We start from the raw sequence: 72089 nt of genomic DNA on the forward strand, positions 1-72089 counted from the left end.
GTCTATGAAACATAAAATGTTGGGACCAAAAGCTTCGACTTGGGAAGTCGAGAACGGGAGTGGAACTCCGAACACAGTGCTTGAGGAATTAGCACAAAACAATTGGTGAATGAGTCTTTAAAAAGGGCACAAGAAAGACTGACACATGGCAAGTGTTGTGAAAGTGTCAGGAACAAGTCCAAGAAGGAGTCTGGGAAAGAGTTTGAGAAAGAGTCTAAGATGGAGTTCATGAAGGAGTCCAAGAAGGAGATGGAGTCCGAGAAAGAGTCTATGATGGAGTTTGAGAAGGAGTCTAAGAAGGAAATGAAGTCTGAGATGGAATCCAATATGGACCTAAGATGGAGTTTAAAATGAATTTCAAGGTAGACCCAAGATGGACCCAAGATGGACCTGAGAGGAAGTCCAAGATGGACTTGAGATGGACTCAAAATGGAGTTCAAGATAGAGCCGATATGAACCCAAGATGAAGACTAACACCGAGATCAAGACCGAGTCTAAATCCAAATCCAAGTCTGGGTCCAAGTCCGAGTCCGGGGGTGAAAGCCCAAAGCGATCATCTCCTAGACCTTGGGGGATTTGGTGAACTCCAAAAGTATAGTAGAGGGAGGACTCCAATGGAGCCTATTTATTCAGGAAAGGCCAGTGTGACCAAGGAAGGCTATACCCACGTGTTGGGTAATAATATAACAACTAAGGAGTGCAAGGCTAGAGTGAATATAGACAGATAAGTGGGGCAGCTTGGTGAAGTGTTCAACAAAAGATAAGGCTTGAAATCAAGTTGGTTGATTCATAAGAACTCTTTGCCAAAGGAATTTCAATAGAAATGGGATTGGCATATCCTAAGCTGAAAGGCATGTGATTTGAGTGTGTGAACTCAAATAATGATGGATGTGTGGAAGCATTAGTAATGAGTTGTAGGATTTGACAATTATGAGGCAACTAAGAAAAATATATAGTATAATTGATTGAATTGGTGGAAGTTAACTTCCCAAAATGTCTTATTGGGATAAGAAGGATTATAGATATATCCCTTGAGGGATAAACTACTTATGTTGCAATATAGTGAATCAATGCTCATTGTTAAAGAAGTCCATCATTGGGATATCTAAGCACTCTTAAACACCCAGGAAGTAGTGTTGGGTATCATGAGGGCATTAGATAAAACTCCAAGGACTAAGTCCCTAAAGAATAATGGATACAAAATGCTATCCAATGTCCAAAGTTGCAGAAAGTTAAAGACATGAGAAGTCCATCTATCCAAAATTGGACAAAGCCAAAAAAGGATTTTGGTTAGGCTAGTGATGGGCACACAAAGGCCCATAAGTAGCAGAGGTAATCCTAATGTGTGAGATTACAAAGTGAGCATATCTGGTTTGAAGAACCACTCTCTAGGCCATTCGGTAGCTTTATCCATAATAATACTTGATAAGGCATCGTAGAATGTGCAAAACTATTATCCTAGCTTAGAGGAAGAATAACCAAAGAGAACGTATAAAGCCGAAAGTAAGTAATAAAAGGATAAAACTGAACTATAGGAATGGAAGGGTATAGCTAAGGGTGGTCATGCAAGTTGAGAGTGGAGAATCAAGCAGATGCTCAAAGGTGTTACTATTAGTAATCATGGAGCCATAAAGAATCTAAAGTGTAGAATTGCCTATGTTAGACCTTATGGTAGTTGAAAAGCTTGTGAAAGGAGAAGCTTTAGAAAGATAAGGGACAAAATCCCTTCAAGGATCCTAAAGACAATTCTAGGTAGGTTAATACTTAGAAAAATAAATATAAATAGTTTATTGGAACACACAAAAATGTGGTCTTCAAGCTTGTAATTATGCAAGGCTATCAAGGTTAGGGAACTAGTTCCCAAGTGTTCAAAGACATGGCTTTGAATGAAAGTCAAGGGTTAAAGATTTTCACACTAGTAAGGTGTAAGTGACTAATTTTTCCATTCTACTTTAGTCATTTAACCATACCTTCGACAACTTGGAGGAGTCTCACTCACAACCTCCATATGTCCTATTTTGGACTTGGGCTTGCTAGCCCCAAGAATGGCATCCCTGCCACTCAACCTTTGCACTTGGTCCAAATGCTCCACGTGTCCGATCCCATGACCGACACCCCAAGGCACCACCGACATATCGGCCCGTTATGCTAAGGCCATGCCCATTCACCTTGGTCACATCAGTGGTTTGACACCACCTACATCACAGTCCCGTCTCTTAAAGACTGGGCCATCCGTCCATGAGTGATCATCCCAGATCCACTCCTTAGCATCCCTAGGATGCCCATAGACATGGGGAATAGCCTCCCCAATATCCCCTTTTCGGTCCCCACCAAGTCCCTTTTTGCCCATGGTCGTGTTCGCTAACACTGCCACTGGACCAAGGCCCACAGGCCCGACTACTAAGTCCCACAGTCCTCTGAGACTTCCTCTTCATATGACCATATCCTTGGTCTCTACACTATAGGATGGCTCCTTTAACTTTTCACAGTCTGGGACCTTGGGGTAATATTTTGGAACACCGTGGCTTTAAGCGAGCCTCATGGGTACTCTCCCCACCTTCTGCCTTTAGGTGCTCTAGCCATGGGCTTAGAGCGAGGTTTTGTTGAGCCACGCCAGGTATCCAAGTAGGTAGTGCCACCCACACTTGGACTGAGAGAATCGGCCAGTCGATCTCCTGAGGGAACTAGAGCCGGCTCTTGAACACTTCACCAAACTACCCCATTTGTCGGTCTGTGTTCACTCTAGTCTTGGACTTCCTAGTGGGCAGCTCATCACCCAACACTGGGTACAGCCTTTCTGGGCCAAACTGGCCTTTTCTGGCCAAACTGGCTCCACTGCAGTCCTCCCCCTACTATACTTTTGGAGCTCACCAAAGCCCATAGGGTCTGGGAGACGAACGCTTTTGGCTTTCACCCTCTCAGACTCAAATTCGGACTCGTACTCAGACTCGGACTCGGACTCGGACTCGGGCTCGGGCTTGGTCTCGGCCTCGGTCTCGGTCCCGATCTCGGTCTCGATCCCGGTCTCGGTCCCGGTCTCGGTCTCGGTCTCGGTCTCGGTCTCAGTCCCGGTACTCCATCTCGATTCCTTCTCGGACTCCATCTCGGATTCTATCTCGGACTCCATCTCGAGTCCATCTTGGACTCCTACTCGGGTCCATCTCGGACTCCACCTCGGACTCCAACTCGGACTCCATCTCAGACTCCATCTCAGACTCCAACTCGGTCTCCATCTCGAACACTTCCACGTGTCATGTGTTGGTCCTTTTGGGTCCCTTTTTGGAGCCTCGCTTATTGTTCGCTTTGTGCTCGTTCCTCAAGCACTTTGGTTGGAGTTCCACTCCCACTCTCGACCTTTCAAGTCGGAACTTTTAGTCCAAACATGTTACGCTTGTTTGGTTTTCACTTTGGCCACTACCATATGGCACCCTTCCATCTCCACTTTGGGGCCTAAAGATTTTGTGTCTCACATCAGGGTGACTTGCTAAGCGAGATTGGCAAGTCGAGGGAACAAAGCCCATATTTGAAGGTGTTGACTTCCAAAAGGGATGGCCTATGGGGCCAAGTATGGAGGAGTTTATGCAAGATCACAAACTTTTTCAAGTGAGAGGACTTGGTAGTTTAGAAGAACTAAGTTTGTAAACTGTGATCTATAGCATGCTTTGGGTCTAAATTAGTGCACCGGCGTGGGGAGTCATGCCAGGCATCCTAGGTGATGTTGTCTATAGAGCTATTAGTAATGGTGTGACTTGGTTAAGGTGACTAAGTGGTTAGGACACATAAGGGAAATGAGTTGTGTTAATGCGATGGTATATTGAGTCCAAAAAAGTAGTTTCTACAAAAGACCTATGAGAGGGTCACAAAGTTTGCTATGGAACCAAAAAGATACCTTGAGGATGGAGGTAGTGATTCTATGTTGTTTGGTGCAACAAGAAAAGGATAGGAACAAAAGACTAGTGGCAGGATCGAGTCTAGAATAAGTCTGAGATGGGACCTCAGAAGGAGTCCAAGGTGGAGTCTAAAAAGGAGTCTAAGAAGGAATCCGAGATGGACTCGAGATGGACCTGAGATGGATTCTGAGATGGACCTGAGATGGAGTCTGAGGTCGAGTCTGAGATCGAGACCAAAATAAGAACCAAGACCAAGACTGAGATCAAGACCAAGACCAAGACCGAGACCGAGACCGAGATCAAGACCAAGATCGAGACCGAGACTGAGACCGAGTTCGAGTTCGAGTCCAATTGGGAGTCATAGTCTGAGTTTGAGTTGGAGTTGGAGTCTAAGTCTGAGAGTGAAAGCCTAAAGCAATCATCTCCTAGACTTTAGGGGGTTTGGTGAGCTCCAAAAGTATAGTAAAGGGGAGGACTTCAATGGAGCTTGTTTGGCCAGGAAAGGCAATGTGACCAAGGAAGGTTATACCCACGTATGTAAGCAGTTGGATTTTCTATTCTACTTTAGTCACTTAACCACACTTCCAACCACTTGGAAAAGTTTTACTCACAACCTTTATAAGTCTTATTCTAGACTTGGGGACTTGCTTGCCCCAAGAATAACATCCATGCCACTCAACTTTTGCACTTAGTCGAAGTGCTCCACATGTTCAACCCCATGATCAAACCCAAAAGTACCACCAACATACCAGGCCATTATGCTAAGGCCATGCCCATCAGCTTTATCGTATTGGTGATCCAACACCACCTACATTATAGTCTCGTCTTTCAAAGACTAAGCCATCCGCCCATGAGTGATCATCCCAATCCAGTTGTTAGCATCCTTAGGATGCCTATAGACATGGACAACAACCTTCCACAATATCCCTTTTTTTGGTCCTCACCAAGTCTTTTTCCATCCATGGCCGTGTTCGCCAACATTGCCATTGGGTCAAGGCCAATAGGCCTATATAATTGACTAATTTTTCCATTCTACTTTAGTCATTTAATCACACTTCTGACCACTTGGAGGAGTCTCACTCACAACCTCCATAAGTCCTATTCCAGACTTAGGGCTTGCTATCCCTGAGAATTGCATCCATGCCACTCAACCTTTGCACTTGGTCGAAGTGCTCCACGTGTCCAATCCCATGACCGACACCCCAAGGTACCACTAACATATCAACCTATTATGCTAAGTCAATGCCCATTCACCTTGGTCACACTAATGGTTTAACACCATTTGCATCACAGTCCCGTCTCTCAAAGACTGAGCCATCCATCCATGAGTGATCATCCCAGATCCACTCTTTAGCATCCTTAAGATGCCTGTAGACATGGGGAATAGCCTTCCCCAATATCCTTTTTTCAGTCCCCAATAAGTCCCTTTCTGTCCATGACACTGCCATTGGGTCAAGGCCACAGGCCTAACCACTAAGTCCCACTGTCCTTTGGGACTTCCTCACCATGTGACTGCATACTTGGTAACTACACCAAAAGATTGCTCCTATTCCTTTTCACAATCTAGGGGGCACCATTTTGGAACACTATGGCTTTACGTGAGCCTCATGGGTACGCTCCCCACCTTCTGCCTTTCGGTGCTCTAGCCATGGGGCTAGAGCGAGGTTCCATTGAGCAACACAAGGTATCCAAGTAGGTGGTGCCACCCACACTTGGATTGGGAACATCAACTAATATGTGGGCAAAGCTATGAGATATAAAATCCCTAGGCCCAAAGAGGAGCCAAAAGGGTGCCACATGGTAGTGGCTGAGGTGGAAGCCAAATGAGCGTATCACATTTGGACTAAAAGCTCTAACTTGAAAAGCTGAGAGTGGGAATGGAACTCCCACGAAGTGCTCGAGGAACGAATATGAAACAAGCAATAAGTGAGTCTCTAAAAAAGAGATGGACCTGAGATGTAGTCTAAGAAGGAGTCTGAGAAGGAGTTTGAGATAGAGTCTGAGAAGGAGTCCAAGATGGAGTCCAAGAAAGAGTCCAAGATGGAGTCCGAGATGGACCCAAGATGCAGTCCGAGATAGACCTGAGATGCAGTCCAAGATAGACCCGAAATGGGGTCCAAGACAGAGTCTGAGATGGAATCCAAGATGGAGTTTAAAATGGACCCTAGATGGAGTCCGAGATGGAGTCCGAGATGGACCCGAGATGGAGTCTGAGATGGAGTCTGAAATGGACCTGAGATGGACTTGACATAAAATCCCTAGACCACAAAGAGGAGACAAAATTGTGCCACATGGTAGTGGCTGAGGTGGAAGCCAAATGAGGTAACACATATGGACTAAAAGCTCCAACTCGAAAAGTCAAGAGCGGGATGTAAGCCACAAATTTTTCCAATTTTTCCAATTTGCCAGCTTACCTCGTTTATCTAACCAACACTACCTTGGCCTTAGTTAAGTGTCAGCGACGGATTTTTCCATTCTACTTTAGTCACTTAACCACATCTCTGACCATTTGAAGGAGTCTCATTCACAACCTCTATAAGTCGAATTCAATACTTGGGGCTTGCTAGCCCCAAAAGTGGCATCCATGCCACTCAATCCTTGCACTTGGTCTAAGTGCTCTATATGTTCGATCCCATGACTAACTGCCTAAGGTACCATTAACATATCAGCCCGTTACGCTAAGGCCATGCCTATTTGCCTTGGTCACATTGGTGGGTCCAACACCACTTGTATCACAGTCCCGTTTCTCAAAGATTGAGCCATCCATCCATGAGTGATCATCCTAGATCCACTCCTTAGCATCCTTAGGATGCCCGCAGATATGGGGAATAACATTCCCCAATATTCCTTTTACAATCCCCACTAAGTCCCTTTTCTATCCATGGCCGTATTCACCAACATTGCCACTAGATAAGGCTCATAGGCCCAATTACTAAGTTCCACTGTCCTCTGGGACTTCCTCACCACATGACCGTATCCTTTGTCACCACACCATAGGACTGCTCCTCTTTCTTTCCACAATCTAGGACTTTGATATGACATTTTGGAACACCATGGCCCTATGCAAGTCTAATGGGTACTCTCCCCACCTTCCACATTTGGTTGCTCTAGCAATGGGCTTAAAGGGAGATTCCGTTGAGCCACACTAGGTATCCAAGTAGGTAATGCCACCCACACTTGGATTGGGAGCATCGACCATTTGATCTCCCAGGGGAATTTGAGCTGGCTTTTGAACACTTCACCAAGCTACCCCACTTGTCAGTCCATATTCACTCTAACCTTAGACTTCCTAGTGGTCATCCCATCACCCAACACTTGGGTATGGCCTTCTTGGGCCAATTTGGCCTTTCCTAGCTAAACTGGCTCCATTGGGGTCCAACCCCCACACTCTCTCTACTATACTTTTGGAACCCCCTGTAGCCACCCCCCACCCAGGGGATGATCTCTTTGGGCTTTCATCCAATAGCCTATATTAGTATTCAGACTCTAACTTGGACTCGGACTCAGACTCAGTCTCAGTCTTGTTCTCGGTCTCGGTCCCGGTCTCAGTCTCGATTCCATCTCGGACTCCATCTCGGACTTCATCTCGGGTCCATCTCAAACTCCATCTCGGACTCCATCTCGGGTCCATCTCAAACTCCATCTCGAACTCCATCTCGGGTCCATCTCAGACTCTATCTTGAGTCCATCTCGGGTCCATCTTGGACTCCATCTCAGAATCCATCTCGGGTGCATCTCTGGTCCATCTCAGACTCCATCTTGGGTCCACCTCAGACTCCATCTCGGATTCCATCTTGGGTCCACCTCAGACTCCATCTCGGACTCCATCTTGGGTCCATCTCGGACTCCATCTTGGATCCACCTTGGACTCCATCTCAGACTCCATCTCGGACTCCATCTTGGGTCCAAATTAGACTCCATCTTGGGCCCACATTGAACTCCATCTTGAACTCCTTCTCAGACTCCATCTCGGGTTCATCTCGGACTCCATCTCACGTCCATGTTGGGTGTTCCACTCCCACTCTCGACTTTTCAAGTCAGAGTTTTTAGTCCAAACATGTTATGCTCATTTGGCTTTTGCTTTGGCCACTACCACATGGCACTCTTTTGGCTCCACTTTGGGGCTTTGGGATTTGTGTCTCACATTAAGTTCCTTCACCAATGTCCCACCTATTGTACCAGCTCCTACTTGGTCCTACTTGGATTCGGCTACTGACTGCACGAGCAATTGAGCATTAGCAATCCATCCATGGATTCCCAAAACTCTCCCAATCCCCCTCCCCGAGTTAAACTGAACTTAAGGTTTGGCTACACCCCCTGCAGGCCCAAGCAACCAAACACACCAAGCCATGGGGCTGGGTAGTTTTTGAGCTGAGCTCAAGTCAATGAAAGCTAATGAAAGTCAATATAGTCCACCAAATACAAAAGTTGATGTTTAAATGATTGGTTTGGGACAAACAAATAATTTTACTCAAAACTTAAGACATATTTTTTGTCAAAGAAAAAGCTAAATAATATAAGTCTAATAAGAAAATAAATATCATATGTCAAAGAAGAAACTCTATATTACCACTAAAAAATTTGTCTAAAAAAAAAACTAAACTTAGTCTTCCTCAACATCCATATCCACAAAAGGAGGAGTGCATATAGTATTATACTCTCTAATTGTGGGCTCTTGTTATATATGAGCTTGTGCCATTGCTTCTACATAACATGGCAAATTATAGCCCATGCTATCGATCCACCTAATATACACAACCTATCACCTGTTATGAAATGTCCCAAGAACACCTTTAAATGCACTCTCCTTCTCGAGTGCAAAAATTGCATGGCTAGTCTCTTTAGCTACTAGCACTATCGAACTAAAACCTACTATAGCATCAAGCACAATCTCCTTAGAAGGACAAAACAACTCTAGGAGGATTTGCATGGCCTTTAGTGAATGGTATCGATAACCAGGAAACTCTATATGATGGTCTTCATTGATGACATTCAGGATGATATCTGTTGAGCTATCATATCCTAGCAATGCCAAACCTGCACGCTCATCAGCTTGTGTGAGAAAAAAGAAGTAGTTCCCTTGGCACTGGGAAGATCAGTTCGTTGCCGAACCAATTTTACAGCACCAAGGCAATGACAAGAAAAAATAAACCCAAAATTTGATGTGTTGGGAAGATCAGTTCACTACTGAACCGATCATTCCAGCGTAAAGTAGTCGTGAGGTGCAAGTTACTTGCGAGTTACAAGCAAAAGATGGGGATGTAGCGCACCTTATCTCTCTCCCCTTAAGCCAACTAGAAAAAGGGCAATTGTTTGATGAGAGAGCCCTTAGTGGCTATTTTATCCCCATTTATCCCACAAGGTTCTAAGGATCCACGGTGATAGTATATCTAAATCTCATCCCATAATCACATACGGTACACTCACCCCCCTTTCAGAGATGTCAATGTCCTCATTGACTATTGACTAACAACCCCTACTAAGCTAAGGGGAACTAAGACCTCCATTTGCACACTTAATCTACCAATCCTTCCATTGTGTAGATTAGCTATTCCATGTGAGGTAACTAGTCATCCACCCGTACTGCAATCCCACAGTGGATACCTTCGTCTGTGGATACTCCATGCAAGAGAAAGGACGTATGCATGGATGCCCAATATGTACGATTTCAAATTTAGGTGTAGGAATATACCTTGCTGAAGGGTATATTATATTTTTAAGTAGCCACTAATCAATGGGAATCGAACCCGTGCCATTTGCTTCGATACCACATGTAGCACACCTTATCTCTCTCCCCTTAAGCTAATTGGAAAAGGGGCAATTGCTTGATGAGAGAGCTCTTAGTGGTTATTTTATCCCCATTTATCCCACAAGGTTCCAAGGATCCATGGTGACAGTATATCTAAATTTCATCCCATGATCACATGTGCTATAGGGGAAATGGAAAAACAACAGAGAGAGGCATACCTTGATTGAGAAGTGTCTTTCTAGTGTCTTGAAAAGCATCTAGCATCCTAATTGAGAAGCATCTTAAAGCACATTGCAAGATTCAAGTGTTTTTCTCTCGCCCTTCCTTGCTCACACAATAGTAATAAAACCCTAAAAATTAACAGTCATGATCAATGGTCATGATCAATAGTCACGATCAATAGTCATGAGTCTAGTGACATGTTAATTTTTTAACAGTACTTGGATATATTTATTGGACAAATCCACTATGAACATAGTTTTCCCGTGTTCTTTCCAAGGAGACAATCATTCAATGCTTTCCACGCACAAACCAATTTCTGAGCTTGACTCTCTCTCACTTATCACAAAAGAATGAAACTCTTTTGAAGGGAGAAGAGCATAGAGATGAGAGTGAGAACAAGCAATTAATGTTACAACTCTCGTGATTAATCGGAGCTTCTCACTCATAGCCCCATTCATTTTGACAGTATTATTCCTCTCACTATCAGTTATACAATAAATATGGGTGGCTCTCTAAGATTCTCATATAACTCTAGATTCTAAACGGTTGTATATTTTGTTAAAATATTTAACTTGTCCTTTGCAAAGACACAATTAATTAAAGCTCACAATACAAGAGAATATCTTTGTTCTTTCTTGTCAATTTCTCCCCAAATTTTTTCTAAGTGCTCGAGCAAGGAGAAGATATGAAAGAATTCTACTTGAAGTTTGATCAAGAGCTTCCAATTGTTTTCTCTAAAAGTGTTATAAAAGAGAGCTTCCTTTGCAAAAGATTCAAGTTGAAGCCAAGATCAATTAGTTTGGAGAATGTATGTCGGGATAAGGTTGATCAGATAGAAAAATCCACTCTTCTCAACAGTGGTGTGGGAGAGAATGGGTTTCAGTGGGATCTTAATAAATGTACAGGTCAGGAGCTTCTAGTTATAGGATCTCCGAAGTGAGCAAAGGAGAGTGTGTAAGTTTCACAGCCAACTGTGCAAAGAGTGAAGGATGAAGTTGTTATTATCTCTAGTGACGAAAGTGAAGAAGATGAGCTTCCTGATATAGCTTCTTAGACAAGTAGGTGCATTCCTTCTGGACCAGTTTTTCAAATGGTGGATAAGGCATTTTAGCAATCTCGATCATTACAGTTAGAATTGAAGGAGTTCCAGTACATGAGAGGTGAGGAGATTCCATCTTCCTATAATGGGAATATATTCTTCAAATTTCCACTGGCCATTTTGTTAAGCAGAAAGAGGGGCATGAAGACATGTCTTGATCCACATAATTGGTGTAGAATAAAGACGACCCACTTCTCCCATTTCGATAGATCTGTGTCCATAGTCCATTATGGTGGACAGCTTTAGTGTGTTGCTGGGAAATGTATTTCTAATCATGGCAAGAATATGTGTTTCTTTGAAGGCTCAATGATCAATCCCCCTACGCATGATGAGGTTGCTACAGGGTTTAAATGTCGCAAATGCGAGGCAACACTTGTGTGTAAAGCATGTTGCGATACAAAAATGTATTATTTTCTTCCACTAGATGGATGTTTAGGTAGAGCAGTAGTGCATGTTGGATACCACCAACATGCAATAGAGGAAGGAATCCATTGTGATTTTTTTTGCAATTTGAAGGTTGCTGTTACTATAGAGGCTGAGAAAAAAAGTGCTGCAACTCTAAAGTGTGTTCAACAGTCTGTACTAAAGGACTATGTAGTGGACATGTTGCTACAAGTTGATAGAAAAAAAGAGTTCATAGAGAACAGCTTGAAGAATTTGTTTCGAAAAATAGAACCTGTAACAAATTTAAACAGGTATAAGTTAATACCTAACTATACTTTGTCACTAGAAACACTCTTTTTTTTTGGCAGAATAAAGAACTGGATGCGAGAAGGGTGAGATGGAAAGTTTCAATCTGGATTGGATGCAATTTTGGAGTTAAAAAGAAAATGTCTCTATGAGTTTATTCATGAGAGCTTGTTTGTTAGCCAAGTGATTTCGAACAGTCAACGTCCTTTCATCTTTAAGATGTCCACCCTTAGTCTTGTTTTCGGTGTGGACCTTGTACAACGAATGGATATGGACGGAGATGGGGACTTGGCTAATTCTTGGATCCATTTTGACCACATGGAACGAGTTTCAGGCTGGTCAACAATGGGGCTCATGTTTATGATCACAAGTGGTTTTTCATTTTTTAAGGATTCCATACCGATTTACATTATAACCATTCATTCTATAAGTTGTTGTGCAATTTAACTATAGCTATAGCAAAATTCAAGGTTCAAGATTTCTAAACTCAAATCATTTTTTGGACATATATGTCCAAGGTTGTTTAACAGCAAATTGGAAAAAAGCCCAACTTCTGCAGTTTCATGGCGATGCTAACTGGTTGGCTATACAACAAGTATTTGGAGGTGATAAAAGTCAACCATTACAAGGGAGTTATGAGTTTCATTGGGTAAAGAGTGTCAATGAACATTGCCGATGCATCAAGTCTAATTTCCATCACGAGTTCAAGTAGCTTTGTTGGGAATGGATGGATGCACCAACTAAAGAAGAGCACGAGGAAAAAGCAAATGAGGTGTGCATATGGTGGTATGAAGGAAACAAAATGCCAATTGAACACTTTCCACAAATGGAGTGTTGGCTTGCATGGTGGGAAGTTCAAATATTTCAGTAAGGCCATTATATTCTCTATGTAAGTTTTTTTTCATTTTCTTTTCTTGTCACATTCAAATGTTGCATTTTTCCTAGGATTAACCACTTGATGACATTACACTTACACCAACAATTAATCTCTCTAAAAGCAAACATTGGAGTTGGAGAGTTTTCGAAGCAGGGAAAGGAAAAGTGTCCCTCTATGAAATTACACTCTCCGACCTCACTAGATCTCTTTAGCAGTCATCAAAAACTTTGGCAGTGTTAGAGCATGGCCACTAGGAGAGTGAGAGAGAGAGAGAGGGAATATTCTAGTCCTCAGAATATTCCCCATCTTCCTTGTATAAAACCCTTGTCCCACAAGGGCAAGGAGGGGCATTTTGCGAAGAGTATTGAAGCATTTCTCGTGTTTGAGCGAGCATTAGGGGAGGCACTCTTCTTTCTCCCAACAAATGGTGAACCCGGCATGACGCGCAACACTTTCTAGGCGTCATTTCTCTCTTTTACTTCTGGCCGCAAAGTTTAGGAAGGAATTCTTTGTTCGTCTTGCAATGGTTTTGTTTACTCCTATGCATGTTGGATAGGTCTAGAGCTCCTCTTTCCAGCAAGGTATGGCACTCATCAAGCCGTGTAGTATTTGAAGAGATACAACGTTTCTTGGCTTGGTTGAATGACCATTTTGGGGTTTTCATTTTCTCGCTTGGATCCTCGGCCCAATTTCCCAAGGTAGTGCATTTGGGCTTGTAAATCTGGTCTAGATCTTCAAGTAGTGGTGATTCTTGGCACTACATTTGGGCGAATTGACGGCGTGCAAAAGTATTTTCTTCTCCGGCTAAATTGGGTCATTTTTGTAGTTGGAATTCTTGCTCCTCCAAGCTTTGTTTTGGATGTTGTTTAGTTCTCGAGGTGCTCTTGGTCCTAGGCTTTCCAGAAATGTCAACAGCGCCTTAGTATCAATCTACATTAGTGATATGCATATGTTTTTCCACAATATTGGGGTTCTGGGCTACCTCTTCTTAGATTTTGGGGAATATTGAAGTGGCTTTTTCCCAAATTCTTGCGATAGAGGGTAGACGAGGCTGAGGCCTTTCCAACGAGCCCACCAACAATCAAAGTGGGGAAGGATCAAGACTAAAGGACTCATTTTTCTCTTTTGGGGTAAACTTTGTTGGAGGTTAACGAAGCAATCTTCAAGGAACGGGTAGCCATAGGAACAGGAACAGGCACAGGGATAGGAGTTGGTGTTGGAGCAGGTGTAGGAGTAGGAGTGAGAGCAGGGGGGTTACCAGTTACAGGTTACAGGTCCCCAGTTACCGGTTACCACTTACTCCAATGGCTACTCTAGCAGCTATTTCAGCAGTTACCCCATGGGTCAATGGTTATGTGCACTTGAGGCCTACATCTCCATTTTCACCCTTATTTCATTTTGGGCATTTTGGGAAACTTTGAGCAACTTGAACACTAGCCTACAGTGTTCTTGCTCCTGTCAACCCAGTTGCCTTGATTGGGCATTTGCAATGTTCATGGTATTTGATGCCGATACAAACTAGACATGCGACAAATTTGCACCCTTTTACCATACCTCAAGGCCCTAAGATACGGAGTAAAATTTCTAACATCCAAAGGCAACTTAGGTACAACATTGCACCTTCTCATGCTGAGTCCTCTTCATCCTTGATAGATTCCAGTGACTTAGATCTACGAGTTATGGCACAGCCACCTTTAACTCGATCTCAGCTCCATGTTCTGCAGAAGGGGAGTGATCTGCTGACCTTCTCAGGTGTTGGAACAGTCTCTCCACCATCACATATTAGTTTCTTTGATTACTACTGCACCACAAACATGACCGTCGATGATGATCATATGTGCTGCGACTTCTTGCAGTCTCTCGAAGGCAAAGCAACAATTTGGGCAGATTCTCTCCTCCCAGAGGACCGGACAAACTTCCAGACACTGCTTGTTTCTTTCAGAGAACGATTCGTTGAAGAAAAACGCACAAATTGGCTACTTATCGACCTCTTTTCGTTCCGGCAAGGTGCTCACGAGTCTATTCCTGACTACATCACACAATTTCAAGCTTACTAGAAGCAGTGTTGGGATCACAGAGTAGTCCAAGATGAGCAACAGGGGATCACGGCATTCATAGCGGTTTACGTGGGAACTTGCAAAGGAAACTTCTCAAGAAGACATTCCGGTCTTGCCGTGAGGCATTTTCATTTGCCACGAAGCTAGAAAGAGAGCTTCTGGTTGACCTAGGGATTGCTAGAGTTGATTTCGACAAAGCTATCACCCCGTTAGAGTCATCTTGTGCAGCTGTTCGCCTGTCCACAACAAAGCCCGTCGCTATTGAGCATACACCTCTGGCTATTGAGAACATTGCCAATGAGATGCGGCAGCTGAAGGAGATCATTCTTCAGCAACAATCACACCATGACAAACTGATCCAGGAGCTAGTGGAGTCCAGGAAAGAGGCCGCTATAGCTTGGAAACGCAGATTTAAATCTCGTTGGTGCATTCACTGCGAGATGAACACACACAACACACAACACTGCTTCAAGCTTCACTTAGAGCTTTAGCCTCCATCTTCTCAACATGTCCAACAATATCCCTTCGCTGATAACTCCACATCGTCTCGGGGTCTAAAGACATATCAGGAGCAGTTGGAGCGACAAGCAATTGAGGCAGCCCCTTCGTCAAGCAAAGGCAAGGCACCAGCCTCATCAGTCAACACGATTTTGGTAGCCAAGGAACTCTATAGGGCACAGCAGCAAACTGCAGCCACTCGAGCCCAAGCGAAGAAGAAGGTAGCCGCTTAGCCTGCCACAGATCCCCAGGTGCCAATTGAGAGCAAATCTCCGTTAGCATCAGGCCCAGTGACACAGAGGGTGGCTTGTAAGCTGCCCTTCAAGTCACTACTCTCTTCTCCTCCTGAGATCTCACCAACAGCTATTCTTGTTCTGGAGCCGATTCTTCAACAGCTGGTTGACACTCCCGTCACCTTTTCGCTCCGAGACATGTTGTGTCTTGTCCCGGGATTCGGCCAGCGTTTGGAGGAGTTTGCATGGTCAGGAACACCAGAGAACACTCTCAAGAGGACTCCTCAAGAGGTGCACATTGTCGACATGACAAGATACAGTGGAGATCTTGGTCCATTCTTCATCCCTGTGCAGATCGGTACTTCCTCTTGTAGGATGGATGCTTTGGTGGGAGCATCGACCATTCGTTTGCTAAAGCTGGCTTTTGAACATTTCATCAAGCTACCCCACTTGTCTATTCATATTCACTCTAACCTTGGACTTCCCAGTGGTTATATCATCACCCCACATATGCCTTCTTGGGTCATACTAACCTTTCTTGGCCAAATTTATTCCACTGGAGTCCAACCCCCACACTTTTCCTACATACTTTTGGAACCCCCTGCAACCCCGCTATCCCCCTACCCAGGGGGATGATTGCTTTGGGCTTTCACCAACAGCCTGTATTAGTATTCAGGCTCGAACTCAGACTCAGACTCAGACTTGGTGTCAGATTTGGACTCGGTGTCGGTGTTGGTGTTGGTGTTGGTCTCGGTCTCCCTTTTGAACTCCATCTCAGACTTCATCTTGGACTCCATCTCAGACTTCATCTTGGACTCCATCTCAGACTTCATCTCGGACTCCATCTCAGACTCCATCTCGAACTCCATCTCAGGTCCATCTCGGACTCCATCTCAGACTTCATCTCGGATCCATCTCAGACTCCATCTCAGACTCTATCTTGGGTCCATCTCGGACTTCATCTTGAACTCCATCTTAGACTCAATGTGTCATGTGTTGGTCCTCTTGTGTCCCTTTTCTAGAGACTCACTCATTGCTCACTTTGTGCTCATTCCTCAAGCCCTTCATTGGGAGTTCCACTCTCACTCTTGACTTTTCAAGTTAAAGCTTTTAGTTTAAATGTGTTACATTCATTTGGCTTCTGCCTTGGCCCATACCATGTGGCACTCTTTTAGCTCCACTTTGGGCCTTAAGGATTTTGTGTTTCACATCTATGTCTTTGAGCATTCTAAAGATGCTATGGTGGGGTTGTGGGATGACCACTCATGGATGGATGGCTCAATCTTTAAGAGATGGGACCATGGTATAGGTGGTCTTGGACTACCAATGAAACAAAGGTGAATGGACAATAGGCTGATAGGTTAGTGGTACCATTAGGTGTTTGTCGTGAGAATGAACATATAAAGCACTTGGACCAAATGCAAAGGATGAGTGGCATAGAGGCCATTCAATGGACTAGCAAGTTCCTAATTCAGGAATAAGATTTATAAAGTTGGTGAGTGAAAATCCCTTAAGGGGTCAAAGGTGAAGTTAAGTGATTAAAATAGAATGGAAAATTAATTGGTTACACTAACCTCCAACAATACAAAGTGTGTATTCTTTTTATATTTTCCTTAACTTTGTGCTTTGTAAAATAATAGGGTTGATTGAATGAAGCTTAAGGACTGGGGGACACTAATGATCTTCCTTTTAAATATTCTGATTTGTATGTCTCATATGTCTCTGTTAGTAGATAAACTTTAGATGTTCATTTTCATCTTTTTTTCTTTCATATGGCACTATCTTTCACTTTTTTTTTTACAGTACCATTCTAGAAGGTGATGGAGAATGAGGTGATTCAAGCAACATGCTGGGCATGGGAAATAGTGAGTCGCTTGGTATATTGGCTAAGTATGGCATTTTGTTTTTCCACTTTTTTCATTTTTTTCCAGAAAACTTAACACATAAAACTCATAACTTGTTTGGTAAGTGAATTAAGCTATTTACCATTTTATAGGCATAAAATTTTTCTTAAATCCAAATCTAATGAGTTGATAAGTTGTCACACACATGTGATAACACCAAAATGTGATGAAAGACCAGTAAAGGAAGTCTCATTAGTGTTGGAAGGAAAGATATGTAAGACGTATCATTCTTATGATCAAAGTATTCATTTTTATTTGTGGCTATTGAGTGCCCTGTCCTATTCAAGATTGGCTTAAAAAAAAAAAAAAAAACAGACTGGTAAAAAAACATTAAAGAAAAATAGACTACAAGTTCCATTCATATATGATTTCTTTTTCATTTGATTGTTTTCACACCAAAACATTTTTCTTTAAATGCACTCTCCCCTGATTCTACCATTCTTTTGGTACATTTAAATTATCTCATTTAAACTTAGATAGGAATGAACACCTCTGGTATGCTGTAATTCTTGGGAGATTATAAGTTTTAGCACCCCACAGAGATTCAACTAGGTAACAGTACTATATTTGTTTAGATCATTGTTGTCATGGATTTTACAAGTATGCTTGCTGTTTATGCAAAGTGCTGCTTGAAACTTAGGTGGGAACCCAATTTACAAAAGGACTGTCATTGTGTCCATCAATGTCTACCAAGAAAACGCTTAAAGGAGCTAGGTATAAGCAAAATCGAAGTCAAGAAAACTCAACATTGACACTGAGGCCAAAAATGCCTTTTTTTCTTTGTCCTTTGAAATTTAACTAATATGAGCAAGCAATAGCCATTGTCTTCTTGAATGCAAGGATGTTGAGAAGCAGCAGTAGCAGCTACAAGTTTTTCAAGAGGCAAAGTCTAATATATGAGGCAAATGGATATAATATATTCAGTATTTATGTGCTATTAAATTTAACTGTTTATTTATATGAAAAGCCTATGTATTGCTAAAATTAAAAAAAACTCATAGTAATTGTCTAGGATTAGTTCTCACTAAGTGAACCAACTCCATCTATGCATTATGAATTAAGTGTTGTAGCTATTCCTTAAACTAGGCAATTGGATAACGATTATGTTCATGAAAAAGTTGGTAATTGTAAACAACCAAAGAGAATGACTCAAAAGACAATCTGTTCAGATTTAAATATAAAGGGAAAGGGCCTATGAATAAGAGTGCACCCACTTTTTTTAATTGTATAAGTGTCATTGACTTTAAATAGTATTGGGCTGAATGACCTCTAGGGAAGTCTAAACTTAACAGTTACAATAATATATTATTATGGGCTAGGTAGAGAAGAGAAGTGTTTGTTTGTTTACAAAATACTCTTGTATATACAAGCTAAAGGTTATTATAATTTTCCCTTTATTACTTGGGGTGATAAATATATGACCACAAGAGATTGAGTTAGAACAGGAAGTGGATTTCATCAATGTTGGGAGGTTGTTGATAAGGATAAAAGGCTTGAACTGGAATGGACAAGTGGTTGCTTATGTCCACTTTGCTTTTTAAACAAGTAGATTGGAACTCTTTCTCAACAAGTAGACCAAGACTATGTCGATGCTGAAGAAAATAATCATAAACCAAGGGCTTGGTGGAGATATCAGCCACCATGTCTCCTGTACCGCAGTATGCTAGCTCAAAAATCTCCTCTTCATATTTTGAATGTCAAAGTGCTATGTGCAGAAATGTTAGCTAGGCTGGTAGCCAAAGTAGTGTAGCTCTGGTTGTCACACCAAAGCCCTGTGGTGATTACTGCTGGCTTTTGCTTATCATGAATGTTTCTTGAGGGAACTGCATGCACCTGGTAATGCCTTGGAATCTACAACAATTGTATCCTCTAAAACCTGATGTGAAATGCAAAAAAGAGCATATGATCTGTTGCAAGACGAAAGTAAACTAGCATTATGGCAGAATAATTCTTGTGAACTAAAACTTTGTAAAGCTGTAGTAAAACTCTTTATTGTCAAGTGCTATTTAAAAGTGTAACTAAATAGAAAAGTAGGCTAAAAAAGACTATTTCAAAAAGGACTATACAATTAGGTTGCCTTACGCATTGGTCAGGAGGTAATTTCATTTCTGTGTTTTCTAAGGGACAATTGGAGAGTTGTAAAGGCATTATACAGTATGGTACTATTTTCTTGCAGTTTGACTATTTGTCTATTTACTTATTCTCATCATCTAGAGCTTGCACATGCTGTCTAAGCTTCTATTTTCAAAAAGAGATTGTAAAATCTCCTATAGCTCAATGGGTGGCAAAAGAAAGAGGAAAACACGTGATCTAATTTTCCATGAAGGCTGTAAGATACCTCATGTGAGTAATAACAATGTGAATTTCTGGAAGTTCAGCAAGTTTGAATTCATCTCTATATATGAATAAAAGCATCATGGATGGAAGTGTGACAAACCTAGTTTAATTTGAAGAAACCCCAACAATTCCAAGATTGGTACCCATAGAAAATGCTACTAGAAACACTATTGAATTTATTACCTTACTTATTAATGAAGTAAATCCTAGAATGAAATGCAAAGCATGGAAAATACTAAACATTTAGGATTCTTACAAAATAATAAAGATGGTAAATGTGACACGGATTAAATTGATCTCATGGATAAACAGGAAAGACAAATTGAAGTCCCTGAATTGATTTATAAATTATTAGATGGAACAGTTTGTTCAGAAAAATTTAAAGAATTAAGTTTAAATTATAAGAGTGCTTTGGCATTTACATCTATGGGAGAAAATATTGATGAAATGATTGGTAATGGACCATTTTATTTCATAATTCATGGATAAGTATATCATTCAATTGAGAATATTTGTCCTAAGCAAGGTCATGGTGCAAAAATATTCTCAAATTTATATTTTAGACACACTAGAAGCTATAGAAATAAGAATGAAAAGAAAATATAATAGAGAATGTGACATAAAATTGATGAATGAATTAGATACTTTATTAAGAGAAGTTAATCCGCTAAAAGATGTGGAAGATGAGCACCAATTGACAAGTTCAAATATAAATAATGGATTACATGATATTATAATGTATATTAAAGGTGAAAATACAATAGAACCAAGAAGATATAGTGTACTAAATTCAAATGAAATTGTTACAGTGTTTACAAACCCCACTGGAGAGCTTCCATTTAACCATATTATTGCAATACATCTGAAAGGTGAAAATATGCAAGCATATTGTGATCCTATGGTATATCTATTGCTTTTTCCAAATGAGAATGATGGTTAGTCACCAGATTTAAAATACACAGACAAGGGTTTGTCTTTAAAACTATCTATAATAACAATGATGGAATATTATTATTAAAAGTTTGTTGTTTGCAATTTGATAAAAGATGGTGGTAAGATTATTGAATTTGATTCAATTTTAATGGAAGGAAAATTATCCCAACAATATGTAGTTGACAGGTGGTCATCTCAATTGGATAAAAAACTATCAATGTGAATTGAGAGCTGAAGCATACAAAGGTTTTTCTGATTTTATTAATAACAGAGCAGAACAACAAGAGTTACATGCTGGAAAACTTGTGATTTTGCCATCAGGATTTCTTAGTGGACTGAGATATATGAATCAAAATTATCAAGAGGCTATAAACTTAGTAAAAAATATGGAAATCCTGATTTATTTATTACAATGACATGTAACCCAAAATGGCAAGAGATAATTAAGAACTTATTACTAGGACAAAGTTCTTCAGATAGACCAGATTTGATAGCACATGAATTCCATGCTAAAAAACAAAATCTTATAGATGATATATATACTAAAAGGAGAGGACAACCACATTATCATCTACTTGTAATACTTAAAAATGAGAATAAAATCAAGACTATAGTGATATAGATAACATTGTTAATGTAGAAGTACCAGATCTAATTAAAGATTTTGAATTGTACAAACTTATGAAAATACATATGATACATGGTCCATGTGGCCTTAGATTTCCTAGAATTCTATGTTATAAAAAAAGAGAATGTAAATCTCAATATCCATGAGATTATTTGTAAATGACTAAATTTTTCATTCTACTTTAGTTATTTAATCAAACCTTCAACCACTTGGAAGAGTCTCACTCACAACCTCTTTAAATCCTATTCTGGACTTGCTTCGTGAATAACATCTATGCTAGTTAACCTTTGCATTTGGTCCAAGTGTTCCATGTATTCAATCCCATAATCAACACCTCAAAGGTACTACTAACATATCAGCCTATTATGCTAAAGCTATATCCATTTATCTTTGTCTCATTAGTAATGCTAGATTACCCATGCCATAGTGTTGTCTCTCAAAAACTAAGCCATCCGTCCATGAGTGGTAATCCCAGAACCATTTCTTAGTATCTTTAGGATGCCTGGAGATATTGTCGCGAATGTGACTTCGGGTATCAAAAGTTACCTGTTGACTAGTCCTTACGGACACTCTTACCTTACTGCCACGATGGCAGGAGGTCAGTATTGCTGGACCCTTTATCAGTCCCTCTTGTGCTAGTGAAGTTAACTGGGCATTTCGAGTGTACTTAGATCGGACGAGCATAAGGACAGAATTCCTACGTGTTATTAGCTAAGCATACTTAGCCCGGTAAGGAGTTCCCGTCTCATTATGTCTTGCACTGGCTAGTGACAAGAACCCTTGCGTATTGAGATTGGTCCCTCAATATCGCTACATGATAGCTTACCGTGTCTGCCAAACACCTTTGTTATTATGCCCTTTGTGTTAGTCTCATTTCGGTCCCAAATACTATTTATGGAAAGTGTCCAGATTTGCTCATTTGGCATATCTATGGAATGTAGAGATCGGTCTGAACACAATGGTGTTCGTCCCGTGTCCAAATTCGCAATCTAAGGACATTCCATATTTAGTAAGTTTTGAGCTTGTCCCAGATACTAACTGCTGATACTAAAGGAGGCTTGGGGTGAAAGCCCAAAGCGTGTGTTCCTCAAAGGGGGGGGGGGGGGGGGCTGTGGGGGGTTCCAAATGTATAGTAGGGATAATGGGTAGGTTGGGGCCGACCAACCTGAGGCATAGTCTAGCTCCTGCTTGCGTGCTTGTCCTTGTTTTGCGTCTAGCTTGGGTCTAAGCCCAAGTTCCATTCCATGCTAGCTGGTGGAGTACCCATGTTCTCGTGTTAGGCCACTAGTATGCCGAAATAGCGCTAGACTCCGTTTGGCTCCGTTTTGCATGCTGGTCTTGGCATTGGGATGCTAGTTACTTTAGGACTGTTCCAAGTCATTTCGGGCTCCTGTCCCTTCGCTCTTTGGGCTTTATGCTCGGGAGTTGCTCCGTGGTTCGGTTCCGTTACTCCTTGGCTTCGTGCTTGGGAGTTTGGCACCGATCCTTCGTTCAGTGGCCCAAGGCCCTGAACCTCGGGTTCCTATGGACACGTGGCATGGACACGTGGTATGTGATATATGGCATCTGTCACGTGGCACAAAGAGGGTTTAGGTTCCGCTTTGTGGTGTTATCCTATGGTAAATCACCATAGGATAAACGGTCAAAACCACGTGCGCTACATTTGGTATCAAAGGATGAGTCTCAGTAAGTACTATACAATGGGATTGGGCAACTAGTCTCGTTGCATACACAGAGATGAAAACAATGATCTGAGTGGGTACACGTTTGGGTGCAAAAGGCTTCGCAATTGGTTCCTTGGGTATGGATATTGTTACCTTGTTGTACCTTATGATGTGAGCTTGCTCTTGGGCTCATAGGATGGATTTAAGGTGTTCCGTCACACGAGTTTGAGCTTGGACTCGTGAGTGAGGCTCATTAGCAACTCAAGGTTACATTTTGAGTTGGCAAGATTAATGTTAGCCTATCGGTGGTTCCATGAGTTGTTCCTTGTACTTTGGGTGAAAGCAAACTTCCCTGAGTTTGCTATGAGTGGCAAATAGGCTAGTCCGTAGTTGTTTAGCACAACACTAGTGGATCCTTCCTAGGCGTGATTATAAGTGGGTCAATCAAGACTATAGGGATTAGTCTATTGATTCAACTAGTCATTGCCGTGCTCTCTCATAAACTTTTCTTGGATTGGACTGAAGGCAGTGTGAAAGCAAGTTTGAGGTTTAGTACCGAAAAGAGAGTCGTTGGGGACGAAGGATCAAACACGTAAATCATTTTCTCTTCTTGAAGAAATGATTCGCAATGAGGTGTTGACTCATTGCTCGTATTCACATTATGCAATCAAGAGTTCCTATCTTGATGCATGTTGATTATGATGGTCTTACAAGTGGTGAGTCAAGTGGTGAAGCGCTATACCATTTTGTCTAAACTTGCTATTGGAAGACTTGAGTTACAATGCTCAATTCTTTTCCCAGAAACCTTGCTATTGTTCCTTAGGTAACTTGGTGTTGGATTAGTTTTGAGTTTGGTCGGAAAAAGAGTGGCATGTGCTTATCCATGTTGTGAACAAAAGTTAGTGGTGTTGGGTATTGTAAATCTTTATCGGTGGAGTGTGGCATTTATGTTGCATTTTGTCGAATCGAGTTGACACTTGATAGTCACATAAACCTTTGAAGTAATGACATAGGTGTTGCTTATGGTGTTGCTCAATTGATGATCAAGTCATTGTGATTTCTATATCATATTCATGTGATAATGAGCAATGTGTTTACGAAGTTGCTTGGTTAAGTGATAATCAACCCCAAAGTGGTTGATGGTGAAGCTAGTTTACTTGCATAAAGTAGCATTGTAGTAGCTTTGACTGGATTCTCAATGGTGGTCCATTATGCTAAGCTTAAGTTGGTTCCTTGTTTCCTTGAGTTTGCCCACTAAGGTGTTGGAAAAGGGTTGTAGCATTCACTTGCTATAGCTTGTTAGTTTATCCATTAATACTTGGAGTAGATTGTTGGATAGAGAAGGTGTGAGGTTGAGGCATTGACATTGCTAGCATTTGTGTTAGTGGAAGTGGCATTGTTGATTTGAGTGATGAGGAATTTTCCTTAAAACTTGATTTTCCATGTCATTTTTCTTGTTAGTGTTTTGGCTTTACATTAGATCTTGAAGGTGATTGAAGAAAAGTGTTAATGCAATATAAATATCCGAAGATGTGGTCATTGTGATCAAGCTTTAGATGTTCATTTTGCATTCTGCGGATGTTGGTGTTGGATGACGAAAGAATGGGCAAAAAGATGTTCGAGGCTTAAGCATACTATGGGTTGTGAGAATTTGTGTTGAGGTGAATCTATGTGAAGTTGATAGTAGGAGGAAGTTGGTTGAGTCTTGAAAGTTTGTATTCCGGGACGGAGAGTCATTCTTTCTCTAGGATGGAAAATTTTTCCACAAATTTTCTTAGACTTTTCCAATGGCTGATCTGTTGATCACTTTGTTCAAAAACCATTCCATTTTCGTAAGCCAGTACAAACTAGTGAAAGGGTTGGAGTTGACTTTGGTTGGCTTAAAACTTAATAAGTAGTTTGTATGATGCAACGCGAAAGGAATGCTGACTTTTGGGGCTAAGGCAATTGAGTTGGATAGAGTCTAAAGTTGGTGTAGAAAAGTGGTTGTTACACTTTTCTAAGGAGGGTGACCCTTGTGCCTTTCTTCTGTATATTATGCTTGGTGGTAGGTTGCACCTTGCATTTCGTTAGACTCTATGAGAATAGTGAGCTCTCACTCATCTTAACTTAGTCTTGGTGTCCCTGCGCCTTGGCTGAAGGTGGTGATGTCCAACTTAATTGTTTGCAGTTGAAATGTTGGTACCCGTACTATAGCTTTGTCTAAGTGGAGGTTGTGTACCGATATGAGTCCATCTCATGATCTTCACTTGAGTTTCGACTAAGTGTTGATCATGCATAGATAGCCTCTTCAAGGCATGCTTAGAGCTATTGACTAAATGTGTTGGTGAGCTTATTACAATTGAGTTGGATTCAAGTGGTCATTTAGTTTGTGCCTGTCTATGAACCTTTATCTTGTACCTAGGGTATCACGTTCATGTTAGACAAGTATGTAACTCGATGATGTGAGTTTAGTGTTTGGGTCTCGTGAAAGCAAGTTGAAAAAGTGATGGTTAGTTGCTCAATGAAGATTTAGCAATGATGGGTTTACTTTACTAGATGGTGTTGCGGAGGATCGTGTCATTTGACTTACATGGGTTTTCCATGTTGGCATGTCGACTCTACCTCTGTTGATATCATTTGGTTGCGTTTAGTTCATAGTGTTGGATTTCATTGAGTCTTGGACGTGGTAATTCACTCCTTGAGGAAGTGTTATCTGTAACTGAGTTTTGCTAAAGGATTGGTCTTGGATACTAACTAAAGTATCCTCAACCTTGGTTAGCTTGGTTGCTAGAGAGCTTTGAGTGGTGATACATTCGTGCTTTCTTCTAGCTTTGTTCTAGTGTTGATGGCATTGAAGTGATGCCTTGTCGTTGACATTGTTGATGTTGAGATTCGAGTGAAATGAGATGTCTCTCTTTATGATTGATATTGCGTTTCATTAGTCTCGATAAAGATAGTGTTGATGATTTGGCTATGGCTTTGTGTTATTGGCATTGGTGCATTTGCTAATTAGCAACTGTATTGACGTTCAAATGAACTGAATGGCAAGTTGAGTTAGTTGTGTTCTAGACGAGATTATTTAGTAGGGGTTAAGCTTTGGCTTTTCCTTGAAAAGTGATTCAGTCGTAGACTATGCTAACTCTATAAGCGGAAGAGTTAGTGATTGATATTGGAATGTTTGAATCCTTATTGGATTTGAGTTGGAATATATTGATCATTGATGATTCTTCTTGTGCTTGTTATGAAGTGAGTTACGTCTTGTTATAGATGGATTCATGGAGGATCGTTTGGTAATCACTTGTTGAGCATAGTTTCGTTATGCTTAGCTTTTGGATTGATGCAGATATGCTCTTCATTAGCTTTGGCATTATGAAGTTTAGCTTATGGAAGTGTTGAAGAGGATATTGTAGGTTGTACCATAATTTCTCTTTAGCATTGACGTTAGTTCATGCGAGACTCATGATCATTATTAAGCAAGACTTGGCTATAGACTTCTTTGAGCTTGTGGTTCTTTGAGTTTTATGATTATTGTTCCATTTGTTAGAAGTTGTTGGGAAAGGCATTTTTGGCTCTTTAGCTTTGATGTTGACGTTAGTATTTGCATCTAGCAATCATTGGTGATGATTGACTATCATCTAGAGTAGTTAATTATCCTTATCAAAAGTTTTGCTTGATTATTGTTGGTCTGGAATTATTTGCTATTCTTCAGGATGGTAGATTCTTGCTTGACGATGATTTGGCATATCTTTTTGATGGGATAATTGATAATCTTTCATGATGGTTAGTTGTTCTTTTTGATAGCTTTTGGCTTTTCGCAATACCACATGTTCTTTGTGGTTTGTTCTGGATTAGTCTCTTGGGTTTGAGACGTCAGTAGGATGTGGCTGACACTTGCTTAGGCAACTTGAGTTCCTTGGTGTTGTTAGCTGGGATCTATTCGGATTGGCTAGTGTGATAGTTGGCATAAACAAGTATTTGTTGGTCTTGCCACATTCATTCTGTTTTGTTGATTGTTGCTCAAGTTAGTTCTGATCGATTGGGATGTTATTTCCTTTAGGTGATACATTCGCGAGCATTTTGCTTGCCAGTTGATAATACTTTGTATTTTTTGAGTTATCTCTCGTAAGTTTTTGGCTTACTGTCTGCAATCTTTGATAGTTAAGTTTGGTCATTAAGTTTTTTTGATGACACACTTGCTATTGAATTTTGTTGGATAGTGAATCCTATGTTTTCCAACTATCGTGATCTTGGTGATTCCTATACTATAATACTAGTTTATCGGATGATAACTTGCTTGGAATACTTTTGTGTTCTAATCTAAGATATATTCACTGATAATTAAGACTCTAAGATATCATTGTCTATGACTTTGATATTGTCCATCTATTGATCTTTGAGTTTGGGCCAGTATAGGTAGACTGGCTTCGGCACTTCGTGTGCATGTTGAAATCTCTAGTCATGGGGTAGCTACTGTCGACTGGTCACATCACCTGCCTCTCTGTCGATGTTCCTTATTCCGTTAAAAGGGCGTGACCGTGTAAACAACTCTAACTACCTGTTTACAATAGTCTATCTAAACCTTACTGACGGGTTTGGTTTCTTTGCTTATGAGGGTTGGGGCCTCTAGCTTCTCTCTCTATGTTCTTGCAGGCAGGGGTATATCACACTTTTGTAAGCTGGGTGACTCCTAGAGCAGCAAGAGTGGCTGACTCCGTTGGTCATTTCCTTGTCGGCGACGGCCGGAAGGTGTCTGAGCTGGTAGCGCATCTGCGTTAGATAAAGAGGTTGCCTCCTAACTCATTTAAGTTGGTGCATTTCTCACATAGTGTGAGTACCGTGAACTTTTTCTGGAGTTGTTTCCTTGGCGGTATTCTAGACTCGAGTGTGCATCGACGAGAACGTTGATCTTCCCTAGGGGGGGAGAGTGTCGCGAATGTGACTTTGGGTATCGAAAGTTACCTGTCGACTAGTCCTTACGGACACTTTTACCTTATTACCACGATGGTAGGAGGTCGGTATTGCTAGACCCTTTATTAGTCCCTCTTGTGCTAGTGAAGTTAACTGGGCATTTCGAGTGTACTTAGACCAGACGAGCATAAGGACGGAATTCCTACGTGTTATTAGCTAAGCATACTTAGCCCGGTAAGGAGTTCCCGTCTCGTTATGTCTTGCACTGGCTAGTGACAAGAACCCTCGCGTATTGAGATTGGTCCCTCAATATCGCTACATGATAGCTTACCATATCTGCCAAACACCCTCGCTATCATGCCCTTTGTGTTAGTCTCATTTTGGTCCCAAATACTATTTATGGAAAGTGTCCAGATTTGCTCATTTGGCATATCTATGGAATGTAGAGATCGGTCTGAACACAATGGTGTTCGTCCCGTGTCCAAATTCGCAATCTAAGGACATTCCATATTTAGTAAGTTTAGAGCTTGTCCCAGAGACTAACTCCTGATACTAAGGGAGGCTTGGGGTGAAAGCCCAAAGCATGTGTTCCTCAACGGGGGGGGGGGGGGGGTGGGGGGTTCCAAATGTATAGTAGGGATAGTGGGTAGGCCGGGCATGGCCGACCACCCTGAGGCATAGTTTAGCTCCTGCTTGCGTGCCTGTCCTTGTTCTGCGTCTAGCTTGGGTCTAAGCCCAAGTTCCATTCCATGCTAGCTGGTGGAGTACCCATGTTCTCGCATTAGGCCACCGGTATGCCGAAATAGCGCCAGACTCCGTTTGGCTCCGTTTGGCTCCGTTTTGCGTGCTGGTCCTGGCATTGGGATGCTGGTTACTCTAGAACTGTTCCAAGTCGCTCCGGGCTCCTGTCATGCTCGGGAGTTGCTCCGTGGTTCGGTTCTGTCACTCCTTGGCTTTGTGCTTGGGAGTTTGTCACTGTTCCTTCGTTCAGTGGCCCAAGGCCCTGAACCTCGGGTTCCTATGGACATGTGGCATGGACACGTGGTATGTGACATGTGGCATCTGTCACGTGGCACAAAGAGGGTTTAGGTTCCGCTTTGTGGTGTTAAAGGATAAAGGGTCAAAACCACGTGCGCTACAAATATGAGGAACAACCTTCTCAAATATCCATTTTTCGGTCCCCACTAAGTCCCTTTTCGTCCCTAGCCATATTTGCCAACACTACTATTGGGTCAGGGCCCAAAGGCCCAACCACTACGTCCCATTGACTTCTAAGACTTTCTTCCCATATGACCACATCCTTGGTCACTACACAAGAGGACTGTTCCTCTTCCTTTTCATAATTTGAGATTTTAGAACAACATTTCAAAACACTGTGGCACTACATGAGCCTTGTGGGTACTCTCCCCAACTTCTGCCTTTTGGGTGCCCTAGCCATGTGGCTAAAGTGAGGTTCTGATGAGCCATGCCAAGTCCCACACTTGGATTAGGAATACGACCATTTGATTTTCTGGAGGAGCTAGAGTCAGCTATTGAACACTTCACTAAATTACCCCACTTGTTTATCCATATTTACTTTAGCCTTAGACTCCTTTGTGGTTATATCATCACCCACCACATGGGTATAGCTTCCTTGGTCACACTGGCCTTTCTTGGCCAAACTGGCTCTACTAGAGTTTTCCCCCTACTATACTTTTGGAGTTCACCAAACCCCCCAGGGTCTGGGAGATGATCGCTTTGGGCTTTCACCCTTAGACTTGGACTTGAACTTAGACTCAGCCTTGGACTCAGATTTGCACTTGGACTTGAACTTAGACTCAGTGTTGGACTCGGTCTTAGTCTTAGTCTTGAACTTGGTTTTGGTTTCAATCTTGGTCTCGGCCTCGACCTAGGGCTCCATCTCAAGTCCATCTTGGACTCGACCTTGGACTCCTTCTCGGGTCCATCTCGGACTCCATCTGGGGTCCATCTTGGACTCCATCTCAGGTCTATCTTGAACTGCATTTCGGGTCTATCTTAGACTCTATCTCAGGTCCATCTCAAACTCTATCTCAGGTCTATCTTAGACTCCATCTCAGACTCCATCTCAAGTCTATCTTAGACTCCATCTCAAATCTATCTTAGACTCCATCTCAAGTCTATTTCGGATTCCTTCTCAAACTCCATCTCGGACTCCTTTTTGGACTTGTTTTTGATACTTCCATATGTCACAGCACCTTGTCATGTGTCAGTCCTTCTTGTGTCCTTTTTTAGAGACTCATTCACTGATTGCTTCATGCTTATTCCTCGAGCACTTTGTTTGGATTTCCACTCCCACTCTTGACTTTCCAAGTTGGAGCCTTTGGTTCAAACATATTACACTTGTTAGGCTTCTGCTTCAGCCACTACCAAATGGCACCCTTTTTACTCCACTTTGGGGCTTAGGGATTTATGTCTTACAATTCCACCACCCATAGATGAAATTTGATGTCCTCATCAAACGATAAACCATTTTATAAAGTAACCCTATCATGGATTACTATTTTTCATCCTTGGCACCAAGCCAATATTCATCATTGGTTCGACACTGAAGGCTAACCATTCCTTGCCCATCCTCTAAGGAGCATATTCTCTCCAACTTAAAAACTCATTAAACCACTTATGGTGATCCTTCCCCTTTTGTTCGTTTAGTTCATGCTAAACTTGTTAGAAACACCTTTTTTATTTTTATTTTACTACTCATTCAAAAGTAGTCTCAGTCTCTATCAACATAACTATCACATTTTGGAACTTTAATATTGATATCTAGAGTCAATTTCTTAAGTGTGTTTAACACCTTACATTGCACTAGTTACGTAAACACCACTTCCCCATCCTAGGAAATTCTTTACTTGAAGGTACTATCATCTTCTTTTTTATTTCGTGCCACCTTTAGCACTAAATTCCACTTATTCATAATTTGTGCTAAGGTTATCCATGGCCATATCATTTGGCTACTTTGCCGCTCCATCTTTTAGCTTTCACCTTTGCCAAATTGGAGCATTTGGGAATCCATCATTGAAAATATATTTCTTTTTTCACAATCTGTTAACATCCAACACATGAGTGTTCTTCACTTAATTTTGCCATTTGGATTCCTTCCAATGATTTCTATAACTCAATCTTGGCCATTTATCTTTTGTTCCTATCCTTTAACTATTGCACTAAGCAAGTTAAGATCACTATTGAAGTATCCTTTTAGTTCCATAGCAAAGGCTCTACTTCGCTAAGTCTAGGGGGTGTTCACCCCTAGTAAGTCTCTTTAGCATTATTTGCTGTGGGCTCTATCCACGGCCCAACTTTATGACCCGGGTCCATCTTTAAAGACTATTTTGTTAGACTTATAACACTATTGCATTACCACAACTCATTTCCCTTAGGTGTCCTTTTCATTTAGTCACCTTGACTAAGTCACACCATTATCAATAGTTTAAATCAACACTTTGAACTAGGAACTTTGAACTTTGTTCTTGTTTAGCCACAAGATCGCTTAATGATCTCACCTTGACACCTTCACAGGTTTTCCAATAAGTGCTAAGTCTTCCAGACTTTTAAATTGTTGACCATGACCCCGGGGGCATCCCCCAAGTGCATTTACTAAGTCACACCATTATTAATAGTTCAAATCAACACTTTGAATTAAGAACTTTATTTTTTAACCTCACAAGGACTTTGTCCTTGTTTAGGTATAAGATCACTTAATGATCTTACCTTGACACCTTCACAGGTTTTCCAATAAGTTCTAGATCTTTCAGACTTTTAAATTGTTGACTATGACCCCGGGGGCATCCCCCAAGTGCATTTAGTCATCTTGACCAAGTCACACCATTATTAATAATTCAAATCAACACTTTGAACTAAGAACTTTATTCTTTAACCTCATAAGGACTTTGTCCTTGTTTAGCCATAAGATCACTTAATGATCTCACTTTGACACCTTCACAAGTTTTCCAATAAGTGCTAGATCTTCCAGACTTTTAAATTGTTGACCATGACCCCGGGGGCATCCCCCATACTTGGTGGTACACCCAAACCAGCCTTTCTGGCCAATGGTCCATGGCAATTGAGATTGAGTGTCCTCATTTCATTCACCATATCTTTAGCGCCATTTGCACCAAAGTGTAAGTTTTGATATTTAGATTTCTTGGGAGGTCACCTAACCCAGTACTATTCAAACCCAAGGACGTTTAACCCCAAATATCCGAAAACCCTTGACCAATAGGAAAAAGGGGTGCACTCTTATTCATAGGCCCTTTCCCTTTATATTTGAACTCTTATGGATTGTATCTCAAGCCATTCTTTTTAGTTGCTTACACAAAGTTGTTCAAGTTAGATATGGTGAGCTTTCACCCTAAGCAATCTAACTATGCATCATGACTCTAAGGCATCCCTCACTTGGTAGTGTGCCCAAACTAGTCTCCATATTAAGAATCCATGACTATTGAGAAATGAGTATTGCCATATTCCAAACCATCATCATGCCCTAGTGAGTTGGGACTTAAACCCAAGCACTAGAGAGTTGGGACTCAAACCCAACCTCCGCATATACATCTATGTGTGGCATCACCAAGGATGCCTGGCATAACTCCCCATGCTAGTGCACCAAATTATACCCAATTGTGCACTATAAATCATAACTTAGGAACCTAGTTCCTTTGAACTACCAAGTGACAAGTTTATGATTATGTATAGACTCCTCCATGCTTGGCCCCATGGGCCACCCCTTTTGAAGTCAATACCTTTAACTAAAATTTTTGTTCCCCTAACTTGCCAATCTCGCTTAGCAAGTCACTTGACTAACGTAACATAGTTTTATGCATAAGCATGAAAGTCTTTAACTATCGATTTTCATTCAAAGCCATCTCTTTGAACATCCAGGAATTACTTCCCCACACTTGATACCTCGCCTCATAACAAATTTCAAGGCTACACTTCTATTATGCTATTTTGATTTTACACATAAGCTCTATTTCGTTAAAGTGGGAATTGTCATTATCCCACTTGTAAAATAAGGTTTCCAAACCTTTATATAGTATATAAATATAACAAAATTCAACTGCATTGAGGCACATGCCATTTTATTTTAAACAAGGAAATGTCTACTCAATCACTTCTCCTCCCCCTGCCACTGCTTCACCTCACTCTTCTCCTTATCATCGTCGTCTAATTTCTTTCCATCCTTTTAATATTGGCTCAGTTGCTCCAAGACTAGGTGGAGCCCAAGTCCCCATTCAATCTTTACTTTCCCCTTATTAATAAAACAACTTCGTAGACTTCCAATAACATGCTGTAACACTTCTAGTATAATGCAAATCCTCTCAAAGAATTGTCTTTTAATATTAATACAATGGCATGGAACCCCATGCCATAATAAGTTACATTTTTAAATAAATACATGCCATCTCAGACTGTTATTTTTTGCCTCCAACGCCTATACAATAATCTTGGAATTTCATCACTCTCCACACTATCAGGATTTAAACCCAATAGTAATGCCATCTCTTCTCTAATACGTCCACGCTCATGTTCAGTGGTCGAAGAACCCATCCGGTTGAGCAGATTATGGAGATGCGGATAGTGCTTGGCTAGACAATATACATGCCATAAATGATGATTGGTGTCTGTCCGATCAAATGGCTTCTGATATACCGTTCCATTTGCCATTTGGTTGATTTCTGCAGCCACCTCCTGGACTGGCCGGTTCTCTATCACCATCGCTCCAAGCCGTTTTGCAAGGTCCCCCAGAACATACGGTTTCTTCTCCCTAGTTTCCATACTGCAATAGATGGGGTGCATTGCATATGTGTGTGTGTTCGCTGCAGTTTTAATCGGCGAGTCATCGATGATGAGGATTTCACTTGACCTAGCAGTCCGGTTCATCACTACAACCTCTGCCTTGACGAAGATGGGCTTGCTACCCCTCACATGGACCATAGTCAAGCAATCCTTCTGCGTTAGGAGAAAGTCAAATGGTAATATTACTCGCGTTGATCGTGCATCATCTGTAGCAACGTTAATGCATTGTGGCGCATCATGGATGTCCAAACTCCCAATTGCAAATTGAACCCGGCCCTCTGTTTTAAGTGTCGTATGGTCATTATTAGATCCCGCAGTTTCTCCCGTGTGATTAATGTGAATCTGTCTCTTTTGACCAACTTGCGACCGCAGGCTTTGGAGGGTGCAGTGACATTCGAGGATGAGCCATGCTCATGGGAGAAAAGGACACCGTTCAGATCAAAAACGATACAGTACCTTCGCCGTGACTCTGAAATGAAATGCGTCAGCATAAAAAATGGTACAAGTCAATTTTACCATCTACAATATTAGCGAATGGTGCTCCCGATGGTTGTTGAGAGGGTTTTGGTCGAGGAAACGTGAAGGGCAGAAATACTCTCCTCTGCAATGTGGGGTCAATCGCATCCGATGGCGTGTGGGCACATGCCATTTCAGCTGTAGACTCTGGTACAACTGGCTCAACAGTGGCATGGGGTGGTTCCGATGGCGTGTGATCACACGCCATTTCAGCTTGTGCCTCCGTTGGCAAAGTGGACATGACCGAACAAGCAGCAGGGGCGGTGTAGGGAGGTTCCAACGGCGCGTAGTCAGACGATTGGGCACACGTTGAGTCTGTTGGAAATGAGGATACGACCGGCTCGGCGGCTGGGGCGGCCTCATGCAGGTCCAATGGCGCCTGGTCACCGTCAGTTAGATACGTGGACAAGATTGACTCAGTGGTATGGGCAGCATCAAGTGGAGCGTAGTCAGCTTGCTTGGCGTTGATATGGATAGTAGCCTCCACTAGCTCTGATGACTCTTGCAGGCAAGTAGAGTCCACTGGCGGATCCATATGCATGTCCAAATATCTCCCTTCGATTGAGATGGTATCCTCCCTACTGGCTACTAAAAACAAACTCATTAGCACATTGAATCGACTATACTATATTTACCATCAACTGCTATAGGACCGATATCACTTGGGCGCACTACTGATTCTAAAGGATTGGACATACGTTTTGACCCTTGCTTGGCACTATCCTTCCTCGACACTAAAGGCTAGAGTTTGTATCTTAATTCAATTGAATAATCTCTACTTACCATTTGCTCTGCGACCTACATGGACAATGTTAAAAATGGTAAAAGGTTAGGAATGGATGTACTATTATTTACCTGATGGTTTGTTTTGTATGACCTTCCTCCGCTGCTCTTTGGCCACCTCAGGCTGGCCATCGTCGTCATCATCGTCGTCGTCGTTATTGTGATCATCACCATTGTGAGGACCATCCAAGTCCTCTTCGTCCTCCTTTTCTTCGTCCTCCTCTTCTTTGTCCTCCTCTTCTTTGTCCTCCTCTTCGTCCTTCTGCTCTTCCTGCTCATTATCTTTCTCTGGCTCCTCATCCCCCTCCTGCATTTCTTCCATAGGCTGCTCAGGCTGGATGGCTTGTTCTTCCAGGACCATCTTGGGAAAATCATCTGGCCGAGTCTCCATCTCAAAATACAAGACATCCATAGCCTGTTTTAGTGCGTGACCTAGGACCGTATCCTCACCCGACTGTCTTAACATGGTTTTTGCACGTTCTTGCACCCTTCGAAGACGACGAGATGAGAAAAACGTGGCCTTGACTTGAAAAGCATCCCTCATCTATTGTACCTCTCCATTGAGATTGGGGAAGGGGAGTCCGCCATAGGAATCTGAGTCAGGAGGTGGTGACTAGCTGCTTTCACTTAGCCCTTGATCTGCAATGAATGGCATGAGCACACACGCCATAACCGCGAGGCATTACCTATCATCTTTTCGTTGCCCTTCTTCCTTTTCGAATCAAACGCCTCTGATCCCGACGACTGTCCAACGTGCTTTCGCTTTTTATGACCACTGTCAATTTGAGCTTGGCTGGTGCTTGCCTGTTTTGCCTTTGAAGAAGTGTCTCCTGCAAGGAATGGCATGAGACCACACGCCATTGCAAATATAATTTGTACCTCCTTTTCTCCTATTGCTTGTCTGTTTGTCCTTCTTCGACGTGCCACCAGTGCGCTTTTCAGTCCTCGTGTCTGAATATTCACAACGATCTATAATCAAAATGGCGTGAGGCCTCACGTGACCTTACCTTGTGCAGGTTGTGAGCTCGGCCCAACATGGGTATCTTCAACAGTAGCTGTTAACGCCGTTTCAGCATCTGGGGGTGGCCACGCTCCTGCATACATAGCTTGTGAGATAACATTTAAACTTAAAGTGCGTACTCACCAGGTTCGCAGAGAAGATACTGTTTTTCTTTGGCAATTGTAATTATATGCTCCATTGAAGTCACCTCTTCAATGGAGTTTGTCACCGCAACACACGGGACACCCTTGAGTAGTGCGGCTCGAAAGAATAGTCCGCTGCAGTTGTACTCGACAACGCATTTGCCCTTGGAGTCGGAAGCAGGTGACCCACCCGCTATTGCGTTGAAGACCTGCACCTGGAGCTTTCTTTGGATTTGAAAGCTCCATAGCTGTCTTCAGTTCCTCAGGCACGGGTAAATTGACCTCCCTCAGATCAATTCAATCGGCCTTGTCGAACGAAGCTGGGAAGTCACTCCAGTCCCACTCTGCTGCAGGACCAATAACAAGGGCAAGTGTGAAGATGCGGACATTCGTCGGTATCTTCTTCTTAGCCATTATCCCATGGATCTCCCGCATCTCCTTGCCTTTCAACCGAGCCTTCACCTCGTTCAAGGCCTTCCAGAACTTGTGATAGGATTCGGAGTCGTAGATCATATAGTGGACTGAAGATTCCACCTCCGCAAGTCCCACCATTAAGTCAATGATGGAGCTGACTTCGTCTGCATGAGTGATCTCCTCGTTTGTGAAGTCCATCACACAAAAGATGTTCTTGACCTGCTCATCTCCGCGGGAAACGATGTTCCTCCACCTTTGATCCTCATCCGAATTCACGTATACCCGGTAAGGTTCTCGATAGGCCTCTGCTGCGGGGTCGAGCTGTTTCTGAAGCCGGCAGTCGACATCCCTCTTAATGAAATTTGGATACTGATCCAACTTCTCAGCTTTACTTTTCGTGGCATCCCGCAGCAGATCGATGAACTTGGGGGCCCCCTTCACGTACTCGTCGATGTCTTCATTTGACAACTCCAGCGCTTCCATCATCTCTTGCGTGGTGTCGATGCTCACCCTCTCCACGGCCACTTGCTCGAAGATCCAATCCTTCAATAGCGCATGAGCTCTCAGAGTCGTGTACAAGTCCTCGTATGTCACAATATGGCCGGGAGTCATTTTGGTCTTGTTGAAGACTACCTCACCACGTTGAAGAGCATTAGCCACTGTCAGAAGGTCGTCATCGTCTAGAGACCGCGAGAAACGCAAGGCGTTGAGCTTCAAATCATTGGGCTTCCGGCTGTCCTCCACACCCATTGAGTTTAGCAACTCCCCGTCATGGTACTTCCTCAGCACATCTACCCATTTGTCAAAAACAACTTTTGTCGCGAGTAGAATGTTATGGATGCTGAGTGTGTCATTGACCCCCAGTGTTTTCGAGAGAAGACTCGAGAATTCCTGCAATGGAAATGGCGTGAGGCCACATGCTATGCCACATGCAACGAGGCTTATCTGCCAGGCGCTAGTTGCTAGTGCACGTCCTTGTCCTGGTTTTTGTGGCTTCTTCAGTTGAACCCAGAGCTTCCGTGTTCGTGCCAATGTCTCGTGCAGACCCGATTTGTAGCACGTTTCTTGCTTGACATTCTGTGCGTGGGAGATGTATATGATAGATCGGAGGGGCGAGTTGCCTTTTATCAGGCGGACAACTCTTGTCTTGAAGACTTTCTTCACCTCCTCGCCCACCATAATATCCACAACTATCTCTTGCATTGCCAAGCTAGAATGCTGCCCGGAGACGGCATAGAACCGGATGTTCTGATCGTCCAACACCTTCCTATTGATCAAGTCTGGAAACCTCGTCTCGCCCTTCATTGTTCGGTAGTAGGGGATCACGTCTGCGATGTCGGGTGTTACTGGACTTGCCAGCATCTTCTGCTTCAGTTTCTCCACCCACTCATCAGATACTAGCCTGTGGTTGTATTTGCTTTGGATGTTGATACGGCTCATGTCAATTGTATATACTTTGTTGGAATAGTAACAAGTACTATTATCTGCGACGATTTTTGCTACCTCTTCTTGCTCTTTCTGCTCTTTGCGGCTCTTCTTTTTGGTGGGTGTAGTGTTCGAACCCGAGGCAATGGCATCACCGAGTAGCTTCTTTTTTGGAGCAGGAGAGTCGGACGTCGGCTTGAGCTTGACCACCCTTTTCTGCTTCGGGGTAGTTTCCAAATCGACCCCCTTCCCCTTCGCTTCGCGAACTGGAGGCACTCTCAACGACTCAATGTTGGAATATAGTTTTTGAACATCGCCGTAGGTGAGGTCCGTGGATTCCATGTGATCTTCATAGACCCGCAGCGTCTTTGAAATTGTGGGCCTCCTAGACAACCTCTCCCTAGCTCCCTCTAGGAATTCCTCATAGCCACTGCCCCCCTCCGGGAAGCCGCTAGGATGTGCAAGGTGGATCTTGAAGGCGGACGCTGTCTCTACCACAAGTGCCAGTCCATATTCTTGCATGGAACTGCATGGAGTGTCTGTCACTTGGATGAGGATCCCCATGCATTCTTTTCTCCCACCATCTGTGTTGTACAGCCTCAGATCCTCGCCTTCCATCCCGAAAGTCCAACTGGTGAGCTCCTCCCCCTTCTCTGCATCCACATTGACAGTGGCTGGAAGAAGAACACAATTCCTCGCCTGTTCAGAAATGCACAACAATTAGAGCTGACAGATGAAAAGCTAGCAGCTGGAAATAACGTGAGGCCACACGCCATTCACCACTGCATCAGATGTCTTGAGGCTGCATCCTAAGATGGCGTGAGGCTACACGCCATCTGTAACCGGACTGCACTCGAGAGCCCAATCGGTGCATGCCAATGTTGCTACTGAATGGCATGTGGCCTCATGCCATTTTCTACTTGGCCTAAAAGACTTACCATTTGAAGCCGAATGGAGGCGTGACAATCAAGGCCAGACTTGCTGGCGAATGTGCACTGTGTGTGCAGCGGATTGTAGCAGCAAGGCTACTCTGCCACTTACAGTTGGAGAGTGGCGCTGAAATCTCCCGGGACGCCAAGTGGGCTGCGTGTGGGTGGCGGAGTGGGCGGCGGAGTTGGCGACGAAGTTACAAACTGGGTGTGTCTTGAAGTGGACGCCGATGCACACGAGCGGGATGCGAGTGCGAGTGTGATGCAAGCGCGAGTGGACGCCGATGCACACGAGAAACCTGTAGAGAAGGTAGATGAGCGCGAATGTGAGCGTGATCGCGAGTGGGAGCACAATGCGAGCGCGAGTGTGCGAGCGCGAGTACGAAGCAAAATGCAAAACCTAACCTCACACACGCGAAATGTCACGACGGTTGGTAATCCCGCCACGTCATCATTCCTCGGACTTGGGCGCCACCATTAATTTCTGGATCGCCGCGCGCATGCATGCACGTGAAATCCAAAAGAAATCCGCAACGTCATCATTCCTCAGACTGCATGCACGCAAAATATCATTTAATACCCTCGCTATATTTATACCATGCATGATTGGATATTCCAAAGCATCTTGTATTTCCAAAAATGCCAGATGTTCAGCTAAATAAAGAATGGTATACAAAAAATCCCAAAAAATGCACCAAAAAATGCTCGGTGTCATCTGGCGTAATCTCTTGAATGGCGTGGGGCCGCATGCCATTTTTAGGGGCACATAGGAGTATATTCCTAGAATATTCTGACATGCGCGAGATTTTTTTGAGTTTTTTGGAGATCCAACCGTTAGATCGCTAAACATATATGTACATTACCCCAATCCCAAAGGGATCAAAACAACATTGAGAGCGCACTCTCGAAGAAACTAGTGAAACTATGAGCGCGAACGCCCGGCGCTGCTCTTGGGCCGTCCACCTCCCAGGTGACTCCACCGCGGAGCTTGAAGCCACCTGCTTCGCCTCGCCACTCCTCCACTCGGTCACAATGATGTCAAGCCGGACGAACACCATGTCGATCTAGCTCGACGTCGTCGCAGCCAAGCAGTCCAACTCGAGCACGATGACCCGGCATCGCTCATGGGTCACTCGCCTCCAAGGTGATTCCACTGCACAAGCTGAAGCCACCTGTTACGCCCCAAGATGTGATGCTATGTCTTGGAGCGCCTACCTCCCCAGTGTACTTCCAGCACTAAGTCGGTGCCCATTGCGAACAAACTCCAAGGCGTAGAACAAGCAAGGTGTGAGCCTCCTCCAGCTCTAGACTAGAGCGTGCTACCTTGCCTCCCACACTAGACAAGTGCGCTGGCCCCCTTCAATGATATACGAGCCCCCATTGCCGGCATCGCGACAATCACAAGACTTGCAAGCCTCCGCGAACCTCCTCAAAGGACTAGCCCTGAAGCAAGAACCATGTGGGATCCCCTCCGCGAGCAAACCAACTTGGCCATCCGCCACTGGCCCCCTTTGTGACAGCACTTCCCTGTCACTAGATCCAAAAATGCGCCCATAGTGTCTTCCACGTCCATCCACCACAGACACTTCGCTATGTCGGGATGTCGTCCTGAACTGTCCTCCACCAGTCAACAAAGTTCCCATGACTTGGTCGTGTTTCCACGACTCAAGTCGCCAAGAACCTCCGACACATGCAGCTTCACGCTCCCCGTACCTCAGTCGCCACCTTGCATGGCCCGACCTAAGGCGAGAAATCCCACTCGAAGCTGCGAGACCAGCAACCGTCGCGTTTCCACCATGTTGCTGCCGTGCCAACCACATGCAACGAAGATCCCTGACACTTAGAGTGGCCGGATCAAAGATCGCGCCGCCACCCTGAGTCCTGCCCTAACCGTAGTTAGGGCAAAAGCCAGCCAAGAACCCTAACCCTAGCCACGAATTAGGGCAGGTGAGAACTCTGAGACCGTGAAGAATTTTTGCCTGCGCTTCTGGGAGGGTGTGAGGCTCCCTCCCAGCTATCCCCCTGTGAATTTTTGTGGAAAAATTCCAAGCCGTTCAGGAGTTATGAGCTCCCAAAAAACTTGAAACCATGAGAAGCGAAAAAAGAAGAGGAGGAGAGGAGAGCGTCCAGATCTGCGTGTTGCTGCTGCAGCCGTGGTGTTCCTAACTGCCCTCTCCACTCCTCCAAATCTCTGAGCCCCGAAAAACCCTAGCCGCCGCCGAAGAGACCTAAAAACAGCAGCGACCTAGGTCCAACCGTTAGATCGCAACTAGATTTTACAGAATGGTATACAATGTCTTTCTTGATGACCCTGCAAAGAAGCATCTCGATCGGACACCACATAAGACCACACGAGCCTTACAATGTTTCAGGGGCATTTGCCATAGATCCGACCGTTATTTTGCTCCAAGATTTTACAGTTTGGTGTGCATTGACCTTTCCATCGAAACTGCAAAGGGACATCACAATCAGATGTGGGATCACAAGAAACTAACTTCACTAACTCTGGTTTCACCAAGATCTACGTAAGGAGTTATGAAATGAAAGGACCCTCTCTATTGAAATGTGTTTATGGTCCTAGGGGCATTGTGACATATCGAAGGATTTTGCATCAAGTTTTGTATTTGCATGTTTATCAAGCTACTGAATTGCTAAACCCTAAACCCTAAACCCTAAACATGTGGCAAATGCTGCGTGAAGAAAGATGCCCTTTCTGGGCAAATGCTGTAAGAGGCAGATGCCGAGCAGATGTATCTCAGGCTAGCGAAGGGGACAAACGAAAACTAGCTATAAACATGATGGGATGCAAATAGATTACTAGGCTGGTCTTGCAAAAATCAAAAACCATAATTGAAAACATTGAAAATGCAAAAAGAAAGGTTTATAATATTTTTAAATTTTAAGCAATCAAAGGAATGTAAGTAGGGCATGTGTTTGTAAGTTTAAAAATGCCTCAACCACTTAAATTCCCAAGTAAATAAAGCTGTTTCTATTTTTGGTACAGATAAACTTTATAGTGTGTGGGCTCATGCAATTTTGAACCCAATTTTGAAAATGCACCAAAAAATGCTCGAGTAGCATTATTCTTTGAATGACGTGTGGCCTTATATTGCCATAAATGGACGTACACACACAGCATAATTATTCCTTTACACGGCGAATAATCTTGGCGCGGATCGCTGATATGGCATGGCAAAGTTCGAATCACTCACATGGCACAACTGGATCGAGGCAAGGATATGATGTGACAAAGTTCAACCTCCGACAGCAAAGTCTAGAAGCTACTCAGTTTGAAATTTGTCAGAGGAATCATAAGATCTGGTTTGTCAGAGGATTTGATGTGACGTTCAAGCGTGTGTTATTTTTGAATTCTCGAACTCATTCCTAGGTCTATCATTTTTGTGCACCGTGTTCTTGGTTCCGCTGAGCGCAGTGAGCGCTGCTTGTGTAAGCGGTGTTGTGAGCTGTGGTTTATGCGTCTACGAGCGGTTGCGGCATTGTGAGCGCCATTGCGAGCGGCAGTTTATGCGAGTGGCAGTTTGTGCGAGCGGCACTACGAGCAGTTGCGGTGTTGCGAGCGGCGCTACGAGTAGTTGCGGTGTTGCGAGCGGCACTGTCTTTGGTGTGGCTACCGCTTCCTCTTGATATTCGGCACTTGTGCTTCCTGGTATGTTCACCATGGAATGGCTTAGGACCACATTTAGAAATGGCATGAGGCCACATGCCATCTTAGGCCCTTGCAATTTCATGGCTAGCGTATTGTCATGTATGTTTTTACTTGCCTGCAACTGTGTGTATATCAAGATAGCATGAGGCCTCATGCCAATTTTGTGAATGCGAAATTTCACGTGGGTGTCAATAGCATGTTTGAATAATGGCATGTGGCCTCATGCTATTGAGGTTGTTTGGTATGTTATGATTTAGGCCATTCTCCAATCATTTTTTGTATGGTCTTAACTTCTTTTCTGCACTTTCAGAATGGCCTTCAGGGTTGGGGAAAAGGTTTACATTTTGAATGGTGGGAAGAGAGTTGCAAAAGGGACCCTTGTGTCTATGGATCGGAACTTTGTTATACACTGTCAAAGGCTTGGGGAAGGCAATGCTGCTGTATCAATAGAGACTGTCTTCGATGGGAATGTGGTCGTTATTGAACGAGGAGAGATGGTCGTCGGGGTAAATGTTGTTGTTGCCTTGAAAAATCTTCAGAAGAAAGCAGATGTTGGGGACAGCGCAAGTGCGACGCATGTTCCCTCCGTGGATCTTAAGAACCGTGCTACATGGATTCAGGCAAAGGTGTTTCTAAACAACCCCGAAGGGGAGGTGGTAGCTGAGGGCTTAGCCACAGTTGTCGATCCAAGAGATGCGGTTGCTAATCAAGAATTGGGCTGGGATGATATTGGAGTTGCGATTTTAGAGGTTGTTGACACAGAAGAAAATAGTCTGACTATTGGAAGCATTGTGCGGTGGAAATTGAGGCACTTAGTGTTTGAGAATGTGAAGGATTCACAATCAAACACCACTACAATTGATGACAAAACATCTCTTCATGGGAAAAGAAAGTACACCTTCCTAAAGCGTAGCCAAAGGGATCTGAGCAACGAACCGAAAAGGCAGAAAATGGCGATGGAGGTTCGAATGGTCTCGACAGTTGCTTGTTGCAAGAGGAGGTGCTGTCAACATGCTGATTGGGATGCTATTGAAGAGGAGAAAGCAAGATACAAGACATTGTCCTGGAAGGCAGCTCGCAATTTTGTGTATGAGGCATTACGGTCATCTGTTGATGCTTCAGAACATCAGGTGGGGGGCATGGTCTTCCAGAGGGGTTTGGTCTGCATGAAGGCATGGAGAATCATTTATGGAGACCCTCGAACCACATTCTACAGAATCAAAACTGAGTTCGAGGAACAAAGGGTTCAATAGGCAGTCCATGGGAACGACGGTACGCACAAAACCAGGGGTCATGTTGTATATGGAGAGGCAATCTTCAAGAGGTTTGTCGAGACATGTAGCGAGCAGCAACCACATAAAACCCGCCTCTTGGAAGATGGAACACGAGACACCCAACGAGTTCTCCCTTCCATGTATACCAAGGGGGCCATATTGGAAGATGTGAATCGGGAACTCCAGAGTAATGGCTACAGGAAGCTGAGCCAATCTAGATTTAGTAGATTGTGGAGCAACAGGTTCAAGGATGTGAGTATAGGAAAGTACTCCAGCTTTTCAAAGTGTGACGAGTGCACTGCTATCAAAATGGCTTTGTCGAAGAATTCTTGCAGCGCTCAAGAGCGAGAGACGTTGGTTAGAAGGCGGCTCGACCACAACATCGAGCAGAGAAGCTGCAGGACTGCATATTATCATAACAGGATTCTCTCCATGGAGAGACCTGACTCTTACCTCTACATCATCCACGACAAAATGGACCAGAAAAAGACGTGCTTACCTTGACTCAATCCTGCCCCCAAGGCAATCTCTTCATCCATGCAGCTGCCTGTGTCTCTGTTTGGCATAATCGCTCATGGGCATGGTGCCCAGAACTATGGGAACTTCTTTGTACCTCTATGTGCAAACATGATGATTGCGTCCCTAGCAAAACACTTAAGGTCTCTGCAAAGTGCGCAGACTGAGCTGAACGGCCAACCCTTGCATAAGGCCCTTGTCGATCGAACCCCATACAGGGTTCAGCTAGAGGAGGAGCAAAGGCTTGCAGTATCGCGTAGGGCCCCATGCCATCCCAGTGAATATGTTGGCCGTCAGATTGTAGGGTTATCACGTGAGGCCTCATGCCATTCCGACGAGGCTGGTCGCCCGGTGAATGCACAGCCTCATCCAAACGAAGCAGAATCTCAAGGAAGTTCTTGCGGCCGATGTGGCCTTCCACCCTATCTTCTGCTCCAAACAGACAATGCTGGCAGTGAGAACAAAAACATGTACGTCTTCGCGTACTTGGCGATGCTTGTTGCCAAAGGCATATTTGAAACGGTTACACTTGGCTTTCTCATGGTTGGGCACACTCATGAAGACGTCGATGCCATGTTCAGTCACCTGGCAGAGTCCCTCCGGCGATCCAATGTCCTCACCCTCCCACAACTCTACGATGAATTCCAAAATTGCATCAAAGGCACTGTTGAAGCTGCACTTCTGACAGAGGTTCCAGACTTTAAGGGGTTTGTAAGAGGCTACATCAAGGACGGATCTGAAACGCTGATTGGCCACTCCAAGCCTCTTCAATTTCATTTCAGCATGCGTGACAGTGCTCCAATGATGAGGTACAAGATGAGAGAATGGGACACAATGTGGCTGCCAGTGGACGGCATTGAACTCTTCAAGAGAGATCCCATAACTGGGGAACCTATGATTCCTCAGGGTTCCCCACGGCCGATGCACCCGGATGGACTCAAAGACCAGGAAAGTATAGTGGCCGGGATTAGACAGCATATTGCCTTCTGAAAGAGGGGGTTGGTGTTTAGTGGAGAATCCTATTTTCAGAGGTGCAAGCCTTTGCTTGAATACTGGGAGAAGATTATATCTGCTATCCAAAATGGGCCGGTTGTATATGAAGAATTGGAAGAGTCCTTTTGGCCAGAACCCAGAGCACCAGATAGTAGCGGAACAATGTCCTCTGGAAATGCAGTGACAGATAACGATGTTGAGGATCACTATTGTGGGCCGAGGAACAAGAAGCCGGATTCAGCATTCAATCCAGTACAGGTCTACAAAGGAATGGTCGTGCTTGTCAGACCCAGTAATAAAAAACAAATGATATGGGTGGGGCACTGCATCACTGATGCAGAGGAGGACGCGGAAACTAACTCCTTCAATGTAACTATGGAGTGGTTCAAGCCAAGTTCCGGATATACGAAGGATTGCCTAGAAAAGAGATGGGTGCTGAATCCAAGGGATCTCAGCATGAGCATATCGGTGGATAATGTTGTGCATGGTTTGATGCGGAAGCAGAGTGCCACCATCACCTTGCCAGACCATGCAAGAGATGCAGCAAGAGCATTCATAACCCGGGTTCAAGGTGAGATTCATTAATATTCCTTTACTAAGTTTCTAATGTATTTTATTTCAAGGTGAACAATCCGAATCTGAATCAGAGGAGGCGTGATGGCATGTGGCCTTACGCCATTCCTAGGTGAGATGATACAAATAACAAGTATAAATTCTTAGTTGTTCTAGCAAATCTTACTTAAAGTTCAAGGTGAACAAGCCGAATATGAATTCATCGGATTGTTATAACAAATTGCGAGGTGATGGCATGAGGCGATACGCCATTTGAGAGTGGTAGCCATTCCTATATGAGGTGAGTGAAATATTTATTAGAAATACCTCATTCAATTGTGCACTTCTAAGTCTTGGTCCACTCAGTACTGTTTGCATGTTTCTATTTTAATTCTTTCTCTAAAATGTTATTTAGCATGTGGCTTCATGCCATTGCTCTCCACAATCATGCATTGAATTTTTCTATCCTTGCATAATACTTCTCCATATATATAGCATGTGCGCACATGTGATATGGTTCATTAGGCCTGATATAGTGTGTGAGGTAAAACAAAGATGATATGACATATGCATTTACCAATCACACGTGCATAAATCTAATAATATGGCGTGTGGCCCATATTAATGGCACATAAACCCATATTGTGGGCTTACGTGCTTTATGTACCATCATTCCCTTGCAGTGTGTGTGTTGGTTTCCTTTTATAACACAACGAACTCCATATTTTAGGGTGAAGAGCGTTCTCATGGCAAGCACAAAATCTGTAAGTGAGGCAGAAAAGGAGACGGAGAAGGAGATAGGTGAAGATGTAGAATATATAAGTCTTCCAAACTCCCCGTACTATACTCCAGGTGATCATTTTTCTAAACAAACGGCAACATTAACAACTATCGAGAGCGCCCCCGTAACGTCAGAGACAACAATCCAAAGCAAAACAACTGACTCGGAGAAGGATGATAGTACCGCTGAGAGTACCAAAAAGGAGGTGTCCACTAGCGCTTAGGCTTATAATGGCGTGTGCCCTCATGCCATTTACTTGATCACCAAATACCTTTTTCCCTTTGCACTAGTATATCTTAATACTAGTCTGAGAAATAGAATGGCATGTGCCCTCAGGCCTTTTACTAAATCACCTTTGAAAGAAATGCAAGCCTCTATGTCGTAAAAAAAAGGTACTAGAGAAATTCCTTAATAATATGAATGTTATTTAGTTTCATGAAAATACACTAAGGGTCAAATGAGTTAAATGACTTCTCCAGACTAGCAATGCCTCTTGCTACACCTTCACAATTAGATTTGTTATAAAAAGATAACATTGAATAATATCTAAATGTTCTCACCATTAAGTTATATGTCTGGCTAATAGGAATGACGTTCATCTTGGAAAGCTCACCACACGCTCAATGAACAAACAAATAGTGTGTGCGCGCATGCCATCGCTCTTCTTTAGCTTCAGATTCGGCTTGTTCACCTTGACAATGAGATTTATTATACAACCAGATGGACTCAGTCTGGACACAAAGTCATTGCGCTAGTCACCATGCCCCAGATATGTCTAGCCCCTGGACAAAAAACATATAATTTCACGTCATTTTCAAATACTTGAAAATTTGTACCTAGTCCCATTTTACTGAATAAATCCCACTTTAACGAAATAGAGCTTAAAGGGCATGATAGCAAGAGTGTTTGGAAAACATAGTAAACTATCATCTAGTGATATTAAGGGATTAGTCCCAATATATTGGGGTTTTTGTCACTAGCCAGTGTGAGACACAACAAAACTAGAACTCTTTATTGGGTTAAGTATATTTAGCTAATAGCATGTAAAAATTCCATCCTTATGTTCATCCAATTTAAGTACACTCGAAATGCTTAGTTAACTCCACTAGCACAAGAAGGACTGATAAAGGGTATAGCAATATCGACCTCCTACTGTTGTGGCAATAAAGAAAAAATATCCAAAAGGACTCATCGACAAGTAACTTTTAATACTCAGAGTCATATCCACAATAGAAACAGATTATCAAGATAGGCAATGACTATACTCCATTGACTAATGCTTTAGAGTTGGTGATTAAGCCTCTTATAGTCAAGATAGATGCGAGTGACATTGTTGTTAGGGCCATATTGCTTTAAAATGGGCATCCTCTTACATATATGAGCCATAAGTTTGATGCCACTGTAAGCAACTAAATTTCAATTTTACTTTAGTTATTTAACCACACCACCGACCACTTGAAGGAGTTTCACTCACAACCTCCATTAGTCTTATTCCAGATTTGCTAGCCTCGAGAATGGCATTTATGCTACTCAACCTTTGCACTTGGCCCAAATCCTCCATATATCCAATCTCATGATCGACACAGAAAGGTATTACCAACATATTAGCCTGTTACACTAAAGCTATGCCCATTCACCTTTGTTACACTAGTAATTCAACACTATCTACATCACAGTCCCATCTCTCCAAGACTAGGCCATCTGTCCATGAGTGATCATCCCTGATCCAATATGCTTACCTAATAGCATGTAAAAATTCCATCCTTATGCGTGTCCAATCTAAGTACACTCGAAATGCCCAATTAACTCCACTAGCACAAGAGGGACTGATAAAGGGTATAGCAATACTGACCTCTTGCCATTGTGGCAATAAAGAAAGAATATCCGAAAGGATTCATCGACAAATAACTTTTAATACTCAGAGTCATATCCACGATTGAAATAGATTGTCAGGATAGGCAATGACTATACTCCATTGACTAATGCTTTAAAGTTGGTGATTAAGCCTCTTATAGTCAAGATAGATGCAAATGACATTGTTATTGGGGCCATATTGCTTTAAAATGGGCATCCTCTTGCATACATAAGCCATAAGTTTGATGCCACTGTAAGCAATTAAATTTCCATTTTACTTTAGTCACTTAACCACACTACCGACTACTTGGAGAAGTTTCACTCACAACCTTCATAAATTTTATTTCAGACTTGGGGACTTGTTAGCCTCGAGAATGGCATCTATGCCACTCAACCTTTGCACTTAGCCCAAATTCTCCACGTATCCGATCCCATGATCAACACGGAAAGGTACCACCAATATATTAACCTATTACACTAAGGCTATGCCCATTCACCTTTGTCACACCGGTGATCCAACACTATCTACATCATAGTCCCATCTCTCCAAGACTAAGTCATCTATCCATGAGTGATCATTCCTGATCTACTCCATAACATCCTTAAGATGCTCATAGACATGGGGAATTACCTTCTCTAATATCCCTTTTTTCAGTCCCCATCAAATCCCTTTCCGTCTATAGCTGTATTCCCCAACATTGCCATTAAGTCAGGGCTCGAAGGCCCAACCACTATGTCCCATTGACCTCTAAGAGTTTCTTTCTACATGACTGTATCCTTGGTCACCACATAAGAGGACTACTCTTCTTTCCCATAGTTTGGGACTCTTGGATAACATTTCGAAACATTGCAGCCCTATATGAGCTTTGTGGGTACTCTCCCCACTTTTTACATTTGGGTGCCCTAACCATATAGCTAGAGTGAGGTTTCGATGAGCCATGCCAAGTGTCCAAGTAGGTAGTGCCACCCACACTTGGATTGGAAGCATCGACCATCCGATCCCCCAAAGGAGCTAGAGCCGGCTCTTGAACACTTCACTAAGCTATTCTGCTTGTCTGTCTGTATTCATTCTAGCTTTGGACTCCTCAGTCCAATGCTATATCATCCATCATCCAACACATAGGTATAGCCTTCCTATGTCACACTGGCTTTTCTTGGCTAAATTGGTTCCACTACCCTGACACTCTCTCTACTATAATTTTAGAACCCTCTATAATGAAATTGTTACAATGTTTACAAGCCCCATTAGAAAGTGTCGCGAATGTGACTTCGGGTATCGAAAGATACTTGTTGACCAGTCCTTACGGACACTCTTTCCTTACTGCCATGACGGCAGGAGATCGGTACAGTTGGATCCCTTTAGTAGCCGCTCTTGTGCTAGTGGAGTTAACTGGGCATTTCGAGTGTACTTAGACCGGACGAGCATAAGGACGGAATTCCTACGTGCTATTAGCTAAGCATACTTAGCCTGGTAAGGAGTTCCCGTCTCGTTTTGTCTTGCACTTGCTAATGACAAGAACCCTCGCGTATTGAGATTAGTCCCTCAATATCGTTGGATGATAGCTTACCGTGTCTGCCGAACACCCTTGCTATCATGCCCTTAGCATTAGTCTCAATTCGGTCCCAAATGCTATTTATGGAAAGTGTCCAGATTTGCTCATTTGGCATAACTACGGAATGTAGAGATCCTGAACACGATGGTGTTCATCCCGTGTCCAAATTCGCAATTTAAGGACATTCCATATTTAGTAAGTTTCGAGCTTGTCCCACAGACTAACTCTTGGTACTAAGGGAGGCTTGGGGTGAAAGCCCAAAGCGTGTGTCCCTCAAGGGGGGGGGGGGGGCTGTGGGGGGTTCCAAATGTATAGTAGAGATAGTGGTTGGAATGCATGTCCGACCACCTGAGACATTAGTTTGGCTCCTGCTAGGCTGTGTCGCTCCTTGTTCTACATTCGGCTTGGGTCCAAGCCCAAGCTCCACGCTGCTCTAGTCGGTGGAGTACCCTCCTTCTCGCGTTAGGCCACTAGTATGCCAAAATTGTGCCAGACTCCGTCTGACACCATTTTGCATGGAGGTGCCGGATACGGGGAGCTGGTGCTCGTGGGATTGTACCGAACCTTTGTTTCGTAACGCAACGGGCTTGGAGTTCGGCTCCAAATTCAGGTGCGCTACATTTGGTATAAGAGGATTTGTCTCAGCGATTCCTATCAACCTTTTGTCGGATTTTCTAACTCAAGTTGCATACACAGAGACTTTTCTAGTAGATCCGAAGCGACCTGTGTAGGATTAATTGGATTGCACCATTCGGTAAGAACGTTGTATGCATGTTCAGTTACTGATAGAGGCATGCATACAGCTAGCGGGATGGTGAAACGGAACCATACTAATGACGCTGAAACCTCTAGATGGGCGAATCGAGAGGAGGAAACTCTTGCTAGAGATGCTGCGGAAGAGGTTGAGGCTAAGTCAGAAGAGGAAGAGCCGAGGCTGAGTCAGAAGAGGAAGAGCCGGATGCTACGGCACTGTAGTGTACGGCTCAGGAAGTTGAGATTGAGAATTTGCGAAAGGAGATTCGCAAATTGAAGAAGGAGAACAAGAAGAGGAAGAAAGAGGCTGAGGTAGCTAAACCAGTTAAGCCTAAGCAACCAGACTCCTCTTCGAGTTCTGAGGATGATGAAGTTCTGCAGCCGCCCCCAGTTGCACGAGTTTCAAAGTTCAAGCCCCCGAAACCACCCAACTTCAGAGGCATACGGGACTATCAGGTTTTGGAAGACTGGGTCTACGATATGGAAAACTATTTCATAGTAGCAGACGTAGATGATCTTACAAAAGTTGCATATGCACAATCCTTTCTCACCGATCATGCCAAAACTTGGTGGCGCTAGGTGTGTGCTGAAAAAGGGTAGACTAGAAGTTGGACCAAGATGCGGTCTCGTATCCGTAAGGAATACTTGCCGGATGATCTTGGTCTGAGATTTTGCGCGGAGCTGCGGCGATTAAAGCAGCGAGGGGATCTCATGCATTATGTTAATGTGTTTGCTCAGAAGCGCATTATGATTGCAAATATGAGTGACGAAGATGCTCGGAGTTACTTTCTAGAGGGTTTAAGTTCACTTTCTCGTAATGAGATTTTGAAGTTTAAGCCAAAGACATACCTGGAGTGTAAGGAGGCGGCGCAGCAAATTGCCTTTAGTCACTCGCTCATGGAACAATATCAGCAACCGTATGTTGGTAACTTGGATAAGAATAAAAATTTTGGGAATAAACAAGGTGATCGGAAATAGAGGGTGGAAAGTAGATTCCGCCCTGGAGGCTCACAAGCAACAGTTAACAAAGGTGGTGGTGGTTGGAGACCACCAACAGCTTCTTCTGGTCCTAGGCCCTCTGTTCCTCCTCCTGGTGGGTACAAGCAGTAGCAGCCTGCAAAACCTGCTCCTAGCGGAATGGGTAGTGTGGCTCATTGCTTCCATTGTGGAGAGTTGGGACATAGGTCCTCGGAATGTCCCAACAAGCATAAGACAAGATCTCGAGTTAATGTCATGAGGGAAGACGGTGGTGGTGAAGCCGAAGGGGTTGACGAGTTGGTCAATGCAGACTATGAGGAAGAAGAGGTGAGTAACTTTCGTTGCTTTCCTGAAGCTTTTCTTGCAGTCAATGCAAATACTGATCCGTTGATGTATCTGGTAGGCTTTGTCCGTGCACACCGAATCCGAGTGATGATTGACACAGGAGCTACGCACAGCGTGATATCCGAAGACTTAGTTAAGTTGTTAGGATTGAATGCTGAGCAAATGTCGCCTATGCACTTCCGGTTTGCGGAAGGTGGGCAAGTAGCCAGAAAGTTTGTGAGTGATGTTCCAATAAAGATATCTAAGTGGAAAGAAAGAGTGGACTTGGTAGTGTTGAAGATACCAGATTTTCAGATGGTGTTTAGTATGGATTTCTTCAACAAGTATATAAAAGGGATTTATGGTGCTAGACAAAGTCGTATCACATTGAAGTCCGAGGAGCGACCCGATGTGTCCTTCCAATTGCAAAAACGTTCCTCAAAGGATTGGGATGGAAAGTTCCTGACTGCGAGGGCCGCTCAAAAAGCAGCTAAGAGGGGATGTCGGACCTTTTGGGTTCAGGTGATGGAAGCTGAGGGTATTGGTGACTCAGTTCGAATCGGTGACGGGGTTGATCCTGTATCAAAGAAGATATTGGAGTTGCTGGTGCGGAATCAAGATATCTTCCCAAAGGATTTGCTGCCAGGGCTACCTTCTAGCTGTGAGGTTGACCACCGGATTGAGGTTATTCTGGGTTCTAAACCACCTACAAAAGCTCCATATCGGTTGAACATCAAGGAGATGGCTGAACTTAAGAAGCAACTCACGAAGCTTCTTGACAAAGGTCATATCCAACCAAGCAAGTCACCTTATGGAGTGCCGGTCCTTTTTGTTATGAAAAAGGATGGAACCATGAGGATGTGTATTGACTATCGGGCACTCAACAAGATCACGGTTAAAAACAGTTATCCTTTGCCTCACATTGATGACTTGTTTGACCAACTCTTAAAGGCTAAGTATTTTACGCGACTTGATTTGCGGTCCGGGTATCATCAGATACGGGTGGCGGATCAGAATGTGAAGAAGACAGCCTTTAAAACTCGGTACGGATTTAGTCCCTTGGGCTTTATTTATTGCCCTTGCAACACTAAACACCACCTCCTGGTGTTCTAAAGTGTTTGGGTGTCCCAATGATTGCCTCCTTGACAATGAGCATTTCCTTTTACGACAGACTTACTATATCGCAACATAAGTAATTTATCCCCCGTAAGGGTATATCTAACTTCCTTACGCCATTAAGAAGTCTTGGGTAGTTACCTTCTACCTATTTAACCAATTATCTTGCACCTCTTGTTTAGTTGCCTCATAGTTGTTAAGTCCTACAACTCATTGCTAGTGCTTCCACACCACCATCATTATCTGGGTGTCATGAATGTGATTTCAGGTATCGAAAGTTACCTGTTGGCTAGTCTTTACAGACACTTTTACCTTACTGCCATGATGGCAGGAGGTCAGTATTGTTGGTTCCCTTTATTGGCCTGGCCCCCTTGTTCAAGAGTTAGTGAACTAAACTTTGCATCTGTACTTGGCCAGATGAGCATAAGGACGGAATTCCTAAATGTTTATTTAGCCAAACATATTTGGCTTGGCTTTTTAGTTCTCTTTTGCTTTGTCTTGCACTGGCTTAACAAGAACCCTTGCGTATTGAGATTAGTCCCTCAATATCGTTGGATGATAGCTTACCTTGTCTGCCAAACACCCTCGTTATCATGCCCTTAAAGCTCTATTTCGTTAAAGTGGGAATTGTCATTATCCCACTTGTAAAATAAGGTTTCCAAACCTTTATATAGTATATAAATATAACAAAATTCAACTGCATTGTGGCACATGCCATTTTATTTTAAACAAGGAAATGTCTACTCAATCACTTCTCCTCCCCCTGCCACTGCTTCACCTCTCTCTTCTCCTTGTCATCGTCGTCCAATTTCTTTCCATCCTTTTAATATTGGCTCAGTTGCTCCGAGTCTAGGTGGAGCCCAAGTCCCCATTCAATCTTTACTTTCCCCTTATTAATAAAACAACTTCGTAGACTTCCAATAACATGCTGTAACACTTCTAGTATAATGCAAATCCTCTCAAAGAATTGTCTTTTAATATTAATACAATGGCATGGAACCCCATGCCATAATAAGTTACATTTTTAAATAAATACATGCCATCTCAGACTGTTATTTTTTGCCTCCAACGCCTATACAATAATCTTGGAATTTCATCACTCTCCACACTATCAGGATTTAAACCCAATAGTAATGCCATCTCTTCTCTAATACGTCCACGCTCATGTTCAGTGGTCGAAGAACCCATCCGGTTGAGAAGATTATGGAGATGCGGATAGTGCTTGGCTAGACAATATACATGCCATAAATGATGACTGGTGTCTGTCCGATCAAATGGCTTCTGATATACCGTTCCATCTGCCATTTGGTTGATTTCTGCAGCCACCTCCTGGACTGGCCGGTTCTCTATCACCATCGCTTCAAGCCGTTTTGCAAGGTCCCCCAGAACATACGGTTTCTTCTCCCTAGTTTCCATACTGCAAGAGATGTGGTGCACTGCATATGTGTGCGTGTTCGCTGCAGTTTTAATCGGCGAGTCATCGATGATGAGGATTTCACTTGACCTAGCAGTCCGGTTCATCACTACAGCCTCTGCCTTGACGAAGATGGGCTTGCTACCCCTCACATGGACCATAGTCAAGCAATCCTCCTGCGTTAGGAGAAAGTCAAATGGTAATATTACTCGCGTCTGATCGTGCATCATCTGTAGCAACGTTAATGCATTGTGGCGCATCATGGATGTCCAAACTCCCAATTGCAAATTGAACCCTGCCCTTTGTTTTAAGTGTCGCATGGTCATTATTAGATCCCGCAGTTTCTCCCGTGTGATTAATGTGAATCTGTCTCTTTTGACCAACTTGCGACCGCAGGCTTTGGAGGGTGCAGTGACATTCGAGGACGAGCCACGCTCATGGGAGAAAAGGACACCGTTCAGATCAAAAACGATATAGTACTTTCGCCGTGACTCTGAAATGAAATGCGTCAGCATAAAAAATGGTACAAGTCAATTTTACCATCTACAATATTAGCGAATGGTGCTCCCGATGGTCGTTCAGAGGGTTTTGGTCGAGGAAACGTGAAGGGCGGAAATACTCTCCTCTGCAATGTGGGGTCAATCGCATCCGATGGCGTGTGGGCACATGCCATTTCAGCTGTAGACTCTGGTACAACTGGCTCAACAGTGGCATGGGGTGGTTCCGATGGCGTGTGATCACACGCCATTTCAGCTGGTGCCTCCGTTGGCAAAGTGGACATGACCGAACAGGCAGCAGGGGCGGTGTAGGGAGGTTCCAACGGCGCGTAGTCAGACGATTGGGCACACGTTGGAAATGAGGATACGACCGGCTCGGCGGCTGGGGCGGCCTCATGCGGGTCCAATGGCGCCTGGTCACCGTCAGTTGGATACGTGGACAAGATTGACTTAGTGGTATGGGCAGCATCAAGTGGAGCGTGGTCAGCTTGCTTGGCGTTGATATGGATAGTAGCCTCCACCAGCTCTGATGACTCTTGCAGGCAAGTAGAGTCCACTGGTGGATCCATATGCATGTCCAAATATCTCCCTTCGATTGAGATGGTATCCTCCCGTGCTACTAAAAACAAACTCATTAGCACATTGAATCGACTATACTGTATTTACCATCAACTGCTATTGAGGAACTAGGACCGATATCACTTGGGCGCACTGCTGATTCTGAAGGATTGGACATATGTTTCGACCCTTGCTTGGCACTATCCTTCCTCGACACTAAAGGCTAGAGTTTGTATCTTAATTCAACTGAATAATCTCTACTTACCATTTCTTCTGCGACCTACATGGACAATGTTAGAAATGGTAAAAGGTTAGGAATGGATGTACTATTATTTACCTGATGGTTTGTCTTGTATGACCTTCCTCCGCTGCTCTTTGGCCACCTCAGGCTGGCCATCGTCGTCATCATCGTCATCGTCGTTATTGTGATCGTCACCATTGTGAGGACCATCCAAGTCCTCTTCGTCCTCCTCTTCTTCATCCTCCTCTTCTTCGTCCTCCTCTTCTTTGTCCTCCTCTTCGTCCTTCTGCTCTTCCTGCTCATTATCTTTCTCTGGCTCCTCATCCCCCTCTTGCATTTCTTCCATAGGCTGCTCAGGCTGGATTGCTTGTTTTTCCAGGACCATCTTGGAAAAATCATCTGGCCGAGTCTCCATCTCAAAATACAAGACATCCATATCCTGTTTTAGTGCGTGACCTAGGACCGTATCCTCACCCGACTGTCTTAACATGGTTTCTGCACGTTCTTGCACCCTTTGAAGACGACGAGATGAGAAAAACGTGGCCCTGACTTGAAAAGCATCCCTCATCCATTGTACCTCTCCATTGAGATTGGGGAAGGGGAGTCCGCCATAGGAATCTGAGTCAGAAGGTGGTGACTGGCTCCTTTCACTCAGCCCTTGATCTGCAATGAATGGCATGAGCACACACGCCATAACTGCGAGGCATTACCTATCATCTTTTCGTTGCCCTTCTTCCTTTTCGAATCAAACGCCTCTGATCCCGACGACTGTCCAACGTGCTTTCGCTTTTTATGACCACTGTCAGTTTGAGCTTGGCTGGTGCTTGCCTGTTTTGCCTTTGAAGAAGTGTCTCCTGCAAGGAATGGCATGAGACCACACGCCATTGCAAATATAATTTGTACCTCCTTTTTTCCTATTGCTTGTCTGTTTGTCCTTCTTCGACGCGACACCAGTGCGCTTTTCAGTCCTCGTGTCTGAATATTCACAACGATCTATAATCAAAATGGCGTGAGGCCTCACGTGACCTTACCTTGTGCAAGTTGTGACCTCGGCCTAACATCAGTAGCTGTTAACGCCGTTTCAGCATCTGGGGGTGGCCACGCTCCTGCATACATAGCTTGTGAGATAACATTTAAACTTAAAGTGCGTACTCACCAGGTTCGTAGAGAAGATACTGTTTTTCTTTGGCAACTGTAATTATATGCTCCATTGAAGTCACCTCTTCAATGGAGTTTGTCACCGCAACACATGGGACACCCTTGAGTAGTGCGGCTCGAAAGAATAGTCCGCCGCAGTTGTACTCGACAACGCATTTGCCCTTGGAGTCACCCGCTATTGCGTTGAAGACCCAGCTGAGCATTTCCCATGCTGCACCTGGAGCTTTCTTTGGATTCGAAAGCTCCATAGCCGTCTTCAGTTCCTCAGGCACGGGTAAATTGACCTCCCTCAGATCAATTCGATCGGCTTTGTTGAACGAAGCTGGGAAGTCACTCCAGTCCCACTCTGCTGCAGGACCAATAACAAGGGCGACTGTGAAGATGCGGACATTCGTCGGTATCTTCTTCTTAGCCATTATCCCATGGATCTCCCGCATCTCCTGGCCTTTCAACCGAGCCTTCACCTCGTTCAAGGCCTTCCAGAACTTGTGATAGGATTCGGAGTCGTAGATCATATAGTGGACTGAAGATTCCACCTCCGCAAGTCCCACCATTAAGTCAATGATGGAGCTGACTTCGTCTGCATGAGTGATCTCCTCGTTTGTGAAGTCCATCACACAAAAGATGTTCTTGACCTGCTCATCTCTGCGGGAAACGATGCTCCTCCACCTTTGATCCTCATCCGAATTCACGTATACCCGGTAAGGTTCTCGATAGGCCTCTGCTGCGGGGTCGAGCTGTTTCTAAAGCCGGCAGTTGACATCCCTCTTAATGAAATTTGGATACTGATCCAACTTCTCAGCTTTACTTTTCGTGGCATCCCGCAGCAGATCGATGAACTTGGGGGCCCCCTTCACGTACTCGTCGATGTCTTCATTTGACAAGTCCAGCTCTTCCATCATCTCTTGCATGGTGTTGATGCTCACCCTCGCCACGGCCACTTGCTCGAAGATCCAATCCTTCAATAGCGCACAAGCTCTCAGAGTCGTGCACAAGTCCTCGTATGTCACAATATGGCCGGGAGTCATTTTGGTCTTGTTGAAGACTACCTCACCACGTAGAAGAGCATTAGCCACTGTCAGAAGGTTGTCGTCGTCTAGAGACCGTGAGAAACGCAAGGCGTTGAGCTTCAAATCATTGGGCTTCCGGCCGTCCTCCACACCCATTGAGTTTAGCAACTCCCCGTCATGGTACCTCCTTAGCACATCTACCCATTTGTCAAAAACAACTTTTGTCGCGAGTAGAATGTTATGGATGCTGAGTGTGTCATTGACCCCCAGTGTTTTCGAGAGAAGACTCAAGAATTCCTGCAATGGAAATGGCGTGAGGCCACATGCTATGCCACATGCAACGAGGCTTACCTGCCAGGCGCTAGTTGCTAGTGCACGTCCTTGTCCTGGTTTTTGTGGCTTCTTCAGTTGAACCCAGAGCTTCCGTGTTCGTGCCAATGTCTCGTGCAGACCCGATTTGTAGCACGTTTCTTGCTTGACATTCTGCGCGTGGGAGATGTATATGATAGATCGGAGGGGCGAGTTGCCTTTTATCAGGCGGACAACTCTTGTCTTGAAGACTTTCTTCACCTCCTCGCCCACCATAATATCCACAACTATCTGTTGCATCGCCAAGCTAGAATGCTGCCCGGAGATGGCATAGAACCGGATGTTCTGATCGTCCAACACCTTCCTATTGATCAAGTCTGGAAACCTCGTCTCGCCCTTCATTGTTCGGTAGTAGGGGATCACGTCTGCGATGTCGGGTGTTACTGGACTTGCCAGCATCTTCTGCTTCAGTTTCTCCACCCACTCATCAGATACTAGCCTGTGGTTGTATTTGCTTTGGATCTCGATACGGCTCACGTCGATTGTATATACTTTGTTGGAATAGTAACAAGTACTATTATCTGCGACGATTTTTGCTGCCTCTTCTTGCTCTTTTTGCTCTTTGCGGCTCTTCTTTTTGGTGGGTGTAGTGTTCGAACCCGAGGCAATGGCATCACCGAGTAGCTTCTTTTTTGGAGCAGCAGAGTCAGACGTCGGCTTGAGCTTGACCACCCTTTTCTGCTTCGGGGTAGTTTCCAGATCGACCCCCTTCCCCTTCGCTTCGCAAACTGGAGGCACTCTCAACGGCTCAATGTTGGAATATAGTTTTTGAACATCGCCGTAGGTGAGGTCCGTGGATTCCATGTGATCTTCATAGACCCGCAGCGTCTTTGAAATTGTGGGCCTCCTGGACAACCTCTCTCTAGCTCCCTCTAGGAATTCCTCATAGCCGCTGCCCCCCTCCGGGAAGCTGCTAGGATGTGCAAGGTGGATCTTGAAGGCGGACGCTGTCTCTACCAGAAGTGCCAGTCCATATTCTTGCATGGAACTGCATGGAGTGTCTGTCACTTGGATGAGGATCCCCATGCATTCTTTTCTCCCACCATCTGTGTTGTACAGCATCAGATCCTCGCCTTCCATCCCGAAAGTCCAACTGGTGAGCTCCTCCCCCTTCTCTGCATCCACATTGACAGTGGCTGGAAGAAGAACGCAATTCCTCGCCTGTTCAGAAATGCACAACAATTAGAGCTGACAGATGAAAAGCTAGCAGCTGGAAATAACGTGAGGCCACACGCCATTCACCACTGCATCAGATGTCTTGAGGCTGCATCCTAAGATGGCGTGAGGCTACACGCCATCTGTAACCGGACTGCACTCGAGAGCCCAATCGGTGCATGCCAATGTTACTACTGAATGGCATGTGGCCTCATGCCATTTTCTACTTCGTCTAAAAGACTTACCATTTGAAGCCGAATGGAGGCCGTGACAATCGAGGCCGGACTCGCTGGCGAATGTGCACTGTGTGTGCAGCGGATCGTAGCAGCAAGGCTACTCTGCCACTTACAGTTGGAGAGTGGCGCTGAAATCTCCCGGGACGCCAAGTGGGCTGCGTGTGGGTGGCGGAGTGGGCGGCGGAGTTGGCGGCGAAGTTACAAACTGGGTGTGTCTTGAAGTGGACGCCGATGCACACGAGCGCGATGCGAGCGCGAGTGTGATGCAAGCGCGAGTGGACGCCGATGCACACGAGAAACCTGTAGAGAAGTGAGCGTGATCGCGAGTGGGAGCGCGATGCGAGCGGGAGCGCGAGTGTGATGCGAGCGCGAGCGCGAGTGTGCGAGTGCGAGTACAAAGCAAAATGCAAAACCTAACCTCACACGCGCGAAATGTCACAATGGTTGGTAATCCTGCCACGTCATCATTCCTTGGACTTGGGCGCCACCATTAATTTCTGGATTGCCGCGCGCATGCAAGCACGCAAAATCCAAAAGAAATCCGCAACGTCATCATTCCTCGGACTGCATGCACGCGAAATCCAAAAGAAAGATCATGATTGGGATATCATTTAATACCCTCGCTATATTTATACCATGCATGATTGGATATTCCAAAGCATCTTGTATTTCCAAAAATGGCAGATGTTCAGCTAAATAAAGAAATTCTATCTATTTCTATTTTTCTCTCAAATCAATATTATAGCGTGTGGGCTCATGCAATTTTGAACCAAAGAAACCCAAAAAACGTTGGACCCAAAATATTTTGAAAAAACCCAAAAAACCCTAAACATTTTAAACCTTAAAATCCAGGCGTCCTGTGGCGTTATTCCTTCAATGGCGTGTGGGCGCATGCCATTTTCAGGGCCAAATGCTGAATGGAGAAAAATTCCCTTTCAGTGCAAATGCTGCAAGAGGCAGATGCCGAGCACAAAGGACTGTAACTACCTCACATGACACAGATAAACTTTTCTCTATTTGGCAAAGATAAACTTTATAGCGTGTGGGCTCATGCAATTTTGAACCCAAGAAATGCACCAAAAAATTCTCGGCGTCATCTGGCATTATCTCTTGAATGGCGTGGGGCCGCATGCCATTTTTAGGGGCACATAGGAGTATATTCCTAGGATATTCTGACACACGCGAGATTTTTTTGAGTTTTCTGGAGATCCAACCGTTAGATCGCAACTAGATTTTACAGAATGGTATACAATGTCTTTCTTGATGACCCTGTAAAGAAGCATCTCGATCGGACACCACATGAGACCACACGAGCCTTACAATTTTTCAGGGGCATTTGCCATAGATCCGACCGTTATTTTGCTCCAAGATTTTACAGTTTGGTGTGCATTGACCTTTCCATCGAAACTGCAAAGGGACATCACAATCAGATGCGGGATCACAAGAAACTAACTTCACTAACTCTGGTTTCACCAAGATCTACGTAAGGAGTTATGAAATGAAAGGACCCTCTCTATTGAAATGTGTTTATGGTCCTAGGGGCATTGTGACATATCAAAGGATTTTGCATCAAGTTCTGTATTTGCATGTTTATCAAGCTACTGAATTGCTAAACCCTAAACCCTAAACCCTAAACATGTGGCAAATGCTGCGTGAAGAAAGATGCCCTTTCTGGGCAAATGCTGTAAGAGGCAGATGCTGAGCAGATGTATCTCAGGCTAGCGAAGGGGACAAACGAAAGCTAGCTATAAACATGACGGGATGCAAATAGATTACTAGGCTGGTCCTACGAAAATCAAAAACCATAATTGAAAACATTGAAAATGCAAAAAGAAAGGTTTATAATATTTTTGAATTTTAGGCAACCAAAGGAATGTAAGTAAGGCATGTGTTTGTAAGTTTAAAAATGCCTCAACCACTTAAATTCCCAAGTAAATAAAGCTGTTTCTATTTTTGGTACAGGTAAACTTTATAGCGTGTGGGCTCATGCAATTTTGAACCCAAAAATGCACCAAAAAATGCTCGACTAGCATTATTCTTTGAATGGCGTGTGGCCTTATGTCGAGCATTATTCTTTGAATGGCGTGTGGCCTTATATTGCCATAAATGGACGTACACACACAGCATAATTATTCCTTTACACGGCGAATAATCTTGGCGCGGATTGCTGACATGGCATGGCAAAGTTCGAATCACTGACATGGCACAGCTGGATCGAGGCAAGGGCATGATGTGACAAAGTTCAACCTCCGACAGCAAAGTCTAGAAGCTACTCAGTTTGAAATTTGTCAGAGGAATCATAAGATCTGGTTTGTCAAAGGATTTGATGTGACGTTCAAGCGTGTGTTATTTTTGAATTCTCGAACTCATTCCTAGGTCTATCATTTTTGTGCACCGTGTTCTTGGTTCCGCTGAGCGCAGTGAGCGCTGCTTGTGTAAGCGGCGTTGTGGGCTGTGGTTTATGCGTCTACGAGCGGTTGCGGCATTGCGAGCGCCATTGCGAGCGGCAGTTTATGCGAGTGGCAGTTTGTGCGAGCGGCGCTACGAGCAGTTGCGGTGTTGCGAGCGGCGCTACGAGTAGTTGCGGTGTTACGAGCGGCACTGTCTTTGGTGTGGCTACCGCTTCCTCTTGATATTCGGCACTTGTGCTTCCTGGTATGTTCACCATGGAATGGCTTAGGACCACATTTAGAAATGGCATGAGGCCACATGCCATCTTGGGCCCTTGCAATTTCATGGCTAGCGTATTGTCATGTATGTTTTTACTTGCCTGCAGCTGTGTGTATATCAAGATGGCATGAGGCCTCATGCCATCTTTGGCCCCTGCTAGCCTATTGCCATATTCCTTTTGCCTTGCTGCAACTGTATATATTTTTGTATGGGTGACTAGTCACGTACACAAAAATATATACAGTTGCAACAAGGCAAAAGGAATATAGCAACAGGCTAACAGGGGCCAAAGATAGCATGAGGCCTCATGCCATTAGTGGTACCACTAATGGCATGAGGGCTCATGCCAATTTTGTGAATGCGAAATTTCACGTGGGTGTCAATAGCATGTTTAAATAATGGCATGTGGCCTCATACTATTGAGGTTGTTTGGTATGTTATGATTTAGGCCATTCTCCAATCATTTTTTGTATGGTCTTAACTTCTTTTCTGCACTTTCAGAATGGCCTTCAGGGTTGGGGAAAAGGTTTACATTTTGAATGGTGGGAAGAGAGTTGCAAAAGGGACCCTTGTGTCTATGGATCGGAACTTTGTTATACACTGTCAAAGGCTTGGGGAAGGCAATGCTGCTGTATCAGTAGAGACTGTCTTCGATGGGAATGTGGTCGCTATTGAACGACGAGAGATGGTCGTCGGGGTAAATGTTGTTGTTGCCTTGAAAAATCTTCAGAAGAAAGCAGATGTTGGGGACAGCGCAAGTGCGACGCATGTTCCCTCCGTGGATCTTAAGAACCATGCTACATGGATTCAGGCGAAGGTGTTTCTAAACAACCCCGAGGGGGAGGTGGTAGCTGAGGGCTTAGCCACAGTTGTCAATCCAAGAGATGCGGTTGCTAATCAAGAATTGGGCTGGGATGATATTGGAGTTGCAATTTTAGAGGTTGTTGACACAGAAGAAAACAGTCTGACTATTGGAAGCATTGTGCGGTGGAAATTGAGGCACTTAGTGTTTGAGAATGTGAAGGATTCACAATCAAACACCACTACAACTGATGACAGAACATCTCTTCATGGGAAAAGAAAGTACACCTTCCTAAAGCGCAGCCAAAGGGATCTGAGCAACGAACCGAAAAGGCAGAAAATGGCGATGGAGGTTCGAATGGTCTCGACAGTTGCTTGTTGCAAGAGGAGGTGCTGTCAACATGCTGATTGGGATGCTATTGAAGAGGAGAGAGCAAGATACAAGACATTGTCCTAGAAGGCAGCTCGCAATTTTGTGTATGAGGCATTACGGTCATTTGTTGATGCTTCAGAACATCAGGTGGGGGGCATGGTCTTCCAGAGGGGTTTGGTCTGCATGAAGGCATGGAGAATCATTTATGGAGTCCCTTGAACCACATTCTACAGAATCAAAACTGAGTTCGAGGAACAAAGGGTTCAACAGGCAGTCCATGGGAACGACGGTACGCACAAAACCAGGGGTCATGTTGTATATGGAGAGGCAATCTTCAAGAGGTTTGTCGAGACATGTAGCGAGCAGCAACCACATAAAACCCGCCTCTTGGAAGATGGAACACGAGACACCCAACGAGTTCTCCCTTCCATGTATACCAAGGGGGCCATATTGGAAGATGTGAATCGGGAACTCCAGAGTAATGGCTACAGGAAGCTGAGCCAATCTAGATTTAGTAGATTGTGGAGCAACAGGTTCAGGGATGTGAGTATAGGAAAGTACTCCAGCTTTTCAAAGTGTGACGAGTGCACTGCTATCAAAATGGCTTTGTCGAAGAATTCTTGCAGCGCTCAAGAGCGAGAGACGTTGGTTAGAAGGCGGCTCGACCACAACATCGAGCAGAGAAGCTGCAGGACTGCATATTATCATAACAGGATTCTCTCCATGGAGAGACCTGACTCTTACCTCTGCATCATCCACGACAAAATGGACCAGAAAAAGACGTGCTTACCTCGACTCAATCCTGCCCCCAAGGCAATCTCTTCATCCATGCAGCTGCCTGTGTCTCTGTTTGGCATAATCGCTCATGGGCATGGTGCCCAAAACTATGGGAACTTCTTTGTACCTCTATGGGGTGGCGGGGGTGCAAACATGATGATTGCGTCCCTAGCAAAACACTTAAGGTCTCTGCAAAGTGCGCAGACTGAGCTGAACGGCCAACCCTTGCATAAGGCCCTTGTCGATCGAACCCCATACAGGGTTCAGCTGGAGGAGGAGCAAAGGCTTGCAGTATCGCGTGGGGCCCCATGCCATCCCAATGAATATGTTGGCCGTCAGATTGTAGGGTTATCACGTGAGGCCTCATGCCATTCCGACGAGGCTGGTCGCCCGGTGAATGCACAGCCTCATCCAAATGAAGCAGAATCTCAAGGAAGTTCTTGCGGCCGATGTGGCCTTCCACCCCATCTTCTGCTCCAAACAGACAATGCTGGCAGTGAGAACAAAAACATGTACGTCTTCGCGTACTTGGCGATGCTTGTTGCCAAAGGCATATTTGAAACGGTTACACTTGGCTTTCTCATGGTTGGGCACACTCATGAAGACGTCGATGCCATGTTCAGTCACCTGGCAGAGTCCCTCCGGCGATCCAATGTCCTCACCCTCCCACAACTCTACGATGAATTCCAAAATTGCATCAAAGGCACTGTTGAAGCTGCACTTCTGACAGACGTTCCAGACTTTAAGGGGTTTGTAAGAGGCTACATCAGGGACGGATCCGAAACGCTGATTGGCCACTCCAAGCCTCTTCAGTTTCATTTCAGCATGTGTGACGGTGCTCCAGTGATGAGGTACAAGATGAGAGAATGGGACACAGTGTGGCTGCCAGTGGACGGCATTGAACTCTTCAAGAGAGATCCCATAACTGGGGAACCTATGATTCCTCAGGGTTCCCCACAGCCGATGCACCCGGATGGACTCAAAGACCAGGAAAGTATAGTGGCCGGGATTAGACAGCATATTGCCTTCTGGAAGAGGGGGTTGGTGTTTGGTGGAGAATCCTATTTTCAGAGGTGCAAGCCTTTGCTCGAATACTGGGAGAAGATTATATCTGCTATCCAAAATGGGCCGGTTGTATATGAAGAATTGGAAGAGTCCTTTTGGCCAGAACCCAAAGCACCAGATAGTAGCGGAATAATGTCCTCTGGAAATGCAGTGACAGATAACGATGTTGAGGATCACTATTGTGGGCCGAGGAACAAGAAGCCGGATTCAGCATTCAATCCAGTACAGGTCTGCAAAGGAATGGTCGTGCTTGTCAGACCCAGTAATAAAAAACAAATGATATGGGTGGGGCGCTGCATCACTGATGCAGAGGAGGACGCGGAAACTAACTCCTTCAATGTAACTGTGGAGTGGTTCAAGCCAACTTCCGGATATACGAACGATTGCCTAGAAAAGAGATGGGTGCTGAATCCAAGGGATCCCAGCATGAGCATATCGGTGGATAATGTTGTGCATGGTTGGATGCGGAAGCAGAGTGCCACCATCACCTTGCCAGACCATGCAAGAGATGCAGCAAGAGCATTCATAACCCGGGTTCAAGGTGAGATTCATTAATATTCCTTTACTAAGTTTCTAATGTATTTTATTTCAAGGTGAACAATCCGAATCTGAATCAGAGGAGGCGTGATGGCATGTGGCCTTACGCCATTCCTAGGTGAGATGATACAAATAACAAGTATAAATTCTTAGTTGTTCTAGCAAATCTTACTTAAAGTTCAAGGTGAACAAGCCGAATATGAATTCATCGGATTGTTATAACAAATTGCGAGGTGATGGCATGAGGCGATACGCCATTTGAGAGTGGTAGCCATTCCTATATGAGGTGAGTGAAGTATTTATTAGAAATACCTCATTCAATTGTGCACTTCTAAGTCTTGGTCCACTTAGTACTGTTTGCATGTTTTTATTTTAATTCTTTCTCTAAAATGTTATTTAGCATGTGGCTTCATGCCATTGCTCTCCACAATCATGCATTGAATTTCTATCCTTGCATAATACTTCTCCATATATATAGCATGTGCGCACATGTGATATGGTTCATTAGGCCTGATATAGTGTGTGAGGTAAAACAAAGATGATGTGACATATGCATTTACCAATCACACGTGCATAAATCTAATAATATGGCGTGTGGCCCATATTAATGGCACATAAACCCATATTGTGGGCTTACGTGCTTTATGTACCATCATTCCCTTGCAGCGTGTGTGTTGGTTTCCTTTTATAACACAACGAACTCCATATTTTAGGGTGAAGAGCGTTCTCATGGCAAGCACAAAATCTGTAAGTGAGGCAGAAAAGGAGACGGAGAAGGAGATAGGTGAAGATGTAGAATATATAAGTCTTCCAAACTCCCCGTACTATACTCCAGGTGATCATCTTTCTGAACAAACGGCAACATTAACAACTATCGAGAACGCCCCAGTAACGTCAGAGACAACAATCCAAAGCAAAACAACTGACCCGGAGAAGGATGATAGTACCGCTGAGAGTACCAAAAAGGAGGTGTCCACTAGCGCTTAGGCTTATAATGGCGTGTGCCCTCATGCCATTTACTTGATCACCAAATACCTTTTTCCCTTTGCACTAGTATATCTTAATACCGGTCTGAGAAATAGAATGGCATGTGCCCTCAGGCCTTTTACTAAATCACCTTTGAAAGAAATGCAAGCCTCTATGTCGTAAAAAAAAGGTACTAGAGAAATTCCTTAATAATATGAATGTTATTTAGTTTCATGAAAATACACTAAGGGTCAAATGAGTTAAATGACTTCTCCAGACTAGCAATGCCTCTTGCTACACCTTCACAATTAGATTCGTTAGAAAAAGATAACATTGAATAATATCTAAATGTTCTCACCATTAAGTTATATGTCTGGCTAATAGGAATGATGTTCATCTTGGAAAGCTCACCACACGCTCAATGAACAAACAAATAGTGTGTGCGCGCATGCCATCGCTCTTCTTTAGCTTCAGATTCGGCTTGTTCACCTTGACAATGAGATTTATTATACAACTAGATGGACTCAGTCTGGACATAAGGTCACCACGCTAGTCACCATGCCCCAGATATGTCTAGCCCCTGGACAAAAAACATATAATTTCACGTCATTTTCAAATACTTGAAAATTTGTACCTAGTCCCATTTTACTGAATAAATCCCACTTTAACGAAATAGAGCATCTTAGCATTAGTCTCAATTCGGTCCTAAATGCTATTTATGAAAAGTGTCTAGATTGACTCATTCGGCATATCTACAAAATGTAGAGATTGTCTTGAACACAATGGTGTTCGTCCTGTGTTCAAATTCGCAATCTAGCACCATTCCATATTTAGTAAGTTTCGAACTTGTCCCAGAGACTAACTCTTGATACTAAGGGAGGATTAGGGTGAAAGCCCAAAGTGTGTGTTCCTCAAGGGGGGGGGGGGGGAGGGGCTATGGGGGATTCCAAATGTATAGTAGGGATAATGGGTAGGTCAGGCATGGCCGACCAACCTGAGGCATCGTTTAGCTCCTGCTTGTGTGCCTGTCCTTGTTTTGCATCCGGCGTGGGTTTAAGCCAAAGTTCCATTCCATGCTAGCTGGTGGAGTACCTATGTTCTTGCATTAGGCCACCGGTATGCCGAAATAGCGCTAGACTCCATTTGGCTTTGTTTTGCATGCTAGTCCTAGCATTGGGATGCTGGTTGCTCCAAGACTGTTCTAAGTCGCTTCAGGCTCCTGTCCCTTCGCTCCTTGGGCTGTATGTTCAAGAATTGCTCCATGGTCCGGTTCCATCACTCCTTGGCTCCATGCTTGGGAGTTTGGTACCGTTCCTTCATTTAGTGGCCCAAGGCCCTAAACCTTGGGTTCCACACCACTGTCCTTTGGACACATGGCATATGACACATGGCATGTGTCATGTGGCATAAAGAGGGTTTAGGTTCTGCTTCGTGGTGTTATCCTATGGTAAATCACTATAGGATAAAGGGTCAAAACCACATGTGCTACATTTGATATCAGAGGATGAGTCTTAGTGAGTACTATACAATGAGATTGGGCAACTAGTCTCGTTGCATACGCAGAGATGAAAACAATGATCTGAGTGGGTACACGTTTGGGTGCAAAAGCTTTGTAATCGTTCCTTGGGTATAGATTTGGTTACCTTGTTGTACTTTATGACGTGAGCTTCTTCTTGGGGTCATAAGATGGATTGAGGTGCTCCGTTTGCACAAGTTTACACTTGGGCTCATGAGTGAGGCACATTAGCAACTCAGGGTTACACTTTGAGTTGGCTGGATTAATGTTAGCCTATTGGTGGTTCCATGAGTTCTATGTACTATGGGTGAAAGCAAACCTCCCTGGGTTTGTTATGAGTGGCAAATAGAGTGGTCCGTAGCTGTTTAGCACAGCACTAGTGGATCCTTCCTAGGCATGATTATAAGTGGATCAATCAAGACTATAGAGATGAGTCTATTAATTCAAGTAATCATTGCCATGCTCTCTCATAAACTTTTCTTGGATTGGACTGAATGTAGTGTGAAAGCAAGCTTGAGGTTTAGTCAAAATGAGACCGAAAAGAGAGTCATTGGGGACAAAGGATCAAACACGTAAATCATCTTCCTTTCTTGGAGAGATGATTTGCAACGCGGTGTTAACTCATTGCTCGTGTTCATATTATGCAATCAAGAGTCCTTACCTTGATGCATCTTGGAAATGATGGTCTTACAAATGGTGAGTTGTAAGATGGATAGCGATGAAGCGCTAAACCATTTTGTTTAAATTTGCTATTGGAAGACTTGGGTTGCAATGCTCAATTCTTTCCGGGGAACCTTGTTATTGCTCCTTGAATAGCTTGGTGTTGGATTAATGTTGAATTTGGTCGGATAGAGAGTGGCGTGAGTTTGTCCGTGTTGTGAATAAAAGTTGGTAGTGTTGGGTGTTGTAAATCTCTATTGGTGGAGTGTGGCATTTATGTTGCATTTTATCAAATCGAGTTGGCACTTGATATTTAAATAAACCTTTGAAGTAATGACATTGGCATTGTTCGTGGTGTTGCTCAATTGATGATCAAGTCATTGTGATATTTATATCATATCCATGTGATAGTGAGCAATGTGTTTACAAAGTTGCTTGGTTAAACAATAATTAACCCCAAAGTGGTTGATGGTGAAGCTAGTCTACTTGCACGTAGTAGCATTGTAGTAGCTTTGATTAAATTCTCGATGGTGATCCATTATGCTAAGTTTAAGTTGGTTCCTTGTTCCTTGAAAGGTTTGCCCATAAGGTGTTGGAAAAGGGTTATAGCATTCATTTGCTATAACTCATTGGTTGATCTGTTAGCACTTGGAGTAGATTGTTGGATGGAGGAGATGTGTAGTTGAGGCATTGACATCACTAACACTTGTGTTAGTGGAAGTGGCATTGTTATTTCGAGTGATGAGGAATTTTTCATTAGAGCTTGATTTTCCATGTCATTTTTCTTGTTAGTGTTTTGGCTTCACATTGGATTTTGAAGGTGATTGAAGAAGAGTGTTAATGCAATGTGGATGTCCGAAGATATGGTCTTCGTGATCAAGCCTTGGATGTTCCTTTTGCATTTTGCAGATGTGAGTGTTGGATGTCAGAAGTATGGGCAAAAAGATGTTGATGCTTAAGCATATTGTTAGATCATGAGAATTTGTGTTGAGGTGAACCTATGTGAAGTTGTAGGTAGAAGGAAGTTGGTTAAGTCTTGAAAGTTTGCATTCCTAGACTAAAAGTCATTCTTTCTCTGGGATGGAAAATTTTCCATAAATTTTCTTAGACTTTTCCAATGGCTGATCTGTTAGTCACTTTGCTCGAAAACCATTCTGTTTTCGTAAACTAATACAAACTAGTGAAGGGGTTGGGGTTGGCTTTGGTTAACTTAAACCTTAATAGGTAGTTTGTATGATGTGACTTGAAAAGGGATGCTTACTTTTGGGGCTAAGGCAATTGAGTTGGATAGAGTCTGGAGTTGGTGTAGAAAGTGGCTGTTGCACTTTTCTAAGAAAAGTGACCCTTGTGCTTTTCTTCTTTAGCATTATGCTTGGCGGTAGATTGCACTTTGTATTTTGTTAGACTCTATGAGAGGAGTGAGCTCTCACTGATCTTGACTTGGTCTTGGTGACCCTACGCCTTGGTTGAGGATAGTGATGTTTAACTTAGTTGTTTGAGTTTTAGATATTGGTACCCATACTATAACTTTGTCTAAGTGGAGGTTGTGTACCGATATGAGTCCATCTCATGGTCTTCACTTGAGTTTCGACTTAGTGTTAATCATGTATAGCTAGCCTCTTCAAGGCATATTCAGAGCTATTGACTAGACGTGTTGGTGAGCTTATTACGGTTGAGTTAGATTCGAGTGGTCATTTAGTTTGTGTTTGTCCATAAACCTTTATTTCGTATATGGGGTATTAACTTCATGCTGGACAAGTATATAACTCGATGACATAAATTTAGTGTTAGGTCTTGTGAAGACAAGTTGAAGAGTGATTGTTGGTTGCTTTGCAACTAGTGATTACCTGTAAACTTAGTCGAGGACTGTTGACACTTGCTTCACTTGATGAAGAATTATCAGTGATGGGTTTACTTTACCAGATGGTGTTGCGGAGGATCGTGTCATTAGACTTACATAGGCTTTCCATGTTGGCATGTCGACTCTACTTCTGTCGATATCATTTGGTTGCGTTTAATTTGTGGTGTTAGAATTCATTGAGTCTTGGATGTGGTGATTCACTCCTTGATGAAGTGTTATCTGTAGCTAAGTATTGTTGAAGAATTGGTCTCAAATACTGACTAAGGTATCTTCGACTTTGGTTAGCTTAGTTGCTAGAGAGTTTGAGTGGTGATTCACTCTTGCTTTCTTTTAGCTTTGTTCTAGTGTTGATGACATTGAAGTGATGCCTTGTCATTAACATTGTTAATGTTGAGATTCAAGTGAAATGAAATGTCTTTTCTTAGGATTGATATTGAGTTTCATTAGTCTCGATAATGATAGTGTTGATGATTTGGTTGTAGCTTTGTGTTATTAGCATTCGTACTTTTGCTAGTTAGTAACTATGTTAACGTTCAAACGAATTGAGTGGCAAGTTGAGTTAGTTGTGTTCTAGACAAGATTGTTTAGTAGAGGTTGAGTTTTGGCTTTTCCTTGAAAAGTGATTTAGTCGTGGACTATATTAGCTTTACGAGAGGAAAAGTTAGTGATTGCTATTGGAATGTTTGAAACCTTATTGGATTTGAATTGAGATATATCAATTATTGATGATTTTTCTTGTGCTTGTTATGAAGTGAGTTACGTCTTGCTATAGATGGATTTTTAAAGGATCGTTTAATAATCACTTGTTGAGTATAACTTCATTGTACTTGGCTTTTGGATTGATGTAGATATGCTCTTCATTAGCTTTGGCATTATGAAGTTTAGCTTATGGATGTGTTGAGGAGAATATTATGGGTTGTACCATAATTTCTTCTTTAGCATTGAAGTTAATTCATGCGAGACTCTCATTATTCAGCAAGACTTAGCTATAGACTTCTTTAAGCTTTTGGTTCTTTGAGTTTTATCCTCATGTTCCATTTGTTAGCAGTAGTTGGGGAAGGCATTTTGGCTCATTAGCTTCGATGTTGAAGTTGGCTTTTGCATCTGGCAATCATTGGTAACATCTAGGATACTTGATTATCCTTATCAAAAGATTTTTTCTTGATAAT

The sequence above is a fragment of the Selaginella moellendorffii genome, unplaced genomic scaffold (genome assembly GCF_000143415.4).
Source record: "Selaginella moellendorffii unplaced genomic scaffold, v1.0 SELMOscaffold_75, whole genome shotgun sequence".
In the NCBI taxonomy this organism is placed as follows: Eukaryota; Viridiplantae; Streptophyta; class Lycopodiopsida; order Selaginellales; family Selaginellaceae; genus Selaginella; species Selaginella moellendorffii.